Source organism: Haemaphysalis longicornis, unplaced genomic scaffold (assembly GCF_048455015.1).
Source record: "Haemaphysalis longicornis isolate Haplotype H1 unplaced genomic scaffold, Haemaphysalis longicornis Haplotype H1 scaffold_9, whole genome shotgun sequence".
Classification (NCBI taxonomy): domain Eukaryota; kingdom Metazoa; phylum Arthropoda; class Arachnida; order Ixodida; family Ixodidae; genus Haemaphysalis; species Haemaphysalis longicornis.
Window position 1 is genome coordinate 35,242,908 of NW_027526460.1, and position 68,865 is coordinate 35,311,772.

The 68,865-nt window shown below is 48.1% G+C and overlaps 5 protein-coding genes and 1 non-coding gene across 13 annotated transcripts in view; 2 read left to right on the forward strand and 4 right to left on the reverse strand.

Annotated features, from left to right (window-relative positions):
- Window positions 1-8,158: 8,158 nt before the first annotated feature.
- Window positions 8,159-10,757, reverse strand: Bin1 (histone deacetylase complex subunit SAP18). Its single transcript, XM_077684402.1, has 3 exons — window positions 10,599-10,757; window positions 10,349-10,455; window positions 8,159-8,535 (listed from the first exon to the last, which is right to left on the reverse strand). Exons 1-3 carry the CDS (start codon window positions 10,653-10,655, stop codon window positions 8,241-8,243), a joined length of 459 nt encoding a protein of 152 aa, XP_077540528.1. The 5' UTR covers window positions 10,656-10,757; the 3' UTR covers window positions 8,159-8,240.
- A 111-nt stretch (window positions 10,758-10,868) lies between these two features.
- On the forward strand, window positions 10,869-40,945 carry LOC144152877 (alpha-taxilin-like). 3 transcript variants are annotated; one of them, XM_077684401.1, is made up of 13 exons: window positions 10,869-11,031; window positions 11,260-11,350; window positions 14,588-14,965; window positions 17,122-17,400; window positions 19,210-19,321; window positions 22,165-22,295; window positions 22,571-22,690; window positions 24,542-24,736; window positions 25,032-25,151; window positions 28,895-29,062; window positions 35,481-35,576; window positions 37,782-37,920; window positions 40,642-40,945. In XM_077684401.1, the coding sequence occupies exons 2-13, from the start codon at window positions 11,267-11,269 to the stop codon at window positions 40,677-40,679; spliced, it is 1,860 nt and encodes a 619-aa protein (XP_077540527.1). In that variant the 5' UTR covers window positions 10,869-11,031; window positions 11,260-11,266; the 3' UTR covers window positions 40,680-40,945. The 3 variants fall into 3 exon arrangements, with proteins under 3 accessions (XP_077540527.1, XP_077540526.1, XP_077540525.1); XM_077684399.1 differs by having other exon boundaries at window positions 10,871-11,031; window positions 11,199-11,350; XM_077684400.1 differs by having other exon boundaries at window positions 10,869-11,350.
- Window positions 40,946-48,408: 7,463 nt separating this feature from the next.
- LOC144151941 (uncharacterized) lies at window positions 48,409-53,129 on the forward strand. Of its 2 annotated transcripts, none has more exons than XM_077683119.1 (6): window positions 48,409-48,646; window positions 48,698-48,783; window positions 48,855-48,960; window positions 51,038-51,156; window positions 51,361-51,521; window positions 52,922-53,129. In XM_077683119.1, the coding sequence occupies exons 1-6, from the start codon at window positions 48,611-48,613 to the stop codon at window positions 52,936-52,938; spliced, it is 525 nt and encodes a 174-aa protein (XP_077539245.1). In that variant the 5' UTR covers window positions 48,409-48,610; the 3' UTR covers window positions 52,939-53,129. The 2 variants fall into 2 exon arrangements, with proteins under 2 accessions (XP_077539245.1, XP_077539246.1); XM_077683120.1 differs by having other exon boundaries at window positions 51,038-51,126.
- Window positions 53,130-56,677: 3,548 nt separating this feature from the next.
- LOC144152045 (uncharacterized) lies at window positions 56,678-58,338 on the reverse strand. 4 transcript variants are annotated; one of them, XM_077683235.1, is made up of 6 exons: window positions 58,084-58,338; window positions 57,893-57,983; window positions 57,230-57,332; window positions 57,065-57,110; window positions 56,871-57,003; window positions 56,678-56,810 (listed from the first exon to the last, which is right to left on the reverse strand). In XM_077683235.1, exons 1-6 carry the CDS (start codon window positions 58,089-58,091, stop codon window positions 56,697-56,699), a joined length of 495 nt encoding a protein of 164 aa, XP_077539361.1. In that variant the 5' UTR covers window positions 58,092-58,338; the 3' UTR covers window positions 56,678-56,696. The 4 variants fall into 4 exon arrangements, 3 of the variants coding, with proteins under 3 accessions (XP_077539361.1, XP_077539363.1, XP_077539364.1); XM_077683237.1 differs by having other exon boundaries at window positions 57,852-57,983; window positions 58,084-58,337; XM_077683238.1 differs by lacking the exon at window positions 57,230-57,332 and having other exon boundaries at window positions 57,370-57,983; window positions 58,084-58,319.
- A 7,095-nt stretch (window positions 58,339-65,433) lies between these two features.
- Rps4 (ribosomal protein S4) overlaps window positions 65,434-68,865 on the reverse strand; it is an 8,028-nt gene continuing 4,596 nt past the window's right edge. For both annotated transcript variants that reach the window (XM_077683004.1, XM_077683003.1), the window contains exons 5-6: window positions 65,817-65,946; window positions 65,434-65,611 (exon numbers count right to left, since the gene is read on the reverse strand). In XM_077683004.1, the coding sequence (XP_077539130.1) occupies window positions 65,485-65,611; window positions 65,817-65,946 (257 nt within the window). In that variant the 3' untranslated portion in view covers window positions 65,434-65,484. The remainder of the gene's footprint in view (window positions 65,612-65,816; window positions 65,947-68,865) is intronic.
- LOC144154021 (small nucleolar RNA SNORA16B/SNORA16A family) lies at window positions 67,222-67,345 on the reverse strand. Its single transcript, XR_013319441.1, has one exon. It is a non-coding gene; the product is annotated as a small nucleolar RNA SNORA16B/SNORA16A family (small nucleolar RNA).

The window sequence follows — 68,865 nt, forward strand, 5'->3', positions numbered from 1 at the left end:
GATCACTGCGTTCGGTCCGGAGGTCCCATGGGAATACATGGGAAAATCGAACACCGGGGGCCGAATTCTCTAAAAAAGGGGCGTCGCTTTGAAACGGCGGGGTAGCGCCATGCAAATGCATGTGTTCTGGGGTTGGGGTCGTCGCTTTGAGGAAGGTGTGCACCAAGTGGGGGCCGCAGAAAGGCACTGTGGCAAGGACGCGAAGCGACGCGTGAACCCGTCGTTTCAAAGCGACGCCCCGTCGTTTTAGAGAATTCGGCCCCAGATCGCGTCTCGGTTAGTCGACCCGGGACGATCCGGGACTCATAATGGCGGAGGCCCGTTATTGCGCGTACCATGTTTTATAACGCGTTGATTTGGGCAACCTACGGGTCATAAAAGTTTGTTCCCAATTTGCTCACGCACTCTCCATTCAGACATATACTACTCGTTCCTTCTAACAACACCTGGAACATACTTAGGGACGCTCATCACACCAGCCCCTTACTCTCTCACGAAGACGCGTCCTTCCCACTCCTCCTTAATCAACGCAACCCACTGCCAGAGATTCTCCTGACCTTCGACGCAAAAGCTGTCATGTTAGAGGAGCCTATAGTCGTCATCATCGCCATCATCATCATCAGCCTGTCTATGCCCACTGCAGGGCAAAGGATCTTCACAGATTTCCTTTTGGAGCCTTGGGTGCGGCGGTGGTGTAGAGGTAGAACATTCGCATCGCGCGCAGAAAGACCTTGGTTCGAATCCCGGTGCCGCGCAATTCCCACCGGATAAAGAAATCCGCGAGTCGGTGGAATTGCACAAGGCTTGGGGTGTGGCCTGATCCCGGCGACCATTGCCGGTTACGCAGTCCCCCTTGGTGTAGTACGGCCACAACCTCCCATATATAGTAAATGGCCGTAATTACCCGGAGCATAAAAAAATTGTAGCAGCCGAGCTTTTTCCGTCCGTCGTACGAAAAAACCTCGAAGCCCCAAGAAAAAAATGTGGTTAAGGAGGTCCCGGGGAACGAAATCCTCCTGGGGGTGTTCTGGGGGGACGGGTGTATAAATTCTCTGGCAGGGTGCTCGTGGTTGTGGAATCTTTTTGGCGGGTGTCGAAATCCTTCAGGGGGTATTTGGGGGTGTTTGGGGGGGGGGGGGGGTGTATAAATCCCTGCACAGAACACCCCCGTGGATGAAAGCCAAGGCATGCCACGAGGGAAACGGGCCACAAAGGGAGCGTAGGTGCGCTTTCCGGACAGGATTTTTGGTGTTCTAGACAAAATCTGTGCTTTGGCCGTCCTGCATGACAGCGCGAAAAAAATTCGGGGGGGATGAAGCCCCACAAACTCTCCCCCACCTCGCTGCGCCCCTGGAAACTACATCTGACTATGAGGTGCGCCGTAGTGGATCAAGGGCGACGGATTAATTTAGACCACGTGGGCATCTTTAACGTACTCCTCCACCTCGGCACACGGGCGTTTTCGTTTTTCGCCTCCGTCCGCAACTTTGAAACACGCATCTGATTCTTGCAACGCCCGGGCTCCGTGCATGTGTGTTCCCGGCCCTGTGCAGCTTTTGTTGACATTGTACCCTTGCTTCCAAAAAAATTAAATCAATACTTCATGATGTTCCATCTGCCCTCTTTGTGATAATGGAAAATAAGAAACAAATAGCGCACCTTGCAATAGCGCTAGGTGTGCCATTTTTTCTCCACTGTTTCTCCAGCCTTGCACCAGTAGTGGTGCAAGGCTAGAGTAACAGCGTAGCTGGGGTCGGTCGACTTAGCTTCTTCCGGTTTCGCTAAGTTTTGCTACGCTTTGCCAAGTCTTTTAGGCTTTGCGATGTTGTTGCGATAGGCTAGGCTAAGTTCTGAGGAGTGAGGCCAAGTTTAGCCGGATTTTAGTCGGTACCCCACACTGACAGCGGATCCCAGGGGCGAAGAAGCTAGGTCGACACCAGCTGCGCTATTTCTCCACCCTTGCACCACTACTGCAGGCTGCGCCTTTTCTTTGCGTTTTAGTATCCCAAGAAAGCCTCCGCATACGCATATACCCCTTGCGCTCACACTCAAGCAGACGCGAAAGCCAGCTTCACTGTTATGATGCGCTATATGCGGTGGTGCACCCTTTACAGGCGGCGCAGTTTTTTTCTTGTTTTTTTTTTTTTTTTTGCTTATGCCACTGGGTTAAGCTTAAGCTTAAACAGCTCCGCTGTTAAAACGTAAAATAAGTCTGACGTAAACCGCAGCCTTGAGTAAATGCAGCGCGACACAAGTATTTGGCGCGTTTCGCTAGCATGTGTATATCATGGCAGCCTTTTTCCGCAGGACACAATCTGATTTTGCTAGTCATCGGTTCTTCTTTTACTGTTGGTGGACACAATATAAAACGAACGATGGACCAAACGCTGTCCTTACGGAAGGCTCCACAAAAAGCTGTCGGTACCGTATAAGCAGAACAAGTTCCTCGAAAATGAAGCCGGCCAGCCTTTAGTCAGGTGGCCAGGTCAATATGTTGTCGCCCTAGCTGGCAGCTTCCAGAGGTCTCAGCCGTTCTTATCACGGAGGCGGGAACTTTGGTATAATTTTGAGACCTTGCAGCTTCTTTCACCGGGAAGACAGGGGAAACTTTCTGGCATGGTCTCGAAAGCGGGCCAGCCATGCCAAAGGCACGGAGCGCCCACATTGCTTAACGGCGTTCCTGTAAGGCCACCGGTCATTCATCATAGCGTCAGCGGCCGGTCCTTGCCGTGTAAGGGTGAGCTATCGGAACGCCTCCCGTTGGCCTGATCCGCCTTCTCCGATGCCGAACGGCCGCCCAAGAGATGAATTATACTGCTATATTCTTCCGTATTTTTCTCGCCGCATCTCGTTCTCAAACAAAACCCCGTCGGACCCAAAATAAATGGCTACACAAACAATGTACCTAACAGAAAAGGCGCGCACTCGTGAGGGCGGTTCCTGCAGACCCAAAATGTAGTCCTGTGGCCGAAAAAAAAAACCGATCGTCCTTGAGGCAGGGGTTGTCCGTTGTTCTAGCGGAGTTCAAGCCCATAGCGTAGGGGGAATTAGAGAGAAGATACAAATTTCCGTGGCTTCTCTATTTTTGTTTCACAAGGGGGTAGAGTGATGTAGGAAGAATGCCAGCGCATTCTAAGAAGAAGGTATGACCTAAATATTAATATAGAAAAGGCTTAGAATGTGTCCTCTAAGCGAGTAAATTTCGGGGACAGAAACCCCAAAACATGTCTCCTGTGTTTACCCTCTTCCATTACTCCAGAAACAAAGAGCACCGAGAGACCACAGAGTTGTAGGGGAGAGCCAAGGCTGCATCGCCTTCCCTTATCCTTTGTGGCCAGAGGGAAAGAAAGGCCTAGCGGCCGCGTAAAGGAAGCCATTTCCGAGATCCTTGAAAGGGAAAGAAGCGCGCAGAAATAAATGGAAGTTTTGGCGAGCGCGCGAGCGAAGCAAAGTGTTCGAAGCCACGTCCTCGACTTTCTTCGGGCAACGACGGCGGAGCACCCGCAGCGCGGTGGTCCGGTCTCGGCGGGGGTGTGTCCCAGCCCACGGCGAACAGCGAAAGGGAGGCCCAGGACCCCTAGTTTTTCGCCAAAGTGCCGCTGCGTGCCGATGACTGAAGAGGGCCGTCCGAGATTCTACTGCTGCCGCCGTCACGGCGTTCGATCCTGAATTTAGATCACGGCCCCTCCCACCTCCCGCGCGGTGAAAGCAGACGAAAAACTCCCAAGCGCAGACGACACGAAGAAAGGAAGCGGCCGCGCTGTTTAGCCCCCGCAATTAGCGTTATGCTCGCCGCTGTTTCGCATTCGGGATGAGAAAAGCCACAAAAGCATTCGCGAAACCGAAACCCGTGCGACTTTACGAAGCATCTGGCGTAGGAGGAATCAAAAGCGCGCGTCGTGCTTTAGCGGCGAGAGAGGCGGTTGCGAAGGCGCCGGCGCGTCGATTGAACAATAGGCGGCTCTTTGAACAATTAGCAGGCGGCCGCGTGGCGTAGCGCTCAAATGGATAGCTTGCGGGGTCGCCACGTCGTTCTTTCGGAAGGGTGCACGAATAGTTGGCTAAAATTGCCGGCAGCTGGGAGAGGCGAAAAAATATGGCCCAGTTTTGTGGCCCTTCACAGTGAAACAACGCAGAGTTGTAAATAACGCACAGTGGTCGCGTGTTGGTGAACGGTGAAGTTTTGCTTTAGCAAGAAATAAAGTGGTCTACGATGTATACAAACTTGGTGCAGCCGACCTGCTAAAAAATGGTACACCCAACCATTCATATAATGACGGATTACCCAGTGTCAGATTCATTGGTTTGCGCACATTCGTAAAACAAATCACGATTGATGGCAATGCAGTCCGATGCACGCACAAACTGCCGCGTCTTGCCGGCCGGCGGCGTACACGTGGTTGGTGGTCGGAGCGGCTGTGTCGCATTCGACAACACCATGGAGGAATGCCCCCGTTTCCGCTGCTGCCCCGCCAACTCCCCCTCTCCGCGGCCGTAATGCCGCGTCGACGGCACACTCTCTCCCACGCCCTGCCCTCTTTCCCTACTCGGCTTCCGTACGCAGACATGTGCTGGCTGGCGGCTCGGGCACCCCTCGGAACGCATGCAGGGTATGCCTACAGGGGCTACACCAAGCCAAGGCCTTTCTTGCGCACTGAGTGATGATCGACATGTCTCCGAAATAAAGATTAACAAGCTTCACTGTAAAAGAATTTATGCCCGCAAGATGGTTCAGCTGCAATGCAGAAAAGATCCGCGAGGCCAACACCAAGAAGAAACACACACAGCAGGGCATTTTTTTTTTTAATTTTTGCCGTTTCACTGTTCGCCTAGTTGCTCTTACGGTAATAGAGGTCCAAGAGAGAGAGAGACAAAACTTTATTAAACTGAGCTTGTCTTTAGCGCGAGAAGTTGGTGGTCGTTGTTATCAGCCCAACGACGACCGAGGCGGCCCTTGCGATCAGGGAGGCCTGTACCTCCCTGTCGTGGGATGCCAGTGCTTCAAAGTGATGCATGATATGCACAATCATTTGCATTATGCACACGCACGAACATAAAATCATACGTAGAGCTACCTGTAGTACCTTACTGGTCACACTGAGACTACTCAAATTCAAATCTCCCACAAAGCCTACTTGCAAACCTCCCTTGGCACTGAGGTAACCTTGCTCAGGAGGTCCTATGAAATTTTGTTTAAAGGACAGATAGTGGCGTATCCATGCTAACCCCTTAATGGGCTCAGGTTGTATTCACAAGCTAGCTACAGTGAAATCTCGATATAACGAACTTCAGGGGACCGCGGAAAATTGCTCGTTATTCTGAAAGGTCGTTGTAGCGAAAATCGCAAAATTTAAGACAACAAATAAAATTTAAATGCCTAAAACGACCTACCTGTAGAGCTGTGCATCCTTGAAATCATTTTTTCAGGAAAAATGCACAAGTGATCATGAAACAATGTACTTTTGTTTAAAGTAGTTGGCAATTTTCTTCTGGGGCGTGCAGCACGAGCTTCCTAGCAGGAAGGACTCCAACTCTTCCATATTCCTGTGGACTGACTCCGTGGCCGCGCGGTTTTCCCCGGAAATGTGCGATTTTAATACGCTGTCCAGCACATCCGCAGTCGTCACGTGCTTGTTGCAGTCTTCGAGTGCTGCCGCGGCACCCTCAGAGGCATCGTCGTTCATGCCGTCCTCGCTGCCTTCTTCATCCTGAACGCTCATGCTCTGAAGATTGTCCTGTGTGGTCAGCTCCGCTGATGTCCGTGAAGATCCAGCGAGCAACCCGAGCAGCAGCGGAACCATGGAGGAAAGAATACTTTTCTTTCCTCCATGAGCGGAACATAGAAAAACTCGAGGTGGGGCGCGAATAGCGCGGCCGCGGCTTTCCGGGCGAAGGAGGCCACCCATGCTTCATTTTTTCCCCTTCTCCTCACCTTATTTTGTCTCTCTCTCGCATCGGCTCGTGCATTCCGCGGAGCAAGTTGCAAGATGTCCTCTTCTGCAAGATGTCCTCTTCAGCATACGGCTCCGGTTTCCGCGATTGTTTAACGGAAATACAAGAATCTCCGGCCTTGAAAATATGAGTTCGTAGTACTGAGGCGTTGTTAACATGACACAGAAGTAAATAAAACGATCGTTATTTTGAAAAGTTCGCTATTCTGAAGTACGTAGTAGTGAAATAATTTTACATTAAAACTATAAGCAGTCGGCGTGGGATTTCTTAAATGCTCGTTAATCTGAAAAGATCGTTAATGTGCTGTTCGTTGTACCGAGATTTGACTGTATTTGCGCATGTGACCACCCACCTACTCTTTCCAAATTTCCTGTTTTTTTTTTGTTTTGTTTTCCTCTTAACTATCTCGTACATACCTCCTGAGCAACGCAGAAGTTTTCTATATGCATGTAGCGAGTCTCGCGAACAACGCACTTTAAATTATACAGAATGTATGTCGAAGGAAAGTTTATTGCCATTGCACAAGTTATTCAACATAAGCCCGCTCTAAAAACTTGAAGCATAAGTTTTCCTCGGGTAAATGCCTTAAGCTGTGCTGAAGAAACTTACCTTTTTCTTTAAGTCCTCTTGCATGATTGGCCAGACCTTTTTCTTTGCCATGTGATGTCCTGTCTTCCTTATTTCTTGGTGGTTTTACACTTCCGCGTAAGCACATGCCTCAATGCTTGTCGCACTCCTTTCTGGTGCAAGCAATTAAACAATGAATTTTAAGTCACTCGTTTAATTTCCCTGAAATCCACGTGATCAGCATATTTTAATGCGATTTGAAATTGTACAATCAAATTTCTCAATTTCCCCGTGCACAAAATGGCTTTTTTGCACAGCTTTGAAGTTGTGCAAAAAAGCCAAATCCCGAGTTAGCTTTTTTGCACGTGCCTTGCAGCAAGGCAAACTTTTGCGTTATCTTTTGGAATTTTCTACATTCCCAAAACTCGCGTACTTCAAATAGTAATGTGCTACAAATCAAACAGCAAACACTATTCTCAAATTTGTTGTTCCAAATATTCACATACCTCTACCTCTAACTCACTTTTTTTAATGGCCAGCAATTCCCAGTTTTCCCAGGTGCCCAAGTTTTTCTTGACATTTCCCAGTCTGAGTAGCTGAACACTTAGGTAAGCAGTATGCAACCTTAACGTGACACACTGTGCATATATAGTTCATTAGATTATGTAACCTGATTGTACATACATCAGTTATCACACAAAATTAAAATCCTACCTAGAGCAGGTGTTAGTACGCAACCCCGGTACATACGTGCAACGTGTTTTTCCTTCACTACTATTGCCAACCCAGCAACTACATTAGCGTTTGCCGAGTACGTTTTTTTTTTTTATTATAGAGAGGGATATATACACAACTCCTGCAAAAAACGTCTGCAAATAAGTGCCTATGACATCTCTAAACTCCCCATAGCGCTTCACAACACCTCAAATAACATATAGAACCTTTGCATTACATATCACAGGTTCTACCTATTTGAGCAACCCATACTCACCTCCATTTCCAGCTCTATTAGTGTACAGCACTCCAACAATGTCTACACGCATTGTGCCACGTCTATGCACACGTTTATACATGTGTACACTCATACACAAACTTGTCGGCCCGCGACACGTGCATGTGTACACAAACACACATTGTGCTTTGGAACCTGCGTGCACATTATTCTTCTTAATACACTATGACCTCAAGTATTTCATGTGTGGCTTAGAATTCGTTTTACATAGGCTTTGCTGGCTGAAACTAATTCAGAACTTTTGCCATGGCAAAGAACTACCTATTCAAAAGCTCAAAGTCCGGTGCATGGTCAGGACACGCAAATTCTGAATTGCAATTCACTTACTGCAAGTTGGATTTTGTAATGTAGAAGGTTTAACACTGAATGCAAAAATATATCTATTAAAAACTGTAAGCTAGTATTGAGTTGCAATGCGAAGCTCACAACCAACTCAACTTTGGAAACGATAAATGAATTTAAACATTTAGTTTTTTTAGTAGAGCCTTACTGAAATTTGTTGTTTTTGCCAGTTAGAGGACAATAATATTAGCATTTCACAACGTTCTGCAACAGAAGTGGTACACAGTGGCACAGTCACCAATGTATCCAACAACGCCTTTCAAGGAAAAAGAAGAAACAACGAACTTTCAAGATGGAGTCTTTATTGGTAAAAGTGTGAGAGCATACTCGATGCAGATGGAGAGCGATTGGAGAAGTGGTGGCCCAACTAGAAACCCGACTGGCGTCCTCTCCTGGAGGGCGGCACGGGGCCTCCGCGCATGGGGGGCGTCGAGATGGCGATGTCCAGGTAGTCGCCAATCTGGAAGCGGCAGGCGTTGAGCGTCTTGTTGTCGTCCGAGCCCTTCTGGCCCGAGCAGGTGGTGCCAATGTCTCGCATGCGGTAGCCCGGGCCTCGCACGTCCGGGAAGACGAGTGCAAAGTCGAAGAAGGTCCCCTTGCGCCGGGCGTCCCGGTTCACCTCCTTCACGAGGCTCGTCAGCTCCTTCAGGGTGGCATCCATCCTGCACAAGGGTCAGCATCAAACCTCCTTTCATGCAGGGGTAACAACGGAAAGCTGCATGGAGCTCACTCATGCACAGACTCAGCGAAGCTGGAATTGGTAAACAAGACAAGTGCAAAATAGTTGATGAAGACTTACAAAAAGCACATGACACAGCGCTTGTTCAGTGTGCTTTTCGTAAGCCTTTATCAACTTTTTCAAGCTCTTGTGTCTCCTAGCCAAGTAACAATTTGCCCAACAGCACATCCTTCTGAAATGGGAAGGCATATAAAGTGTTGGTGACATCACAAAGTTACGCACTCTTATGGTTGCAGAGAGTGCTGTGGCAATGTATAGCCACCTCTCACTGCTCGCCTTTAACTGCCACGCGCTAATTCGAGGAAAATCCTTTTTATCAAGCCAGTGCATTAGGCGACTAGGAAGTGGGGTGAAGTCACCTTCTGGTAAAGAATGATACCTCCCACAAGTCCCCAAGCTATACAGCCGCTTCGGCATTGAGAGCTTTCTCTTTTGACTAAAACCGAACTGACTTAACAAATAACCCTGTCACAAGGGCGGTATCAATCATCACCCGAGAAAATTCCTGTTGCATTTTTCAAAGGTAAATGAATACCGGAAACTTAAATGGCAATGCCCTTCGTTGCTTGGTGCACCGCAACAAAACAGCATTAGTGTATGGGTAAGCAGTCTGGTTGCCCAAACTGCTTACTGCCTACGATTTGACCATTAACTTTTGTGGCACCTAAATCCCAGGTTCTAGGATACTGATACTATGGTGCTGTCAACATCCGCTTTCACCCTTCATTATAACATTGTTGTAGCAAAAGGTGTACGTGCTCTTTAAAGTTATGTCAAGTACAGATATGCTTTTCTTGTAAATGAAACAAAAAATCACAAGAGCAGACGGCAAAGTAGACAAGATGGTTACGAGTGAAAAAACAGCGCTAAAAAGACAGGACAAGAAAGGACACAGGACCACGGCGCTGTGCCGTGGTCCTGCGTATGTATGTATGTATGTATCCTTTCTTGTCCTGTCTTTTTAGTGCTGTTTTTTCACTCGTAATCATGAACCAACCAGCCCAAATGCGTACCTTATTGCAACAAGATGGCCCTAGGCTTTCCCAATAGAAATCAACTTTATTGAAAAGCACACAAATCTTAAGCGCCGAGCAACACGAGAGGCAAAGCTCTTGCAGACACGGCACACCACCGCCAACTTGGAGTAGCAGCACTTCACACGAATCGTTTTGCTTATTATCCGCTCATTAGGCTCAAGCTAAATCCTTTATGGGCTGAAAAAGCCTCCCTTGCGCAGCAGACGACGCATTGATTCGACACAGCTTAGAGAAGTATTCTATCAATGTAAAAATCAAAACGTAGAAACTTGGCGCCACAAGTCAACAGGCTTCTTCAATGGGTTTTTAGACCCGTCGAGCTATGGTTACTCGAATAATGTGTCATTCTAAGCGCGGTAGTACCACTTTTTGCTTTTTAGGTAAGCAACACAGTTTTGTCTGCTGCTGTTATGACGTAGTAGAATGAACGCTTCTTTATCATAACACGTCATACATAAAAACGAATAAAGATTAAAGAAACAAAAAATAATGAAACAACGTTCGATGAAATGGAATCCTACGAAACGTTTGTGAACCTTTCATTTGTTTTAAAGCGCATAATAAATAGTCATTCTCATTACCAAAGTTCATGAACTATTATTTTTAAAGAGCATAATAATAAACTGAATTCTTAGAACGCACAGGAGCCGGTACACGCTCTCACGTCCGAATGAGTCGCCACCGAGTGCCGGCACTTACCAGGTGTAAATTTGCAACTCGTTGGTCGGCACGCTGCCTCTGGAATACTCGCTCATGGAATGGTGCCTGGAGTTGTTGAGAAATACGCGAAGCAACAGCGGGCACGTCTGCGTGGATGAGCGTAGAAGAGACGATCGTGAGGCACCTACGTCGCTCGTCTTGTCACGGCTCAAACGCCAACAGGTGCACGGAACGTACCCTACAGATGCTACAAAAGAAGTTCAAGAGACTGTGAAACTAGTAAACAAACCTTTTCTCGGTCAATTGGCTTCTCATTTTCATTCTTTTCTTCAACTACTGACTCCATGGCGTAAACAATGGCGACAGCACAGATGGCTTGTTGCCTTGGCTAGACTAGACTCTACCTTGGCTAGGTTAGGCGGTTGACAAAAGATATCAAAATAAGCGAAATGCGCAAGTTACTGCAATGTTATTTTCGAAATTTATTAAGTGTTATGTACTGTTTGAGGCTATAAATTAAACAAATGTAGCGAAAATAGTTGTAAAGTGGCGGCTAGGTTGACACAGGCTCGTATCTGCTTCATGTGCTTGAAAGGCATGGCGGCGGTGTTGTGAGCGCTCGGGAGTCTATTTTCGTGCATTCATGCCTTTCGTTTTGTTGAGTACAACTTAGTGCGAAATAGTTTGGGTGCCGCATAAACCCGTCCCTCGCTCTTAAGCTCGTAAGTACACTGACATATCCTTCTTGCGACGGCTGTCTGCCAGTACAACGTCAGTTTTGTGGGGTCGAAAACAACTCTTCAAATGAAGCCCGTCGCCTGAGCTAACAACTGACGAGCTTACGTTCGTTTTGTTTTTTTGTTTCGATTTCAAAATCTCGTCGCAACAGTCGCCTCTCAGGACAGTGCTTGCTCGAACGGAAGCTTCAGCGTAGTGTTCGACCTCTGCAGAGTCGGGATGGAAACGGAAGTTCAAAAGCCCGGTGAACCTCTCGCCACTCCGGATGCTGCGGAAGATGCAAAGGCGTCCGTTCCTAATTTGGTAAGGCGTTGCGCTACCGTATGCGCTTGACAGATGACCGCTGCTCCCGACCCGCACCATGTATTTCCGTGCTTCATGCCGCTGTTATCTTGTGTCGGGTGTCGCTGCGTAATTCACGTCCACAGGTTTTCTGGCATGCTACCACGTGCATATTTGGCTTATCTCACGCTTCTCAATGGTTCTGATTTTTCACGCGTGTGGTTCATTAGCAGTCTTTCGTAAGTTCTTAGATTTGAGCGTTTTCTTGCTTGAAGCCACAACCCTGCGCATAAAATTCTGGAGGCTACATCAAAGCCAAGAAAACAATATCCTCTGCAAGCGTTTTGACTTCATAACGCGTATGTGTGGTAACAATTTACCAATGTGGCTGCAGGACCTCAGCCAGCAGCGTCTTTGGAAGCCTAAGTGGCTACTGTTACATCCTCATCCTTGTGCCAAAAGAAAACACTGGGGAAGGTCAAAAGTTTATGCTGTAATGCGCCCAGCTTGAAAGCTTGTGTTTTCACATGTGGGCACGCTCTCGAAGGTAAAACTACAGTGGGTCATCTCCTCTTTTTACTGTAAAGGCAGCACAGCTAGCGCCGAGATTTCAGTATGTTACAAAAATCACCCAGAAGAGGGAACGTGAAAACGTTGAGCATGTTAACACTTGCATGTAGCTTTCCAGTTTTTAGGTGTATCACACCAGTGACTACTGGCTGGCAGTGGCACTGTGAAGTTGGTGCGCAAGAATTGGTCTTGCTGCCACTAGTTTTTTTTTTTTTTTTTTCCTTTCTTTTCCCGGAAACTCACAAAAAGGCCGATTTACATTCACGCAGCACTGCTACAAAATTCTCCAACTGTGCTATTCAAGCCCGCGTATAAGTCCCAAAGTTTACCGAGGTCAGTAATACGGGTGTTACAACAATAATTGGAACACTAAAATTTTTTCCTGAGCAAACCGCTGCTCGTTTCACGCTAAAACTTCACACAAAGGTTGCATTTTGTGGCCTATCTTGCTTGACACCGGATGACGGTACTTACCTGTTTATTCTGAAAATAAATAAAAACTATTTTCGCCTGAGGATTTGAAAATGGTGGTCGATTGAGATGTGTGAGCCAGTGCAAGCTGATCTTAAAACAGTGGCGCCGTCTGGGGTAGGTAGAGCGAAACATACGATGGGGATTCTCGGTAGGAAGGAACCAAATGAGGTAGCAGATGATCAGAAAATCTATTTCGGCCCTGATTAACGATGATCACAAATAGTTGCATAACAGCCAATGCCAATAATAATCAAATATGCCCACAATTTGTCGTTGCCAATAAACGTTGGATTGGTTTCCTCACCTGCTTTCACGATTTCTGGTTGTCTGCTACCTCATTTGGCTTCTTCCTACCGTGGAAGAAGCGTGAATCCCCATCATCTGTTTCGCTCTGCATACCCCAGGTGGCGCCGTTGTTCCAAGATCAGCTTGCACTGGCTCGCACGTCCAAATCGGCCACCATTTTTCCATAGGCGAAAATCGTTTTTATTCATTTTCAGAATAAACAGGTAACTACCGTCATTGTTCCCACTGTTAAACAAATAGACCACAACATGCAACGTTCGTGTGAAAATTTAGCGCGAACCGAGCAGCGGCTCGCTCAGGAAAAAATTTAGTGTTTTAATCATCGTCTTAACACCCTGTATGTGTTTTAGAGGAAGAAGCAGTGATTGATACTGTTCCACGGGGCTGTATTCTGAATCTTGCAAAGGGTTTGGCAAATGCTATTAAAAGCTATCAAAAATTTGGAGGTTGCAGACTTGAGGCATTTAAGCGGAAACTGTTTTGGCAAGTTTCGTTAATCCCTGAAGGGTGCTGATGAGGCTAGCTTCTGCTTGAGTGAGATGGGATAAAGTTAGGCTACAGTATTAATAATATTGGCTGGGTCATGTTATAATTGATTTATTTTAGAAGTTGTTTTGAGCTCAAGGTGAGTAAAGTTCTGAATTCCCATGTTTTGTCACCACTAGCTGCTCTGGCAGTGCCATTTGTACTGCGACAGGATGCCTTCACAGTTAATATGATTAGATGCCAAGTTATGCAGTTGCCTGAAAAATGTCTAATCGTGATCATAGGTCATAACTGGAAGGTTATTTGAATTAATTGCTCTTGTAGTGCTCAACTGTGTTCAGCCAGCTTGGGTATTTTTTCCCCATGCACAGGCATAAAATTGCTTCGTGGTAAAAGATAATACACACAATCTGATCTTTTTTTTTTTTTTTTTTTTGTAACCGTAAAACTTCTGTTCAGATAAATTGACCAGTCAAGCCTTCAGTTTACTTGGTGCCAGGGTTCTCCCCAGAAAGTATAGAGAGGTGGCCATGTTGAGAATGTGGCAGGGAATTTCGAATTTTCATCGCAAAAATTGAATACATCTGGTCAAATACCGAATATTGTGGTTCAGCAGCGTGGCGAAAAAATAAGAAAGTGGCATCGACTTAAAGATTTGCACGCAGCTGGCAATCTGAGACTTCAAAGCCACTTGCTCGGACTTCTTTTTGCGTAACTAGGTAAAGGGAGGTGCGGCCCGCTGCCACTGGCGCTGCTTTCGCACAGTCGCCGTTCCTAGATCCTCAAGACCACATTTCAGATGGGTGGATCAGTGGGAGTGAGTGGTGGGCGACCTACTAAAGGCAGTGGGCGGTAAAGCAAAGGAGTGGGCGGAATTTCAACCACCACCCACCGTGAGGAAAACTCTGCTTGGTGCTATCAGAAAAATATTGTCAATGTCTATTTTGAACAGGCTCAAGCTGTGCATCAATCTTTGTAACTCAACCACTAATTTAAAAAAAAGATTTCGCCAGTCACATTACTCAGGAGAGGTCCTAACAGGGTTGGAAAAATATTCTGGGAGTGCCTGGCACTCACCTAAATTCAGCTGTAGAGCAGGGAGGGGAAACTGCTTCGTTTTCCAAACTTTTCAGTTGGGATACAACTCTTGCTGGCCCATGAAATGAACCTGAAACTTTTGAAGCAGCTACTTTGTGAACAACCTGTTTTGAAGCAGCTCATAAAGTGAATTAACTTTTTAATAGTCTGCACTAATTATTACGGCTTTTGGCTAAAAACAGAGCTTGAGATATTTTGGTGCTGTCGGCTGGGCATTTTTGTTCAAAATCGTCGCTGTCTGCCTACACTAAGCAAGCCAACCACAAACCTTGTTTCCCAGTTTGTACTTTCTTGATTTCCAATTGCCCTTGTTATTTTTTGCAGCATGGAGGCGACGGAGATTCAGGGGAACAGAATGAAACCCCCGCCAGCGTTCACAATTGCCTTTCCGAGTGCCACACTGCTAGCCCTCCCGAGGCGCCTGCCATCGTCAACGGCCAAGCGGACCACTCCGATCCCGAGACGCCTCCTTCGAGCGACACGTGCTGCTCCGCAGAAGTGAAAGAGAAGCTTGATCCATCCACGGTCTTCAACAGGGACCCGGCCATCGTGAAGCTCATGGAGTCGTACGGGGACAAGGCAAAGGAGATGAAGGCGGCCATCATGGAGACGCTCAACTGCCGCCTGGCAGCTGAGAAGAGTGCCTCTGCTCCGAATTCCATTGAAGAGGAAGCAGCCAAAAGGCTGACGCTGCTCAAGCAGGTACAGCCCAGCATGTAGCCCTTCTGGTGGTTTCTTGACCGTAGAATACGCTTCACAACTGGCTTCAAGTGTAAACTTGCACGTACAGTAGTCCTAATGTTATTGCCCTCATCATGATCATCATAATAGCACGCAGAAAACATCCTAAATGGCAACTCTTAGAAAGGAGCATTCTCCCAAGCTTTCGTCATGCCTCGATTCTGCTTTATAGTTTGGAGTTTGGTAAGTAGGCCTGATTTGGTGGAGTTTGCAGGAGTGCTGCCCAGTAGGGCAAGTGGAAGTAAGGTGTGGAAGGAGGGGGTTTTGGGGATGCAAAAGGAATACGGGCTCCTAGCCTAAAGTTTTTGGGAGATGGTCTAGTACTGCTTGCGGGAGGATACATTTATAACCGGTCATTATTTTATGATTCATCAAAAGAGGGGGAGGGAGACAACATCAGTGCTTACCCAAATAAAATTTTAATCTCTCTTTCCTTGTCTCTATCCCTCTCGGGGATGTTTTTAGTCCTTGCAGGGCTTAACTTTGCCATTTCATGCATTTTATGATGAGTGAGCGATTAAAGTGTGTAGGAACTGACCCATGTGCTTGGTTCTGAAACAAACTATTCGGCAGAGTCACTTGCATCGCGGGGACATGTTGCACATATGATAGCACATAAACCTAACTGTACATTGTAGTCTTTCTTCCACTACTGAGGAGCCCTTATGTCTCTGTATTCGATTCGATTTCACCTTTAAGGGCTATGCAAACAAAACACAAGTTCTGTTCATTCAAAAGGTTGCCTCGTTAGGATCATACTGACACCACTTTTAACGTAAATTGCGCTCAAATAAGCTACGTAATTAGGAAAAAAGGGAATGGCTGTGTGACCCACTAGCTCATTTCCCGCAACAGAACCTATGATGTCATATATGCCCAGCTGTGCGATTGGCTGAGGCCAGCAAATGCAAATTAGGCAGGGCTTATAAGCTTGCTGAACGAGCTAGTTGCCCTTAAATGTAATCCATATTCTTTTTACAGCAGTAAGAATGGTGGGGTAAACAATGAAAGTCATGAAAATACACGTGAACAATGAAGTACCGATACACACTGCTGTTGGTTCTGGGCACACTATGCTTGTTTTAGCTGCACAGCAGTCGGCCACTTTGTAGTTGTTTGTCAAGCATACCCCATGTTTCACGAAACGATTTCTTTTTACCGTAACAAAAACAAGCCAGGTGCAAATATGGTCAAAAACAAAGCAACGGCGGACAACGGTCTGCGGCTCAGTATGATAGCTCCATCTGGGAGGACTGACAGTAAGCAAGGCTGCAGAGCCTAATGACGCACCGGAAGTTCGTTTCAATACCCGCCCTTGTGACTTCATGGCAGACATCACGAAAACGCACCAGTTGGCGGGAAAATGAGAATTTTGACCTAAATTGATTAATTTCTCAGTGCATCGTTTGCTTCCAGGCAAGCGCTGGGGGCACCAAAACACAAAACCTTTCGACCAAAACAAACTTTTATTTTGTCTGCATGGGGGTGGTTTGAATGACTGACTGGCCTTTGTGAAGCCTGATGCTTGTTCTCATTGGAGGTCATAAAAGGAGGATAAAAGCAAATAAACAAAAAAAACAGAACATAGGGGGATAAATCAGGGGCCTAAACAATGAATCTATTGGAATTTTTTTTTTAATATTGAATCCAATGGTGCACACTATGTGACCTTCTGATCGCTTTATTCATTTTTAGTTTTTCTTATGAGATATTGCAAAATGGCTGAGCATTGTGGTGGTAGCAGGCATCGAGCCTGCGTAAGGCTTGAGCATTGCTTGTGACGAAAACAGTTATCGGCAGTTGTTATTTGATGGTAGGCAGAGTTTATGGGCGTGTCCATACCGCCCTGCGTACGCCCGCGGTTGATTCTGTGAACTCGATCCTTGTAGAAATATTGCAATTAAGGAATTTTGCTTTTCTGCTGTTTTTCAAGTTCTCATTATTATTTTCTTGTGTGTCCTTTTATACAGAAATGCATTTGCTGCTGCTGAACTGTTTTCTTTGGTCTTTCCACGAGCCTGTGCAGTGTAGAGCCATTGTTCAAGAAGGGATATCGGACCAGTCGTTTCGATGTGTCCAACAAAGTCTAACCTCTGAAGTTCGCCCTCTTCTCTCAGGTGATCCAGAAGAACGCGGCGGAAGCCTCCCAGTCGTCGAGGTCCTCGGAAGAGAAGAGCAACCCTCCGACGTCGTCCCCCGTCCCGCTGAAGAAGGAGCTCAATGCCACGCGCAAGAGCCCCTCTCCGATGCCCGAGAGGCTACGCTCCGAGAAGTCTCCGTCCCCTGCCTCCCCCAAGTGCTCCACTCCGCCCGAGTCGGCCCACTCCGAGCCCAAGAAGTCGGCCGAGCAGCAGCCGGCAGCCGCCGCGGACAACAACGCCACCGGCTGTTGCAATGTGAGTGGGGCCAAGCATGTCCGGTGCCCTGTGGCAGCAGTTTCCAAGTTGTGCTGTGAAGCAGTAAATGTACACAAAACGTGTCGGAACACCGAGGGAATGAGAGCAAAAATGTATCCCCCCCTTTCCTTGAGCAGTGATGAGCGGGTCGTAATGATGACATCCATACCAACAAGTTTTGGCCTGGAGCCAGCCACATGTAGTATCTTACGAAACAAAAAGGGTCATTTTTGCACAGATGTATACATTTTGCTTAAAACTCTTTTGTTACCGCGGGAAATTGACCGATTTTGAGGGGTCTAACAAAACTCTTTTGTGGATGCTTGATGTTCTGATGATCACTTATCAGTCAGAACTTTCACTTGCGGTTTATTATCATGTTCTGACTCGCTGTGGTATAGCCCTGCTTGCGGGAATAAGGTACGATGCGCTAGAATCATGCCCAGCAAGCTTTCACGAAGCTGTCGTCGTGCTATGAAGCGAGTTCAGCACTATGAGCCTACTACATTGCAGCGACGCCTAACAATTTCGAAAAGAATCAATTACATGGCCCTTGGAGAATTTGTCAGAATGGACAGTTCTACTAAGCAGCGGCACTAGGCCTCCGCAAATACCCTCGTATGAAACCGAAACTGGTCGGTAACCAGCTGGTGGTGTTCAAGGCCAATTGGAAGCGTCCTCCTCGTCTGAACTGATACCTGATGACTTGGTGTTATCTTTTGAGTTTCAGCGGAAGCTGTTATTGCAGAAGTAAGGCGTAGATAAAATGGAAGCACGAGCGGCATGCTTGTTTCAAGGAACAGTAGAGGGAAACGGAGGCACCATGGCAAATGAGCTTGTAGTTGGGTAACTGCGTAGTAGCGCCAAATATGAAATTCGCAATGCAAAAACGAAACCGAAACTGCTGGAAACTGGCTGAAAATGCCAGGCACACTTGCTAGACATGTGGGGGACCATGAGAAATAAGCTTTGGCAGAATACAGCTGCCCTTTCTCTGAAACCAAAGATCACTAGTGAATAGCTGGTATCATTTTCAAGTGATTATCACCTCTCAACGCTGTCGGATTACAAAGCTGACAGCATTATTTGGTACTTGATTTTCCAGGAGCCTTTTGACAAAAAAGTATTATGGTAATGCAGCCTAACCACGATCTGCATCCTTTTTTTGTCAAGTGCAGCAGACACGCCCCCTTGCTCAAAAACACATGCACCTCAGCTCGCAAAAAATGCCCTCAGAAATCTGTATGTCGCCAGAGCGGGAAAATTTAAACTGATTCTAAAAGTGCAGTGCCTAGACTTATCACTGGCCGCATTAGGTGTACGAGAAACGACTACAACATGTCGAAATAGGCAGTATAAATCATTGATCACCAGTGATCGATTTGAATAGCCGTGGTAACGAAAGGGTTAAGCTGCAGTAACATTTCCTTTAGAAATCTTATTTTGAGCCTGGTGAGCGTGATATATAGGGCGAGACTACGCGTTTCCCCATTTTCTTGAAAAGAGGTGCATTGTCCTGTCTTAGCAGTTTTGTAAGAGCTTGAGCTTTCTGACTAAATTGCTATGTAGACACTCAATTTGGAAGGTAGACTGCTTGTTAGTCGATACATGCGTTGCTCTCAGCTTCGATAAAAATTAATTGCATGGTGAATGGCAGAGTTATTTTTATTCTTATAGGTATAGTTGGTAGCCCTGAAGAACTCACTATCGGGGTACTTTTGCCTTGTCAGCAAGTCAAGTTGTGAATGCAGTGCAGGTACTGTTGTTGGTTAAATTGAAGGGTGACAGCAGCACTGTTGTCGCTTTCAGAGCCAGCCTAGGAGTCCGTGCTGCAGCATGAGGCGGTCGCCACTCCGCAAGCTGGGCGCCCAGGAAGCCATTAGCGCTGCCGGAGCCAAGCGGAAAGGAGAACGGGCTGTCGGTGAGGTGCCAGTTGTTTACTGAGGCCTGTCGTGGCATATAGACAGGGGTTAGGGGCTTGTATATGGAGACCTAACCTATGCTGGGCTTGTTTGCGAATAGTAGTACATAGTAGTCGACAACGGGAAGAAAACACTATCTAAAGTTACCATTGTGATCCACAGCCAGAGTTGGGTAACGTGACAGGGATCACTGTGGCAGGCCGTCGGATGTATCGTGTAAACAAAAAAAGTGCAAGAAACATGGTAACGAATGAAGATACGGGGTTGGTGTAGGGAAATGAGCCTAGCTTGACAGCAAACTTCTCTTGTGCATGTGCAATAAAAAAAAAGTGCATGATATTGTATCCTGCCGGATCACTGGCTGTGTTACTCTTCTGAGTGGAAGGCTAATTTAGGTTTTACGTGCTTAGCCCTTGTATGGCTTAAGTTTTATTTCTTTTCCCTCTATGAATGTCAGAATGCCCCCTTTCCTTCTTGTGCTTAGCAAAGTCATGCTAAGGCATGTTGGTACGTTAAAGGGACACTGAAGTGAATTTGTCAAGCTCCCGGTTTTGCTTGCACTGAGTAGACTGGCCCAAATTACCACACTTTTCATCGTTTATTCGGTTGATAAGTTGGTAATTATTTTATAAAGCGCGAAAGAAGAAAAACTACCATGCGCGATCTGCGGTGGCGGCACCAACTAAAGGCTGTGACGACAAGAGGAGATGCACCTTGATTGGGCGATGTCCAAGGTTAGCATTCAAACAAGTTTTGGTTTCAGTTCTGTAAAGCAGCACGCTTGACATCCGACTGCATCGTTGGATGGGCATTCTCAATATCTCGGTAATTGGCATACCGTGCTTCTGTCATGTTGTCAGCTGTAAAATGCCTAAGATAAGCCTCCCAGGACGGCTTGGAATCATAGCATTCACTAGCCGAGGCCTACGCAGTGGATGAACGCCTCAAATGCCATGCACTCATATGCTCAAATGCCATGCACTTTTCCCCCATATTTGAAGCTTGCCTCACTCATGCCTGTATCGTAAAAAGCATGTTCACACCAGGCCAAGGGTCTGCTGATTTTGGCCTGTGCCCACTGCCCGCAAGCAGTCGGTGCTTACGGCAACAGCACGCCAACGAGAACTCGCTAGCGCGTCAGTGTCAGCCTGCGTGCGTTCTGTGAACTCGCTCGAGGAGCAGTGAACGTTATGGCCCAAAAATGGTGAACCCAGAATAGGAAACATCAACTGAAAACGGAAAAGTCAACTTACAAAAAAAAAAACAAACTATGTACCCTCGGGGATTTAACTTGTGATTTGCAAAATAACATACCTAGCGCTCCAGACCACTTGGCCATCGGCCAGCACTGCCAGCATTGGAAATATGAGGTATATAATGTATAACCAGTTTACACTTTTATTTAGTTTTAGCATTTCAAGCAGCTTAGGTGACTATTTGTTATATAGCGCTCGTGCAGTAAGCGTCCCCCCAATTTCCGCAATATCTCACGTCTAGCAATTGCATTTCTTATACGGAAAAGCGTTTGCAGATGCGTAGTTGTGCTGCTGCCCGCTGGGCTTGTTCGCCCAGCGCGAAAAAGGGCTTCCCGCACCCTAGTTTTACACTGTACGATAAAAATATCAGTTGATTTTATTTCCTTAGTACCCATATTGACTTCGCTGACTCTTCTCCCACCTTCAAGAGGCCTTATATTTTCCTACTGGCGTACCAGTCAGCGAAGCGTCGCATGTGCGCTTGTGCAGCGCTTGTGTAGCGCTTGTGTGAAGTGACCTTGACTTGGAGCTAGATACAGTGTACAAACTAACCAAGTAAAGAAAGGCACATTCTTCCATTCACAAACGTGTCCTGGCTTCGTTTCTACTAAACGAACGAATTGCGACGACCCGTCAGCGGCCGGCGGACGAAACGTTGGGCCGACTGACTCTGTCTGAAGGCCGGGGAGCCGTGCAGCAGCGCAGCCAATTGCGAGCTCGGCTCCTCCCGACGTCACACGAAAATGCCACAGAAAATGGGCGAGGATGCAGAGAGGGGGACAGCATTCTCGAATTGATTTTTCTACTAAATAAATTCGCATAAACACACTCAGAATGGTCGAAACATGGCCTATGGACTCCAGATTACAATTTGCACTGGTAATTCCGCAGTGTTTACAAACCACTTCAGTGTCCCTTTAAAGTCAGTTGCATGTGCTATCATGGTAGCTAATGCTGGGAACTGTTCTATTCTGACATTGCCTGGCCTGTGACTGGGTTCCTCGTGGATGACCATTACCACTTATCGCATTCTACACTGATAACTGACATTCCATACTGATCTGAAACAGGGGACCAGAACTGCGGTACAATGGGACGTTGTAACTAGCCATCCAGCCATGATGGAAGCAAAAAAGCAAGGTGCTGGCGAAGGGACAGGAGTGGCAACATGGACAAATACTCCGCTGACGTGATTCTATTGTGACCTTTTTCCCAGAAAATACGTCTCAAAATTGCATACGAGTTAGAATCGAGTACCCGTCGAAATAGCGGGGCAACCGTAATCATAAGATTGAGTGGCCTTTAGCAATGCCAAAATAACACAAACAGTGCAATGAAGGTTTATCTTTCGTTCAAAAGGAAGGCACCTACTGCATGCAAAGTATTGCACACTACAGCAATGCATGCGCTACAAATATAAAGGAGGTTGGGGAGGAGAGGTGATTACGGCCTTCCCCTGCTAGGAGCAAAGGTCGCATGAAGTGGGTGTGGGGGGCTCCTCGGGGGACTTGCCCAAGTGTGTCGCTCCTGTTATTTGTGTTCCCCCCTCCCCCCTCTCTAACCGTGGCAACAACTGACTGGTGCAGAGAACGTGCTGAAGATCCTGGAGCCCCACGAGACGGCGGAGGACAAGCTGAGCGCCCTAGTGCAGCACTACCTGGGCTTCCAGGAGGGCACCTGGCAGCTGCAGGCCTCTGTCCAGAGGGCCGAGCGACAGGTGTGGGCAACTCTGCTCTCTTGCGTCTTTCTATCGCTGCTCTCTCTCCAAAGGGTCGGTAGAATTGGTCGCTCACGGGGCTGAATCATAACCAGCAGTGCTCAGTCTGTGCCGAAATCCAGTGGCACCGATAGTGTCCCGGTAGGTCGTTGGAGGGAAGCAGTGAAGAGACCCTGCTTAGCATGTCTGCTTTCGACTGACCACAGGGGTGCGGGCCTAGCAGTTGGGATGCCTTGACGGAGTTTCCTCCTTATCCCTGGTTGCGTGCTGTGCAGGTGCGGCAGCTGTCCCGGGAGAAGGAGCAGCTGCAGTCCGACTGCAACCGGGCCTTGCTGGCCAAGAGCAAGCTGGAGGGGCTCTGCCGGGAGCTCCAGAAGCAGGCCAAGCTGGTCAAGGTGAGGGAGAGGGAGCAGTGGCTATGCAGGCAGCTCCTGTCTACTTAGTCGTCCCCTCAAACGTTTATGGAAGAACCGATTCCTACCAACTGCAGCACCCATGTCGGGCCAGTGTTTTGTGAACTGAGGGCTACATAGCGCAGGATTTAGGTGTTGTGCCGTGAAAAGGTGGGACTGACAAGGTTATGGGATGATGGATAGCCAATGACCTTCTTCGTAAACTTGAAAGCCTGTTTGTAGGATATCGAAATGAAACCAGCTTTATTGTGAACCCTGTCTTAGTAAAAGAGTTCATATTTGTGTGTGGCACACCAAACCTACACCTTAGGCTATGAGGGCTGCCGTAGTGGAAGGAAGACTGCAGATGAACTTAGAGTGTATGGGAATTTTTAACGCGCACCTAAATCTTGACACATGGACATTTGAGTTTCTTGTCTCTGTTAAATTAAAAAAAAACTGCCATTGAGGTGGGGATTTAACCCGTGGTCCTGTTCCCTGGAGACTAACCCCTCAGCGACTGAGCCTGAGCGGCATGGGTCTTCAAAGGAAAGCCTTGCATTGCAATGAACCTTGTTGAGAGAATGTGCAGCCCACTGTATGGTTGAGGGTGATCCAGTGCTAATTTTTTTTATTGCTTCATTTATTGTACTTGAGGCTCTGCGCACCCACCACTTCAGACTTTACCAACTATTTGCATTGTCGAAATAAATGGGATAAAATTTTTAAATATTTTGGACTGTCTTGCCCCTAGGACAGCTGCAGAGATTGTAACAGAAGTAATGAAGTAAAATTTGATGCAGCCCTGACTTTGCTATGCTTATGCTGATGTAATTTCTTTTCAAAGAACCATAACCAGCTTCAAACATTTAAGTGTAATTCATGTTCTTCGGAATGGACAAGGGGTGTTACCTGTTCACGTATTTGCTAGCATGCAGATTTCACTTTTGTTTTAGGATTAAATGTGCCCTATTGTTAATTTGGTGGCAGCTTATTGAGATAAAATTGGCTGGATGAGTGATGAATTTCAGCGTTATTTTAGGTCTTAAATTCTTGCCTGAATGAACAGTTTGGAGACAGGTGCACTCAGTCGTGGGATGTTGTTTGTATGCAGCGTATTACAAGAACACACGAGATGAGCCTTGAGGAAGCTGGGTGTGTATTGAGCACTGGGTCCATACGTTAATAATTGGAGCGAATGTGCCTGTTGTCTACAACCGTCAATGCTTTTCGGAGCAAGGCCTAAATTTACTGAATTCAAGCGTTTGCATAGATAAAATTACCTTCACTCCTAAAAATGTGATGAAATCAATAACTGCTATGAGTGTGAAGTATAGCTTAATCTGTAGGAATTATCTTGAGCCCAAACTGTGTTGTGCACTCATGCATCGAGTTGCCCACCGTAGTTGTGCAAAGCAGGGTGATAGTTGCTTGACAGTTGTCATGGAGGGAAGAAAAGCATAGGAGAGGCCCTGACATTGCCTCTAGTGAAGCTGGAAATGCCATTTTAGGTGGCCTTTTTTTTCGCTGGTCTGTGCCTGTTGACCATTGGATATCAGCTAGGCTGTGCCGTGATGTAGGGCCGCGGTGAGCTCGCCGTGTAACGCCTTTACTACGACGCCGTTGCCAGTGACATCTTGAGAGCATGAAAAAGATGTGTGACTTTCTCCACAGTTCTCCCAGTGTGGCGATGGCTTGCAGGGGGGCCTCTCCTAAGCTTTCTTTCCTCCTCTGCGACAGTTGTTGATACGCAGGAGCCGAGTTCCACTACAACTAGCACCAGCATCTTGTGCAGTATGCCATCAGAGAGAGTGGTCCCTGTTTGATTGTTCCTCCTCCCCCTTCATTGTGCAGGACGAGTGCCTGTTGCGCATCCGGGACGAGGAGGAGAAGCGACGGGAGGTGGCGTCCAAGTTCCAGACGACCCTGCTGGACATCACGGCCGTGCTGGAGGAGAACCAGGCGCGCAGCCTGCAGCTGCGCGAGGAGAACGCCCAGCTCGCACAGCGCCTCCGGGCCCTCATCGAGCACTACGACGTCTGGGAGAAGGTGCGCACTTGCTGGGCTGCTGCTTGTAAAAGGAGGCAGAGCAAGTTGCTCTCTCTGTGGATCGTAACGGAGGAAAGGGTGACGGGTGCATTTGCTATGCTTCGTTACTCCTGTCTGGGGATACCCAGGAACAGGGAGTTGGAAGGGAAGGAGTATTCACTGAGCAGGGCACCTGTGAAGGATGCATTCTGCCAGAGGGACTTCTCATCGAAGGCAGCTGGCGACGTACAATATCACGGGCTCCTGTCTTATGTACCCCCCTTGGTAATGGTCTCCCCCTGCTCTTCCGTTACAGAACGTCGACACGGTGCTGCAGCAGAAGGACCTGCAGGTGCAAGTGGCCGCCACGCATCTCGCCAGGGTCCAAGCACAGCTGGAGCAGGAGAGGCACAGCTCGGCCATCGAGAAGCAGCTGGTGAGGGAAGGAGGCCGGCAGTGGAGTTGTTGGGGCGGGTGGGTGGCGTCGGCCTGTTCGGGGCCAAAAGACACTGACAGCGCTTGAAAACAACACAAAAGCTTCCGTGCTACCTTTCACCAACATGAATGTTTGCGTAAATATCCAAATATTCCAACCATGGACGAGTCCAGCATTAGCTGTCGCAAGAAGGCTATTTGCGGAGAAACCTGCGCCACCCAAACAGCATTGCATCCGAACACTTGCTAAAGGGGAAATTTTCTTCTTCCACAATGAAACCATCAGCTGACGCCTGTCTCGGTTGGATGAACGTGCTAAGAGATACGTGTTCGTGACAACAATCTTTGCCTCCAACTACTAGTTGTAACTCGCAGCAAAACGCGTACGCTGAACAAACATAATAACTCGTAACACCACAATAAAAGCGGCAATGTGGCTGCTAAACGGACCATATAGAAAAACTTTCTTCCCTTTGGCAACACTGAGTCATGGCTCTAACGGTCACCCCATACAGCTCCATCAGCTACACTTGCAGGCCGAGCAGCCCGTCCCCTTCACTCTGATATGGACTCTCCCTTGGAGAACAAAAACGAGCATAAACAGAGGCTCATTCCACAGAACCTAGGGTAGGTCAGTTAGGTCGTGTTAGCTGAGGAGAGAGAGAGGGGGAGCAAGAGGAGCGGGTGAGGGGGGTCTTCACCCTTTGTTTTCTTTACTATTTTTATTTCTGCCCTCCATCAAAGCGCGGGTGGTCACGGCGTGGGAAGGAAGTAAAATAAAAATACACATTTTCGTTGCCGTGTATGCCAAGCAAGCATCGATTCAATGGGACTGCCTGTGAGCTGTAGTCTGTTGGCGCCGATCGCTTTTGTAATGCACTGAGCACATGCCATACACCGGCCATTTCATTGCGGATTCTAGCGATGTATGAAGGATTTGGATTGTTTAAAAACTCTGCGAACAGCCACGGTGTAGCAAGGATTGCGCAAACAATAAAGGCACTGAGAGCCACATTCAGGCAAGCACACAGATTGGAGCCAATGGGAAGCAGGCAAAAAAACTGGCAATGAAAACTGAAACGAGAGAAGTTAAATGGGGAAGCATATATTTAGCCGTAGCCACAGCCGCTGCCCCCTTGCTAGGGGTAAATCTCTTTAGTGCATGCTTAGAGGTTGCTGAATACGTCACGGTCAAGACTACCACTTGACTACTTAGTCAACACACTTGGGTGATGACGTGAATACGGTTTCGGTTAGTCAGGGCCTAGTGAGCGCTGACTTATGTAAGTCTTGATTAAGTACAGTGAAATCTCGATGATACGATTCTGGGTGACACGAATTTCGAGATGATGCAAATTTCTGTGAAGTCTCGGCGAAATTGCATTGTTTGCAATGGGAAAATTTTCGGTTGTTACGAACCGACCTGTGCGGCCCGGCGGATGATACGAATGAGCCAGCGATGCGCCTGACTGCCGGGCACGCAAGCGACGGCAACGTATGGGCTCTCTCTCCCCTCTTTGTCACTCTTTCTCGAGGAACGACCAGGATGTTGTTTTTCTGCTCGCGAAAACGTGCCGCGCACGCCACTGGCACGCTGATTCCGCAGCGGAACCACCTGCACGCTGCGTGCGGCGCGGCTGGAGGTGGCTTCATGGCGGCAGCTTCCGCTGCAAAGTGATCGGGGCGCTCGAACGGCTGCTTTTAACTGCTCTTTAAAATGCAGCTCAAGGCACACACGAAGTAGCTGTTGCGGTAAAGGAGCTGACAATGGTGGCAAAAGCGGTAATGTAAAACGTTACCTGCGCTGCTAGTAAAAGTGCCGATGAAATGTCTGCCGGAGTGGTAGGCCTAACAGCGGAGTCAGCTGGTTGTTTCAAGCATTTCAACGCTTCTTCCAATGCCGCGCACGTCATGCGTCATTTTCTGACCAAGGGAGAAGCTGCCGTGGGCACGGAATCGTCGACGTGGCGTGAAAAAGCCGCATGCGCAACGCTGACGTACACGCATCGCACGAAAAAAACGCACCATGCGGTTCACACCTTGACTGTTGCGGCGTGTAGTGAGCTTGGGCACTGCGAGTGAGGAGACGAATGCGAAGTTTTGCACGCTCCAGAAAGGCCTTCTCGGCGACATGGAGGTTTAAAAAAAGCAGAAATTTCTTCACGCGAAAGTAGGAAAAGAAATAAATGGAAACTTTTTTTCAGTGCTCAATTTTTTGCTCAGCGTTGGTTCATACGAATTTCGGATGATACGAATATTTTTCGCGGTCCCGCGAGATTCGTATCGAGATTTTACTGTAGTCGGGGCTGCTAGGTTTAATCAACCCCTAGTTAGTGACCCCCTCAATACAGGGCCTATACGTTTGTCTCGATGGTCGGTATAGTACTTACTTCTCCGCGTTATCACCGCCCGCACTTGGCTGCGAAGCAGATCTCGTGGCTGTTTTAATTATTGTTTAATTTATTTCAATGTTAATTTATGTATTTATTCGTTCTTGCATATTCATTTATTTATTGATATACCCTACATTATGCTAAGGCATTGGTGTAAGGGGGTGCTATGCATGAATAAACACTAAAATTCAGGAACAGGACATATATTTATTTATTTATTTATTACAGAAGCAAAATAAATTCAACATTTGGCATGATTACAGCAACAAATATTGCAGCAAGAACAGCAGATTACAGCGGCACACTCAATGAAAGCAGGTACAAGTTATGCTGTGCTTGTACGCAAGTGCTGCCAGAGCGCAGTGGAAACTCAATTCACAATCTTTCTTGCGGGCTACTGCAAACTGTTACGTACCGTTACGAACCTCTTTTTTTTTTCCGGAGCTGAACTGGTGGAACAGAACTTTTATTTATGGAATGAAACAGAAACCAGAACGGAAAACATTTCGTTCCGACACCTTGGCTAAGATAGAGCGGTAGTTTCTTCCAAGTTTGATTAGGCCAATTAACTCGTAAGTATGGTGCATCTCAAATTTAAAAAAGTCATTTTTTGTGTCTTGCTTGTGTTTGATCTTACTTTTTCTTTTTTTTTAACAGCACCCTGTTCAGTGCACTTGTAAACAAAGCACTGTTGAGTTGAAATGCCAAGCGTGTTTGTAACTCGTGTTGCAATACCATTTTCATTGGTATCTTAACTGATCCACCATTCCATTTGAGTGGAAATCAATGTCAGTGAGTTTTTTTTTTTTTTTTTTTTTTTTGAGCTTTACAAATGAGTAAGGCCTCATACTTCTGTCAAAGAGTGGAATGAAGTATTAAATTTGTTCACACATAGAGAAGTTCAACAAGTCCACTTTGATGTCCTGAATTCAAATTTTTGGTTTTGTTGGTGGCATGTTTTCTCTGTTTGCGCAACCTTGGTTGGTCTGGCATGCATCTATCAGTTTTGTTTGTGCTCGGTAACCTTCAAGGGCGTTAGTATCCTGATTCTACGGGCTAGTTGCCAAGACTCTTGCGAGCTGCTTAGCGTTGTTATTTTGTACGTAGTGTACAGTTCTTTCTGCGTGCTATTCATGTCAGTGTAAATACTGTGAAGAATTGTATTTCCCTCTCATTCATCGCATTTTTGTAAAGCAGGCAGTCAGCGCATTAACTTTTTCTCTGCCTCCATTGTAACTTGGCATTGTGCTTCCACTTAGCCTAACATGTCCGTAAAGGGTGTCACGTTGCCGATACAAGACTCCATCCAACTCGCTCTCTGCTACCCTCTGCCACCCTGCCCCTTACCCAGATGATGAAGCAGGTGACGGAGTCCCAGCGGCAGACTGCCGAGCTGGCCACCCGGGAGTCCAACCTGCGGGAGGAGCTGACGTCGCACGCCAGCAAGTACGAGGAGTTCCAGGGGGCCCTCGCCCAGAGCAACAACCTCTTCCGCAGCTTCAAGCAGGACATGGACAAGGTCTCCCTCTCTCTTCTCCCCCTTGCCACCCGTTCCGTGTGATGCTGCGCAGGTCTGCTTGTTTCATTAATACTCCTGTCTCACGGCAGATCATATGACATTTAGAGCAAGTGTCATTCTCTCTAAATGTCATTAATTCGGCGCCACATGAGAACACTGAATGACATTTGAGACAAATGGCACTGGCTAACTGAGGTCCCGGACCTCAGTTAGCGGCTAAATGAGTAGCCTTGACAGCAGTGGCGCGTCACTAAACAAGAAAATTCAGTAATAAACCAAAGAATACTGTTTCTAAAAACTGTCAGCAAGCTTATATTTTTCGCTTTGTGTTGTTCAAATAAGGAAATACAAACAAGTACTAACAAAAAACAAAATCTTGTCTCCAATGCGCACGCTACCCTAATACGGATTTTTTGCAGATTTTCTCGGCTTGTGATGTCTACTGATGTCATCTAAACCGGTGATTTCCTTATTTTTATTTAGAAGAAATAATCCTTTGGTATGTTTTTTAAAAAATATTATGTGTGAAAACATTCTAGATGCGCTTGAAATATAATTTTGAGGTTTTGCGAGCTCGCTAATCGTCACCGCTATCACAATCAAATGACATTTGTTTCGCCATGTAGACCCGCATGGCCGAACCAAATGTAATTAACAACTAATGTCATTCACTTTGAATGACGTTAGATTTGCCGTGTGACGGAGGTATAAGTTCGTCCTGCTTGACGCAGTCCGGAACAACAAGTAGAAATTGCAGTTAAGAGGCCATGAAGACTAAATACAGGTTTCCTTTCAATCATTAAAAGGCTGTGCTGTCCTGATAACAATGATACCAATTTTATTGAAATCTTAAACAAATAACCGAGGTATTAAGGAAAACATATTGGGCAACGGTGTACTTCCCAGCCACTTTCTGCCGATTTCTCTTTTAACGTCACAGAATCTTGTTTGTGTGATTGGCGGCTGCTGGCCTAGGCCGCCGCCAAGAAATGCAACTGGGTGACCTTAGTGGGGCCTCTGGTTCCGTTTGATTGTATCAGCTCAATGATAACGGGCAGTTAACACGCTGATAACTAAGTTTCTAGTGCTGGCCCATAGCATGTCACTGTAGCATGAAATTTGAAAGTTTTTCAACGTTTCTTCATTCTTCATTATTATTCAAGAAACGTCTTTTGTGGCTAGAATGATGCTGAGTGGGTTACCAAAAGCTAGTTCTTTCAAATTAAACATGCTTGTATTTTTTCTTTATGGCCCTTTTAAAGGGACACTGAAGAGAATTTGTCAAGCTCCCGTTTTTGCTTGCACTGCGTAGACTGGCTCAAATTAGCACACTTTTCATCGTTTATTCGGTTGACAAATCGGTAATTATTTTACAAAGCGCGAAAGAAGAAAAACTACCATGCGCGGTTTGCGGCGGCCGCACCAACTAAAGCTGTGACGTTAGGAGGAGCCGCACCGTGATTGGGCGATGCCCAAGGTGAGCAACCAAACAAGTTTCGGTTTCGGTTTCGGTTCTGTAAAACATAACCGTTGGCGTTGTTGGATGGGCATTCTCAATAACTCAGTAATCATCGTACCGCGCTTCTGCCATGTTGTCAGCTGTAAAAATGCATAAAGATAAGCCTCCTTGGGCGGATTGGAATCGTAGCATTCACTAGCCGAAACCTACGCAGTGCATGAACGCCCTCCGCGTACCCGCAGATGCCCAAATGTCATGCGCTTTTCCACCATATTTGGAGCTTGCCTCCCTCATGCCTGTGTCGTAAAAAGCGTGTTCGCACCAGGCTAAGGGTCTGTTCATTCTGGCCTGTGCCCACTGCCTGCAAGCAGTCGGTGCTTATGGCAACAGCACGCCAACGAGAACTCGCTAGCGCGCCAGTGCCAGCCTGCGCGCGTTTTGTGAACTAGTTCGTCGAGCCATGAACGTTGCGGCCCAAAAAAGGTGAGCTCAATATAGAAAACATCGGCGGAAAACGAAAAAGTTAACTTACAAAAAAAAAAAAGCACGTACCCGCGGGGATTCGAACTAGTGACTTGCAAAATGCTTGCGGTGGCACACCTAGCAACCAAGACCGCTCGGCCACGAAGCGAGCTCGGCTGGCACCGTTAATATAGGGTATATATTGTACAACCAGTTTACACTTTTCTTTAGTTTTGACATTTCAAGCAGCTTAGGTGACTATTTATTGTGTTGCGCTCGTGCAGTAAGCGTCGCCCGAGTTTCCACAATAGCTCACGTCTAGCAATTGCATTTCGTAGACGGAAAAGCGTTCGCAGATGTGTAGTCGTGCTGCTGACCGCTGTGCTTGTTCGCCCAGCGCAAAAAAGTGCTTCCCGCACCCTAGTTTTACGCTGTACGGTAAAAATATCAGTTGATTTTATTTCCTTAGTACCTATATTGACTTCGCTGACTCTTCTCCCGCCTTCAAGAGGCCTTATATTTTCCTACTGGCATACCAGTCAGCGAAGCGTCGCATGTGCGCTTGTGCAGCGCTTGTGTGAAGCGACCTTGACTTGGAGCTAGATACAGTGTACAAACTAACAACTAAAGAAAGGCAAATTCTACCATTCACAAACGTGTCCTGGCTTCGTTTCAACTGAGCTAACGAATTGCGACGACCCGTCGGCGGCCGGCGGACGAAGCGCTGGGCCGACTGACTCTGTCTGAAGGCCGGGGAGCCGTGCAGTGCCGCGGCCAATTGCCAGCTTATCCCCTCCTGACGTCACACGAAAACGCCGCAGAAAATGGGCGAGCGTAAAGAGAGGAGGACAGCGTTTTCGAATTAGTTTTTCTACTAAATAAAATCGCGTAAAAGCGCGCAGGGTGGTCGAAACATGGCCTGGGGACTCCGGACTACAATTTGCGCAAGTAATCCCGCAATGTTTACATATCACTTCAGTGTCCCTTTAAGCAAAATCTGGCAAGCAAAAGTCGAGGTTGCTATCACTAATTCGATGAAAAATCAGCAAGAAACGTGCTCTTCAAATCTCTCATATCTGTGCTACATACAGACTTCCAATGGCTGTTGCAGTGCTTTGACTGCTGTAATGCCTATGTGAGAGCAAGCTTGGTTCGGTGTGCTTGCCTTAATGTTTATGCGTATTTTTGACCTCTGTCAGCATTCCCATGTGTTACCGTGAAAGTCTCAGCAGGATTATCTGGCTGCTTACGTCTTCTGACGAGCTGTGACGCTATTGTGCTAGTCTGCTGGACAGTGTGCGTTTGTTGAGTGCACCGCTGTCATTATGATGAATGCATAGGCTGGTATACAGTCGAACGCCACTTCAACGAATTTTCCGGTTCGGTGAAGGATTTACGATTCCCCGTCAGTGGCCCATAGGAGTCAATGCATGAATATCCTCCCCGCAACAAACACTTTTTCAAATGCTGTTCCGCCTCAACGATATTGGACGATGCATTCCAGGCTAAAAAAATTAATTTTTGATACAAGCAACGCAGGTTTAAACATTTTGGTGCATTTTTGCACTGAAAATTACGCCAACAAAGTTACAATCATGTGTCGGCACCACCATGCTGATGACCAAGCATGGCAGCCGCCATTGGTCGATGGCGACAACGATTAGACTGGCTGTTTGCCGTTATCTTGAAACACGGCTTTTAAAATCCGAATCGGAGGCTTAGTTGGCTCAGTCTGACTCTATCCCATCAGTCGATGCGGCATCTCTGCATTGTCTGGCTTTTTCGGTGCGTTAGTGTTAGCGTTGTGCAACTGTGCAGTTCGTGCTGTGCACATGAGGCAGTGTTTCATTTCGGCGACGCATTTGTTGTGTATGTAGCATGCTTTTCGACATGGCCGTGCCATGCAAGAAGCAGAAGCTTTTTTCATTTGAGGATAAAGTCCGTATTTTGACGGAAGTAGCAAGCAGACAGAAGAAAAGTGATGTTGTGGCAAAGTTTGGAATTTCTCCGAGTTCTCTGTCCACCATTCTTTAAGAAAGCGCTTGCATCGGGAACGTCAGCCAAGCGGCAGAAGTTGACATCGTCTGCGCATGAAGAGCTTGAAAAGGCTGTGTACAAGTGGTTCATGGAAACGAGGGTGAAAAAAATACCGGTCAGTGGACGCACATTGCCGCATAAGGCACTGAATTTTGCTTGCCTTTTGGGCGTTAAAGACTTCAAAGCAAGCACTGGCTGGCTGAGCCGATTCAAGGCCCGCCACTATATCATCGGCAAGACGCTTAGCAGAGAGTCGGCATCCGCAAACACGAGCAGTACGTCCACCTGGGTGTCCGAAAACATTCCAGCATTGTTGGAAAAGTGCACCATGTGTGACATTTACAACACCGGCAAAACGGGTCTCTTTTATGAGATTCTACCATCTAAAACCCTCGACATGATGGTGTAACGTTGTCACGGTGGCAAACACAGCAAAAAGTGTGACTGTGCTGCCGTGCGCGAATGGGTCCGACAAGCGCCCGTCACTACTTGTCGGAAGAAGTGCAATGCCCTGTTGCTTCAATTAAAAGTACTTGGGGCCTTTTTGGGAAGTATGTGGCCAACAGCCGATCGTGGATGACCCGGGCCATTTTTTCTGACTGGATGGCGTCATTTGACAGCAACATAAGGAGGCAGCGCCGGTGTGTTTGTGTGTTGCTGAACGATTGCTCCGCTCGTCATATTGCAGATGCGCAGCTGACAAATGTGGAGCTCAAGTACTTTCCAACTAACTGCACTTCTGTAATACAGCCACTTGACCGAGGTGTCGTAAGAAGCCTGAAGTGCGCCTACTGCCAGCAGGTAATGTGATGCAGCGTCTCCTAGTGTGCCTGGAGAATAGTCGAGACTCGAAGTTGAGCTTGTACATAGCACTGCAGGTGATGGCTGCTGCATGGACTGCAACTGGGCGTGAAATCATTGCGAACTGTTTTGTGCATGCGTGCTTCAAGCTCGGAGACTCGAACACTGACTCCCCTGAGGGTCCCACTGACTGCAATGAAGGAGTGTGTCCACCGGCAGAGGCACTTGCACTGTGGGCAGCCCTGCAGGATGCTGGAAATGTGCCATGTGCTGTTGAGCTCGATGACTTTATCAACGCTAACACTGATGTGATCGCGCGCAAACTGACGAGGACATTACAAAGAGTGTACGCGATGAGGAGGCGTCAGATGAAGACAAAGTGCCGGGCCTGCCGCATACACCGCCCACAGCGCGCGAACTCGATGCGTTTGACGTGGTGGGAAACTGCGTGGCTGCAAATGACGTCGCCATGCTACTGTTCGCGGAATGTCAGAACAACGTCATGATGTTCGTTGGAAGGAAAACACTGCTTGAGTTTTGGAAATAAATGTTTTCTGGTATAAAAGTTCAGGTGAGCTATATTTTTGTGAATTTCTCATCAACGAAATATTTGCTTCAACAAATTTCATCTCGCGCATGGCCGATTTCGTTGTAGCAGGGCTCGACTGTACAAACAGTTGGTGCCTTGTGAGATGTGCATAGCAGCGACGAAAGTAACTCTCATCTTTGCCATGTTCGAATTTGTTTTCGTCTGATCACATGGTAGGTACGCTATCCATTTTTTTTATTAATCTTCAAGCGAAAATGAGAACTTTGTATGCACAGACGTGAAATGCACTCCCACACTCCCTCACACCACATGTGAGTTGAGTCTCAGATGAGTACATGATAAAACAGCAACACACAAAGTAATCCTTCCCCCCTCTTCCTTTGCTTCTCTTGCACTAAATGAAACATACTAGCATACATTAAACATTGCCAACACCTGAGGTGGTTTGTCCCTGCGAAGCATTGTTGCCAAGTAAAACGTCATTTTCACTACATGGGGTTCAATCTTTCCTGAAGAGCTAAATAGGTATGGCCATTACAGCACTGAGCGCAGCATTGCAAACAGCCTAGTCATCGTTTTTATTAACTGTGCACTGTTGAAGGTTTTTCTGCAGTGGGGATGTAGATGAAGGAGTTGAAACTCCTGCATTCAGGGTTTTGTATAAAATGTGGATAGGGTGTGCGTGATCGGATTTAGTGTTTCTGAGTTTTTCTTCAAAAATTACGAACAGTACAAGTAAAGGGCCCTTCTGCCAATAGCCATACTCGCCCTTCTGCTTTCTATTGTGTATACTGTATGAAAATGCCCTGGCACCGAGGCTGCACTTTTGTTCATTGTTTGCTCAACTTGCATAGCTGAGGCGCTGTTTCTGAAGAGAAGTTGGTGTTGCTTCCGCATGTTTGGAGTATGTATGAACGTGCATCTGGTGTACCGGTGATCTCGCTGAAGATAGCTCTAGCTAAAGTTGTTGCTTTCTTATCTTTTTTATCTGATCTTGCTGAAGAAAGCTTTAGCTAGTTTTTCAGTCCTTTTTTTTTTTTTTATCTGATCTCGCTGAAGAAAGCTCTAGCTACAGTATTTGAATCCATGTTTTTTCCCTTTCATTCCAGATGACAAAGAAGATCAAGAAGCTCGAGAAGGAGACAACCCAGTGGAAGCTACGCTGGGAAGCCAGCAACAAGGCACTGGCAGATCTCACGGCAGAGGTAAGCTACAGGAAGGCAGCAGTCTTTACAGAGGCGGAGGTGCATGTTATTGGGCCTCTAGCAAAGAAAGGAGCAGAGCGACAACACGGCTTTGAAAGACACTGATAAGCAGAGAGCAGAGATATAAGGAGAGAGAGCGTCACGAAAGGAAGAAGCTTTGGATAGAGTGGACGGGGAAAGCAACTGTTCGGTCATTGCAGTGTGGTTGCATTGTATGTGTTTTTGCGTTCGTTGGCGGCTCAACAGGAGCTTCAAATTCACGGTCCGCCTGCCACCTGAACTTTGACTTCTCACGGTTGGCACGTCGGCATACTACTACTGCCTGGGGCCATCTCAGGTTATTTCCCGCTCACAAGTAGCCACCTGCTTGCTTGCATCTGTTCAGCAAGTGGTCTGGCCCGCCTGCAGACGTTTGCACATCAAGCAGCGTCAAACGGGGGTTAACCCTTTTAGGGTCGAATTTTGTTTTTTAAACTTTTCCCTGGTGGTCAAATTAGTTTATTGCGGATTTGGAATGTACAAAATGTCTAAAGTCAGGATTAAATAGTAAAAAATTATCAGGAACAGTATTTTGGGGTGAGCATCACTTAAAACTGAAAAATGTTCAATAGTATTTCAGAGTGTGGTATTCCTTGAAACACGGGTCTACGCACAGTGCCTTATCGCAGTCTGCACGCATAAAGCGCATGTCCGAAAATGAGCTGTCTTTTTCCGAAGAAAGACTGTCTTCCGATTCAGACTCGGTGAAAGGAGCAAACTCAGAGTCAGAAGAGTCATCGCGGTCGGTGTCATCAGAGCGGGCAGTTCGTTGGGCCATATCGCCGCTTTGCCGTGCATCTGAAGAACTCGAAGTCAACCCAGTAAACGAGGAGAGCGAGAATAACTCATGCGCGCCGGTGATAAACAAGCTAATAGCAGCGCCAATATAGATATAAATCAACTTCCGCCGCCCCCGCAACGGAGTCTCCGATTAGGTTACTTCAGTTCCAAGCAAGGAGGGCAAGAATACCTAGTGAGCGTGGGTAATAAACAAGATAAGAGCAGCGCCAATATAGATCGAAATCAACTTCCGCCGCCCCTGATAGCGAGCGCCAATCCAGTTTCGCGCGCCTCCGATGCGATCACGTGGCGAAACTGAAACAACGAAACGCGTTGACACGTACAGACGCCGTAACGCGCCGAAGCCAGAGAGTTCTGTTTTTCACCGCAAGAAGGTAGCACAATCAAATTTCAAACACTTCTTGTAAGTCCCAGGAGGTGGCAGCACCTCCCAGGGAGCATGCATCGTTATAATGGCGCGAAATTTGAAACGGATGCTCGAAATCGTACCCGTACGGCAAAAACCCTCAAAGGGTTAAGAATATAGAAGGTTGGAACAAGGCGGCGAAGCGGTGTAAAATACAAGAAAAACGCCAGTTTGTTTGCACCAGGGTTTGTTGTATGAAGCGGACCGCGTGCACCTGAGCGCCGTATGATCGGGGATTGTTTTTGTGAGGAGTTTGCTGGGACTGCAGTGATGCGTCGTAAGAAGCGGGTCGTCGTAAGCCCGGGGGATGTATTGGTGGGTCTCCACTGTAGTTTATTATAAAACAAGCATATAGAAACCTGAAAGTGCAGCATTATCTGATCTGCAGCAGCAGAGTTGCGGGCTTTTGTTTTCTCGCTGTTACCATAACAAGGCCTGACAACTACAAAAAGCAATGGCTTACAAAGTCAAAGTAGCTAGTTATTCATTTGCAACTTCAAGAAACCTCTGGCACCAGTTAGCAGCACAGAAGATTGTTTATGCTACGTCTCAAATACCCTTTGTTGACAAAGACTTGGCATTACAGTATTTGGATTAGTGGAGACACAAGCTCACAAAAGCATTGTTTGTGTTCATTAAGATGGGGCTGCTGTTATATCACCAGCAGTGTGAACAACAAAGAAAAAATCTTCCCTTTCTTGACACGCGCTGCACTACAATGTTGTTTTTTTTCCCACCTAATTTTATTCAGAGCTGTCGTTCCTTTCTCTTTTTTGAATGATGCAATTTGAGTGCAAGGCCCGGTGCTGTTCGAGCACCTCCTATGCATGTTTAGTTCGGGCTGCTCATCGGTTCAACCCCCCCTCCTCCTCTTGACTGCTGCGATTGTGTCTTGTGAGGACCCTGTGTTGGCCTCTGGCTGATGGTGGATCTCCTCCTCTGACCCTCTGCATGAGCAGAAGCAGAGCCGGGACAAGGAGCTGCTGGCCGCCCAGCAGCGCGTCATCACCCTGGAGAAGCTGTGCCGGGCGCTGCAGCTGGAGAGGAACGAGCTCAGCCAGAAGGTCAAGGAGGGGGGCACCGCCACCACCACCCCAGGTCTGTTGTACTCAAAGGTGGGGGGGGGGCAACAACTTGCAGAGACGTCTCTTGTTGAGCCCTCGCAGCGTGGTGGTTAGGACCACAGGTGAACCACCGAGACTTGCGTTGCACTCTCAGTTTCTCAGAGCTGTGGTGAGAGCAAGGAGTTACTGTGCTACGGAACGAGGAAGAAGATAGGAGGGGAAACTTCGCTTCCCGGGGTGGCCCGATAATGTCACAAGTGCCTGGCACAGGTCGCGGAGAAAGAAGTATCTGAGGAGGGGAATCCGCTGGGCTGGGACAGCGCTGGCAGGTGGCGCGTTAATTAATGTCACTGTCTGGTGAGGAGGAAATGCAGCTTGCGAAGCAGCACAACAGATGACGCGTCAAGCGCGCTGCCGTAGTTTACATGTTCTTCTACGGACGCCGTGCACAAAAATCGTAATATCATCGAATATATTGTGAAAATTGCCAGATTTCTTTCTGTGAAATCAATAAATTGAAGTGGTGGACATTTTAAGCGGTTATTAATACATACTGCTCCAGATACAAGCCGTACTGCACTTGAAACAAAGCACTAGAAGGAATCCCAGAGCAGATGACATCTGCCGACGCCGCCTTCCCGCCATGAGTGGTTCACTCGCCGCTCTCGACTCTCGCAGGCTTCTCAGATTTGCACGCACTTTTCATGTTGCACAGGCAGGGTGGCGAAGTTAGGACAGTGTAAATATGAACTAATGGCATAGAGGATAAGAACCATTATTCACTGGAACTAATCATACCATGTTTATTTTTATTGTAGGTTTCACATTCCTAAAAAATGATTGATTGATTGATTGATTGATAGTAAGGTTTTAACGCGCCGACGCAGCGCAGGCGATGAGGCGCGCCGTAGTGGAGGGCTCCGGATTAATTTTGACCACCTGGGGAACATTCCTAAAAAAAATCAAAGCCCCTTTGTTTTACAACATCGGTGTTTGAAACGGGAAGATTTCTTCCACCGCAAACCGACTCCAATGAAAGTCCAGTCGCGCGAGGGATTCGCCGGTGCCGTCTGCCCACAACGGCAGCCAGTTATGCATTGACTGACCCTGAACCGGCGAGCCTTTCCCTTTGGTGCCTCGCGACAAAAGGCGCGTCGGTGCCGTGCCCGGCACTGTGCTTTATCGCGCCGCCGGAGCATGCTCCTCAGTAGTTCTTGCTCTGTGGCACAGGTTAAGCTAGCAGCATCTGCTGTGGGAGACCACATTGCGGGATTGCTGCGATCGGCATTTTGCTGCGCCAACGAAATGTACCCTGCTTGCTATCATCTCATTTATCAGGTGTCGCTGTTATCCCTTTCACAGTCGAAGCTGTGAAGCTAACGTAGTCTGCATTAGCTTTCATTGTGACATTATCTGGCCACTTGCCCGCACCTGCCACAATGGGTGTTTTCTTCCCGTTATGTTCTTGCTCTGTGGTCTGCAGTCAGGTTGTCATGCCTTCTCATCTAGCACGAATGTCAGAGTGGACATCGGTTAGCGTCTAAGAGACTTGCGAGTAAAGCTTAACCAGAAAATGCTCAAATGGAGGTTCTTTTTAAGGGACCCTGCAACACTTACCGTCGACTACTCGGAATGTATTTTAAGGTAAAGTCTATTGTCCCAGCAATCTCCTCCCGCAAGAATTATGAAAATCTGTTCACTATCACCGAAACTACGCGCGATAAAAAATCGCGCATAATCGTTCCCTCTCAATGGACCGCGGACAACGCGGCGAAAGCTGTGCGCTCTCTCCTGGAGAGGGGTGCGGTTTGCGGCGTCTTATCCGGCGGCCTTCGATATATGACAGGCCGGGGAGTTTTCCCCTTTTCTCCGAAACGTGGAGGGGTCTATTTCCAGTTAGGTGCCACAAAAAAGCAGGCATGGCTGCCTGCTCGCAAGCGCGCGCTCGGGCTGGTAGGGCATCTTTGAAGCAATAAACATTTGTTGTCGAGTGGTCTGGTTGAAAGGGAAGTATTGAGCTCATCACTCAAACTCTGCACGCACTCAAAACACAAAAGTAACGGCAAAACTGTGCCTACAGGTTCAGGCATAGAAGAGGTTCGCACACAGCAGCGACGACAGCGGATCGTCACAGGAAATGCGAGAAATTAGCTGCGAAGTTGACTAGTGACAGCCGATCTGACAACCATGGCCCAAATGACGTCGTATAGGCCATGTCAGGGGTGCATAATGAGGAGAACTGAAGAGAGTGCGGTCGGTTTTTCTGCGGCTTTCACAGCAATTTGCGCGCTGACCGCTTCACGTGCACTTGTAATATTTGGCTCAGGTATTCCTAAATGTGGCGCAGGTTTACTTGCACTGCTGAAAGAGTGTTGCAGGGTCCCTTTAAGTGCGAGGTTTCGGAAGTAAGTACTAGTGCAGAAATTTGCGTGGAATGTTTTGCGAACAGTGATTGTATAATAGGGTGGGCTGAAAGAGAGAAGTGAGAGAAGCAACTGGTGTGTGTTCGGTATCACACACACTCCTTAAAAGGTGAGTGGGCTGAAAATGGAAACATTATTTGTCTATGCTTTGTGATTGAAGACAGTCTTTGACAGTGCATTACAATGATTGCAGGTTTCTGTTTGTGAGCGCTTTTGTTTCGTATGTGGTAGTCATTCATTTTGGCAGCATGGCACATTTTTGTCTCCCTGTAGTATTGGTGGTTGTGTTGGCAAGCATATTCACATTTTCCGGGTTTCTTCTTTTCTTTCAGGGGATACTGCCGCTGTGAATGAAACTACCGAAGAGTGAAGTTGTTAGTCAGAGCAGCATAGAAGTACAAAACTCAAGCGCCTTCTCTTTTGGTTCTATCACCCACCTTTTTGTTTTCCCCTTTAGTTGCCAGAGAGGGTGTAGCCACGGGGATAGTGGCACAATCAGGGAACTCGGTGACATGCAAACACAGCGTAGTTACTGTTGCTCACGTTGATATTTAAGGCTTGCACAACGAATGGTCCGTCGAGAGTTTCAGAAGGACACATTAAAACATTTGCCTGTGGTACAGGATTCAAAGAAAACTGCCCCGTTGTCTGGTCATCACTGCCATTGTGTGCTTCGTCCACGTATCATCATGATTATCCCAGCCCGCGCCATTTCTTTGCCTCAACTTCTTCTCGTGCCTTGGGTTTCTACTAAGGCATTGACTGAAGTAATTGCGCTTAATCACAACTTCTAGTATTTTCCTACTTGCGAATCCCGTCTACTGTTTCTCTCCTTTTAAGCAGAGCCGGTGAGCAATTGTTTTGATGCTTTTGATAGTGGGGGGGGGGGGGGGGGAAATCGCATATTCACACTTGGCATCAAAGAACTTTCTGTAATTGGAACACAAATGCTGAGTGCACAGAGGAATGCTTGATTAGATTTGCTCCACAGGCCAATACTCGGATAGCTATTGTGGCAGTACATTTGGCCTGGTTCTCTGTCTGATCCAGGCCGGTTGGAAGACTTGTAGGCAGTGGCCTGAATTGCAACAGTGGTCAAACTGTCCTGCTGAAAGCATGGGAATGTTGGCACAAGTTGCAAGAGAGTTTGGACGCAAGCCAGACTAAACCAGCGTCGTGGCCCCACCTTTTCCCCTAATGCTCTGCTGCAGAAAGATAGGGCATCAGCACACTAGCGATGAGAGACAGGAAAGTGTTTGTGTTACAAAAAAGGGACAAGTTTGTGAGCCAAAACCTACCTGTACATGCTTGCGCTATCAATTAAGTAGTGTACACAAGATTACAGCTCCCATGGAATGGCGTTCATGCCCCATGCCAGCGTTTTGAGTGTGCATTGCCCGAAAGAAAGTGTGAATGATCACAATTCCAGCGCAAGTGAGAGGTCCCCAGGTGGTCTAAATGAGTCGAAAGCCCTCCTCTCGGGCGCACCTCATCACCTGTGTAGTGTTTGCGCGTTAAACCTCACAATCAACCAAGTGAACTCCCACATGCCCCAAATGCCACCATGTACGTGCATTCCTACCTGCAGTACAAAACATTACCCCCAAGTATTTACAACTGTACTAAAGTTCTTAAAACGAGGAGGAAATATTTTTGTGCAGCTGAACATTTGCCGACAAGCACATTGTCCAAAAATTTGATGGGCTTGCATACGTTTATCATGCCCAGAATGCAGGTTCCCCCCACCACCTTTGAGGCATCTTTAACCATCGAAATTCTGTTGAATCGTATAACACAGTTTCAGTGTGCAGCACTTTGACACCTGGTACAGCGGTTTGGCAGCGGCACTGACAACGGCATTGTCCGCGTAACCGAGCGAGCGAATGAGACACCAGAGGCAGAAAGAAAACTGCAAAGGAGCGTCTGGTGAAAGTGTGAGGGAGAGGGCGGCACACGCTGCTGTGGCGTCATCTCTCTCGCCGCCTTCCCCTCACATTTTTGCCAGACGTCCCTCCCCCGTTCGTGGCTCAACCAAACCACGTGACATTTGCGCAGGAGGTTCAAACACGATTTGCAACAACATGCTCGGCGGCGGCGGCGCGCTGTGAGATAACGGCAGAGTAGCGCGCGCCGCTGCGCATTCACTGATTATGCAATCATTTCCTGAGAGACAGCAGATATGTGACGTGACTGAGTAGACTGCCGTTCGCGCTGCGCATTAGGGAGTGCAGTAATCATCAGTGCTTTTTTTTTTTTCCCCTCAAGGTAATAAAGTTGATAGTGCAAAGCTTGACTTCATTAAGGCCATTTAAATGGATGGGCAGTAAAGCATTGCATTTCCTAGCACACCTGGCTAATATCGTGCCAGCATTGACATAGCAGATCAGCTGTCACTCCCAAGCAGCGAATCTGGCTAATACAATGTGCCAGCTTTTACACAGAACATCGGCTTTCTTTCCCAGGCAGTGAAACACCTGCACGTTTCCCTTTAATCCTGTTTCCGTGTGCCTCCCGCACAGTGTCCCCATCTAGACGAATTATTAATATGATGCGCCTTCTTAGTGCATGAGTCCCCTGTACATAATTGATGCAATGTGCAAAAAAAACATGATGCATTAGGATATCATTGATATAAATGGCCGTCTTGAGCTCTGGTAGAATGTGGTGTACCACTGCCTATTTGGGATGATGACTTGCTGACGCTGCATTCAATTTCACTGCTGCTTTGTGTGGTTTCGGTGCGACTGGTGGCGATAGCAATGATGTTTCACTTGATTGTGGTGATTCATGACATAATTTGGAGCACATGGAAATGCTGTGGACACAACGCCCTACTCAAGCCAACTTTTGGCCTTCTCCTGTTAGACCACTTAGTGTAGCATTGAGCTGGTGGCTTGGTTGTGCACTCAAGTTACATTGGAGAAATTTTCAGTTTGTACTACTGGATTATTATCACATGAACGCAATAAGGGGTACATACATATAGGTGGTATTTATTGAAAAGTTTGGCCGTCAATTTCTTTCTTTGGCAACACTGAAAGGGCCACGGACATGGCCGAAGCGCTACGGACATGGCGCGGCTTGTGCCACTGCGGCCGCACGCCGAAGAAAATTGTAACACCAGCGTGCGCCGTCGGCTCCGTTGAGAATCGGTTCAACCTGATTCTCAACGGTGGTGTCAGCACAGTTGTTATTAATCGCACTCACATTGGAGTCGAGGCATTACTTTGCATTCGGCGGGCTAGAGCTAGTAATGTCCAATCCATATCATGCGCTTAGCACGGACAAGTACTGCCATCCCGTGGAGGCCGACGTAACCAGTGACGGTGCGCTCGCATGGTTGCCTGCATGCGTGCCTCGCTATTGAATACAGGCTATAGCATTTCCCAGTGCCCCATACTGGCTACGCGTGTTTAGCATCTTGATTCGAACTGTCAAATAATTTTTCATACTAGTCTAGCTAATCATTTTTTCATGTGTCCTAGAAGTCAACAGCAGTGGCTGGACTCGTACTCACAAAGCCCCACTTCCCCTCTGTTTTTTTCTCCCTCCACATAAACTGAGGAATAGGTGCTTTTCATATTCATATTCATATTACCATAAATAGGTCTGGCCAGACTAGTAATGCAAGCAAAAATTGTAGATCTCGGAAGTGACTCCGACAGGGTGGTACACTGCTGGGAACAAGGCAAGGGAGCATGTGACTGACACTTATGGGTGCTCAGAAGCAGACATGCTAGTGCCTTGAATTTAGAAAGTACGCACGCTGTAGAGCATAGGTGACGTGTGCTCCCGCAACAGTGGAGCACCCTGTACATTGTCATAAAACTTTGAGCATTTCTGTATGGCGGGGAGTTGTTTATTATTTCAAAGTGAACCCCCACCCCTTTAAAAAAAGACACTGAAGTGATTTCTAAACATTGCAGGATTACTAGCGTAAATCGTAGTCTGGAGTCTCTAGGCCATGTTTCAACCACTCTCGCTGCGTTACACGACTTTATTCGGTACAAAAAATATATTTGAAAATGCTGTCCTCCTCTCTGCATCCTCCCTGCTGATTTCCTGTGGCATTTCGTATAACTTCAAAACGAGATGGCTTGGCTTGACTGCGCTACTGCATGGCTCGCCGACTCTTTGACAGAACCAGTCGACCCAGTGTTTAGTCATCCGGCCGCCAGCGTGACTGGTGTATGATGCTAATGGGAGCGCCGTCATGTGGTATTTTTTATATTTTGCACGGTTTCTTTATCAGTCAGAATAATTGAGTACAAAACTACTTTGTCGCTGAAAATACCCATTCCTCTCGTGGGTACCTGCAGGTGTCTCACTGACATTTCAATGATTAGTGCAGTACTTTCAAGTTAGATAATTAAATCTCGGTAACAAAAAAATTACTGGCCACTACTCCACTGTACTGGACACATTATGCGCTAGGTGTAGTTCGAGTGACGCCATTGCTCTTTTTTATAATCTTGCTGCAAGATAGCTGGGACACCCTGGATAAAGGATGTATGGGCGGGATAATCCTGCACAAGCCAAGCGACATATTCCTGTTCCGAAAGGTGGTGCCTTCTCTCCGTAACTGTTGACAGCATGCCTGGAGGGGCTGTCTAAAGCTGGGAAAACGCAGAAGCAAGGGTAAACGGCGAATACTTGAGCCATTTGAAATTAGCAGATAGTCTTGCTAAGCAAGCCTGCGGAACACCTGGAAGAAATGCTTGGGGAATTAAATTCAGAAAGCAGAGATGTGTGGCTAAAAATAACTAAGAATAAATCTAAAGGAATGATGAACAAACATGCCAAGTGCGCCCTGTTCGGCATACATAATGAAACGCTAGAACATGTAGAAGATTTTAAGCAGCATAGACAACCTGCCTAGGCCAGGTTGTCTATGCTGATCCCAACCATGCGAGAGAAATCAGGCGCAGAATAGATATGGGCTGGGGTGCACTTGGCAAGCACTCCCAAATATTGAAAAGTAAGCTACCTCTATCACTAAACAGAATATACAACCAATGCGTCCTGCCAGTGATGTCATATAGAGCGGAAACTTGGTGCCTTGCTAATCAACTTGAAAGCAAACTTAGGTCGGCTCAAAGGGCCATGAAGCGGATAATGATAGGAGTAGCGTTAAGGGATAGGAAATGAGTCGACAGCTGGTGGTCTACCAGGGCAACACAGTGGCTACCGAGAGACTGGTCTAGAAGAAGGGGGAAGGCCAATAACTCGATGGAGAGATGAAATAAGGAAATGGGAGGTCGATGGGAGAGGCCTTCGTCCTGCAGTGGACCACAGTGGGCTCTTGATGATGATTACCTTGGTACATTCTCAGCTGCGCATATTTGAAGGCTTCTGGCGACAAGTGGTGACCTCCTCCCCCACTCCTGGGAACTTGCAGTTCTAAATGCACCCTGTTTTACTGATTCTATGCATCGCCTTAGATTTAAGGTGCCCAGGTTCTTTAAAATGCGGCAGTTATGTTTCATTAGCTTTCATTTCATTAGAGTACTGACACCAAAGTTCAATTTCTGCAAACTCATGTGGTCCGCTTCCATAAGATGCCAAAGTGTCTCCTGAAATTGTGGGGTTGCTTGGAAGCAATTTTAAATCAATATTATAGCCGTAGTTTCGAAAGGCCAGGGAAGAGCAGCCTGGCCATGCGTAAAATAGGCTGGCAGCTACATAAGTGGAGGTGTGCAAGATAGAAGCTCCCAGGCAGCCAAACTCAGAGTGGTCTGCTGCTTCCCTCTCAGCAGGATGCATATTGGTCAAGAATGAAATTGACTAGCTTCGGCGTAGCGAAATTAACAGGAAGTCAACATTTCGGTTGGGATTGTGTTGTCTCCTTTACCTCAGGCACTCCCATCTCCGGGCAGTGTCAGACTCGCTGAATGCGGCATTACTAATCTTTGATTGAACTGGTACAGAGCGGGCTATGCGTGGTCACGCAAGGTTGGCCTTAGAAGCCTTTGAAGTCATTGACAAGTCTGGTGTTTTGCTTGGACAGAAAGAAAAGTTATGTACAGGTGCCGTCATTAGTAAGTGGGACAAGGATTTGTGAATATCACGAAATATTTGTTTTACTGGCTTTATGACAGCCATTGCTGGCTTACAGGAAGCTTTTTCGATTAGGGAGGACTCCTTCATATGCACATCAATGGAGCCAGGCAGTTTCCAGAACAAATTCTTGTAAATTTATGAGACCGCATTCCCATTACTTTTAACGGCACCTGTAAAATAAGGTGTGAACCACCCTAACCTCTTTGATTTAGGCACTAGCGGTCGAAACCTAAGCTGATGACGTCAGTGGTGCTGCTTCATTATCAGGAGCACGTTGGCCAGTCTTATTAAATAAATCCACATAGTATAGCCTATGGGCAAGCAAGGACTCGTCAGAAAAAAAAATAGAAATGAGACACATTTGGTGGTCCGCAGGTTATTTTGCTCATTAAAGACCCAACCTGGGAAAAAAAAATCCCGCCATCTCCACGAAGTGAATAATGATGAGAGGGGCGAAGCTAAAATGCTTATTGATAAAACCGTGAAACATTCGCCCACACATCATACAAAGACTCGACACATTGTTGTAGGTCTTGACGGCGCGCACCATCTGAATGAGTGAAGGACATCAGGCGCGTTCGTAGCCATGCTCGCGCCTCGGTTTGTAGCACAGTGGGAAGAGCACCACGTACCTCCCATCACGGCCAGAGAGTCGTGGGATCTAAACCGGGTGCCGCCGCGTCAAGACCACCACTCCGCTCGCAAAGCTTGAGACTTCCCACCGCTCCGTTGACAAGCCCGTCGACGTTTGTGGTGATCATGTAGGGCTTCTTTGGGACAATGAGAATCTCCATGGGTAAGTTGGCAAATTCGGTTTGTGACATTTTAGCCACCTTGGCCATCGCCTTCTGCAGAGTGTCTTGTGTCGTGTACCCCCAGTACGTGTCTTGAGTTCGCAGACGACGAACGACAACCTCTTCTTCGTCCTCTCCTCTTTGTTGGGTAGCAACCAATGCGTTGAATGTTTTGACCTCTTCGTCCAATCTTTGGTTGGTCAATCCCTAGGGGCATCCTGCCACAATCATTGTCAGTGGTATGTACACGGCGCTACGAGGGACGGAACAGGGCCCGAGCAAGAGGAGCTTTGCCCCTAAAAGGAATTGTTTAATGGCAATCGACTATAATGAGAGGTACGTGTCTTGAGCTCGCAGACGACGAACGACAACCTCTTCTTCCTCTCCTCTTTGTTGGGTAGCAACAAACGCGTTGAACGTTTTGACCTCTTCGTCCAATCTTTGGTTGGCCAATCCCTAGGGGCATCCTGCCACAATCATCGTCAGCGGTATGTACACGCGCTACGAGGGACGGAACAGGGCCCGAGCAAGAGGAGCTTCGCTCCTAAAACAAAACCACCCCGTGTTTTGAGAAAGTCTTAACGGGTGTATGAACTGATCAGGCAAGCAAGTACAAAGCTGGCAACTAAGTGAGTGTGTTCAACATGCATCTTCGTTGCACGAGCTATGTCAGTATAGATAAACGGCTAGTCTCTTGGCACTTGGAACGACGCCAGTGGTGCTTGTGCTCAGCTGCCAAGTCTCTGTGTGGCCAATGTTTTTGACTGCTTACATTCTTACGCTGCAACCCACCTAGCTATCTCATGTCATCACATACATGTGTGGTCAGAAAAAAAATCTTCAGAAGTCAGAAGTCAGAAAAAAAATCTTCGGTTCCCGTAGCTGGGTTTGATGACACGTGATATATTAAAGCCAATGATGCTATAGCCTTACCCGCTCAACACTGTATTTGATTCTTCAAAGTACGCTTTAAATGCAAGCTTTAGTATGAAGATAGTGGCGCGGACACATGAACCGCCAACATCACAGCTGGCGCTGTGAAATAACATTGTACTAATTTGGTTCGTATTGAACTGTTTGTACGGGTGGAACACGTTTCTTGCAATGAAAAAGTTACCCCTCCATGACTTACCCGCTGATATTACACGTACCGGCAGCCGCATCGACATCGTTATCTGTCCATGTGCAGAAAACCGAGACAGAGCGTGGGGAGGTAGTAGAGGTGACAAAGAGGCGCCTGGAACACTGGTGGTCTCACGGTGCTCTGCGCCGCACATAATGTGGAAACTGTGTTTTCTTTCTTTTTTTCTTTTTTGGCTCCGCCGTGTGAGACGCGGCGACCCGCTGCAAATGGTACAGCCACAATCGCCATCGCCATTTTCGGCGATGTAAACAAGAGCAAGCTTTGGAGCATGGAGGATGCCTGCGCTGCTTCTCAAGTGCGGGCATGGTGTCAACACTTCGGCGTGCGATTGCAGAACAGGTATTTGCGGGCGCGATCGCTCCGAGAGTGTGAGCAAACCCAGCTTTTCAGATCTGCCGGACGGCGAAACGCGTGGCGAGGGGTCGCACTCCACCGACCGGCGACTCCGTACTTTCCCTCGTCAAACTGAACAGGAGGTAAAAGATAAAAGTAGCGTACGTGCTCGTCTTGTTCACTAAGGTGAGTGCTGACTTCTTATTTTTCCAAGCTGTGCAGCGCCGTCTCTTGCTGTATCCGTGTCGGAGCTCGCCGCTACAGTTGGTGTTGAAGCCGAAGAGCTTAGAGGACCACTGGAAGTTGACCTCAAAAAAGAAGTAAGTTGGTCGCTCCTACTGGGGCCCTCTCCCACGAACGCATGTGCAAAAGCCAAGAATTCGTCCCGGAAACTTAATTTTCAGGAAAGTGAAGAAAGTATTTAGGGGCAAAAAAAAATAAAAAAAGAGCGCAGACTTTGCACTGCGGCGCGCCATTTGAAAGTCTCTGTGCGGGCGATTAGCTAAAGTAAGGTGGCTAAAGCTTCTGGTCTACTGCTCCGCAGTTTCTGACAGAATCTCGATGTTAGCAAGAGCTTTATAAATTTGCTCACTGCGTGTTCTATTTTTATGTTTTCTGTTGTTTTTGAATCACGGTTTAAAACTTTGGCCCTCATCACTGTGGGACAAAATTGGATGGCGATTCAGTAGTCGGGTCAGTCGGGTGCCCATGATGGTGCCCTCGTAAAGGCGGTGGCTGGAGGCACTTGGCCTCGGCACAAAATTTTCGCTGTGCGTAGTCACTCTTGTACCAACGCGTAGCTGGCTGTGCACCTTCGACTCGCAGGCATTTCGTTGGTAGACTTGCCGGCCCCTAAACCATACAGTGTTTGCCAAATATTTTAATCCGAGTAATGTCACATTTCATGGCTTCAAAACAAAATGCTGACTTGTTTCGAGCATCGCATCATGCCCAAAGGTCATGCTGGGTCTGTACGACTGTCCAATGCTCTGTTTTTTGGTGGACTGAGGAGCTTCCCAACTTAGTTTCCATTTCCCGTGTCACTAACAAAAACTACAAAATTCTTATGCGCCCTATACATTCCAAAACCGTCCATGCTCTTACACTGTAAAGACTAAACCGGCAGTCTGTATTCGGCTGAACAGTGGCAGTACACGAGTTCGCTAAAAAGTTTGTCATTTCATTAATGTTTGAAACCAAACTGGTAGAACCTTATTATGATTCCTTCCTCAGATCTTACGACAGAATTCCAAATGTGGCAAGATTTTGCTCGACTTGCACAGGACATGCCTAACCGCAAGAGCATGGTCAGACACCGCCGCCTTTGTGTTATAATTTTTTCTTGCTAAATTTAATGTTTCATATGGCATTGAATAATGAACTTAGCAGAGGCTTGCTATGCCTTATCCTGGAGTGGTTCGTACACTTAAAGGGATGGCCGCCCCAGAAAAGTTGCTGCATAGTACGAGCCTTCAGGTAGGCTATAGGGCATTTATGCACGAAGCATTGAATACTTGACAGAGAATAATGCAACTATTTCAGAACACCAAGAGGGAGCTCAGTACAGCAGACTCGACATTTGGGCTGTACTGAAATGTCGACCAGCTTCTCATGTTCGCTCAGAGCTCTGATAGAAGCTACGAGATGGGCTACGTTAGAGACTCAAAACAGAAACGGAAATCACAACTGGCATGGCTTGACAAATACCGATGGCTGAATTATTCCGCTTTGCGTGAGGGGTAATCCTGCCATGTTCATGTAATTTTCGCCATTAACAGCGCTGTTCTTGTGCTTATATCTGTGGGTTTAAGGTTGGTATTTGCTGAAATTATTGCTAGCGATAACGCTTCTTGTATGCATGATTCATAGCCTGTCATTTTTTTTAACAAAGCACCTGCGCTACACATATATTTGTAGTGCAGGTCTTATCATAAAAAGAAAAGGAGAGGCTAAAGTAACGTAAATTATGTTATAATGTAAGTGCGTAAATTCGATGCAGACTGTACAGAATGAGCTCCATTGGCCTTACACTGGAAGCTGCTGTACTGGCGTAGAATGCTTATATGCCAAAAATTTTCTTTTGCATTTGGGACAAGAACAACTAAATGAAAAAATCTCATTCTTGCTGCAGAACTGTGACCTTCCCAAGAAAAAATAGTAGTTGGTACCACTGTTTTATGGTTAAATTCCCAGCTGGAACTAGCTGGTACCAGTTGGGACTAGCAAGGACCAGTTGGGCCCAAATGGGAATTTATCCATACACCACCTGGGACCAGTTACATTTTCTCTTGGGTTACCTTCGGAGTCGAGGTATGGCGATGGTCCCGGGTACATGGGCTGGTCACAATCGAGTGCACCATGGTTCACCTGAAGTCGCTCTATATATACATGTCGCAGGGCCGCCTGGAGGGCTTGGAGCTGGGCGTGCCAGCTGCCTGTTTCGGGCAAAGGTTCTGCGCCTGGGGAGCCCCGTGTGCGGACGCTAGGCGAGGGCTTTTCACTGCTCGGCCCAGAAGGTAGTGCTGGTAGCCCGTACATGCCTGCTAATGGAGAGGGCTCATTGGTGTGAGTGCCCCCTGCCCTTGCCAGCAGCTTGTTCACTCCCTGTGAGATTCACGCGATGTGGACCAGATGGGCTGGTTCATAGCCATTTGCGGCACTGTTGCGGCAATAGCAAAGCTTACGTAAAACTCCTCTCTGTGGTGACCATGCACACACAGGCTCTCCATCGTGGGCGTCAGACTTAGACTGCGATATGCGAAGGCCCTGCACGCGAGGCTGGGCACTTGGTCGCCGCATCAACAGCCTCCTGGGATGCTGCAGAGGCGCCTGCCAGCTGGCCCCCTCTCTGCCTTCTCGACGTTTTCCAGGAGGCGCATAGGTACGATGCTCCTTTGGTGCGCTCTCCAGTTCCAACGTAGTGAGGCTCACCAACCCCGTATTCGGAAAGCCAACTTACTGAATGACATAAGAAATTCTTTCGCAAGGGCCGTAAAAGGTAGCATGAGAGAAAGCCAGCGTGCATTTCAGAAGTCATCCATATGAGAATTCAGTGGCCTTGTCGAAGTGGAGCAGTGAGGTTCAGTTAATGCAGGAGGAACGAACCTTAGGGGGTTGTGGATAGACAAGCAAGTTGGCTGAGGCGGTGGTCTTCGAGGAGCTGGGGGATCGTGTTAACGGTGCCAGTTGAGAGTAAGCGTATTGTAGAGGGGTTGGCTGGAAGGCGAAGTGTTGCTCTGTATACCCTAGTGCTGTAAAGTTTGATTGATTGTATCGCTAACGCGCCGACGCAACGCAGACGACGAGGCGCGTTTTTTAGGTGCGCAGCACCTTAGGACCTCACAATGTCCGTCCGCGTCCGTGCGCATAACATTTAAAATCGCAAAAAATCACACAGGCAGCGGCAGGATTCGAGCCTGTGTTTGGTAGACCAGACAGAGGTAGTGTCAGTCGTCTTACCCATTGGGCTACGACCGTGAGTTAGTACCCGAGAGCCAAACGGCTTACTCCCTCGCCTGTAAGGGTGCGGAGTACCTTAGGACCTCCCAATGTCCGTCCGCGTCAATCCGTGTGCACACCACCATTAAGCAAAAATCTGTGCGGAAACTATCTAAAAGGGTACAAGAGCACTCCAAAACACTCGAAAACAGGCACTACAGTGACTGCATCAAACTACGCTAAATGGCGCTACGTGGAAACACGAGATGGCGCCGCGGTGCACCGTGTATGTAAGCGGGTTCTGAAAATCCCATACCCTCTTCCCGCCATGGACGGAAACGAACGTAAGACGCGTCACGCTGCTGCTAACGTCTACGAAGACAACGAGCTTCCCCGAATACGAAACCGCGGCAAGCGGAGGCAAAGTGACTAAAATCGAATGACGGTCGGGGCGCAAATCGGATTTCACTCGAGGTGCAACTTGGATGTCACGGTCTCCGTACTCCGCACCCTCGACATTATCCACGGAGTTGAGATGCTTCCATTTTTTTTTTTAACGTGCGCCGAAATCTCGTACAAACGGGTGTTTTTGCTTTTCGCCTCCATCAGATAAGCGGCTGCTGCGACCGGGAATCGAAGCCGCGACCTCGTAGAAGCATGACTGAAAGTCTATAAAACTAATTTCATGTAATCTGTGGTGCCTAAGGATGCTTATCGGCCTGCTCCCTTACCTACTATGGAGCTGTAATAAACCGGGTCGCCAGTCCGCAGCTGCTTCCGTTCCTGACTGCTGCATATGTGTAACTTTGGCTTTTTCTTCTTGTTCTTTTTTTTTTTTTTCAGATGTTGCATTCACTTAGCTTCAGCGCGCTGGCCTTGTTCGACAAGTCAGGACACCTCTTTGAAGCTCCAAACCCGAAGCACGTCCAAGCCTGCCCGTGTTCTGTACAAGCTTGCAATCCTTCACGCCGCCAAAACATGACGTCGTAGCATCTCGCCATGTCGCTCATCTCCTTGCTTCAATTGCGAAAATAAAAGAGTTTTCTAAATATTTTCTGCCTCTATCAAGGCTCCTGAGCTCGCTGGCTACGCCAGCTTGAGCACAGTGGCGTGCATGTACAGAATTGAAAAGAAAAAAATTAAAAATATGAATATAAAAGGGAATTTGGATGGGAAACTACGCTTTAAAACAAACCCTCACTCACTAAGACCTCTGAATACGAATAAATAAGATCACATGAAAACTCACGTCGAAGAGAAAACTTACACACGTGATGTGAACGTTTCCCTCAAAAGGTCTAACATTACGCTGCACGCAAGGGAGCAAATTCTGACTTTCCCAGGCCAACCTCTCCAATAAACATATTTCTCTCTCTCTTTCTCTCTCGGGTGCAAGGACTGACACCAAGCTTCTGCGGGGCTTATACTTCCACAGTTCCAGTGAAAAGTTTAACTAAAGAACGCTTGAAAAGACCCCCTTTATCAGCAAAAGATTTGCCCGATAACATGGAAGTTCTCACCCTTCGAGCCGAAGTATTCTGCACTATGGTAAAAAACACGGCAAGTTTGCTGAAAGGTCCGCGGATTTGTAAATTACTGTCTCCGTTAATTATTACGCGAAACTCGGTAATGCGTGGCTAATTACAGCTTCGCAGGCTTGTGGATGTGAAGGGGCGTATATTTTGAGCGTCCCGAAAATTTTTGGCCTGAACGGGCGTTGTCTAACCATTCTGAAGGCACCAAAAAGTGCAAGAAAGGCGCTAAGAGGCACGATTTGCGTCGCCGTTATCAGGAAAATCTTTTGCTGATAAGGGGGCGTTCTTTAGCGAAACTTTTTTCCCTCAAAGGGTGTAGGTATAGCCCTGCAAAAGAGAGTCAGCACGTACACCCTCAAGGGAGTCAAAGTTTACACCTTTAATGTTACACCATGGTTACACCTTCGAGTGAAAAGTTTTGCTAAAGAATGCTTGAAAATACCCCCCTTATCAGCAAAAGATTTTCCTGATAACGGCGACGCAAATCGTGCCTCTTGGCGCCTTCCTTGCCCTTTTTACCGCCTTTTTTTTTCCGTGGAGCTACCATGGTTGCCAGACCATGAATGCCCTCCCCGCTAAAAGAGCTGCTGCATGTTGTCGCCAGTTTATGGTCGCGGATCTGTCACCCCTGCGCGCTCGCGCCGCGGGCTCTGGCTCGGGCCCGGGTTCGTTTTTTTTTTTTTCGCTTTGTCCCCAGGGGAGGTACTACAAACGTATTGGGGCCCGTAAAGGCCGCGGATAGTTTGCTCTGGTTGCAAACCCCTGCTCGCTCGCTCCGCGGCTCGGGCTCTGGCCTGGGTTTTCCCACAATCTCACCCAATTTTCTCGCAATTTCCCGCGGCCTTTACGGTCTTTTCTCGCGGCCTTTACGGGCCCCATACGTTTGTAGTACCTCCCCTAGGGACGAAGTGAAAAAAAAAAGAACGAACCCGGGCCAGAGCCAGAGCCGTAGAGGGTGCGAGCAGCCACGGCGCGAGCGAGCAAGGGTTTGCAACCAGAGCGGACTGACAGATCCGCACCCGGGCCCGAGCCAGAGCCCGCGGCGCGAGCGCGCAGGGGTTTGTAACCAGAGCGAACATAAACTGGCGACCACCTGCAGCCGCTCTTTTAGCGGGGAGTGCATTCCTGGTCTGGCAACCATGCTAGCCCCGCAAAAAAAATGGCGGGAAAATTTGCGGGTTCGCCAGCCGAAATGCTACCAAAAGTAAAAGTTTTGCTAAAGAATGCTTGAAAATACCCCCCTTATCAGCAAAACATTTTTCTGATAACGGCGACGCAAATCATGCCTCTTGGCGCCTTCCTTGCCCTTTTCGGCGCCGTCGGAATGGTTAGAAAGCGCCCGTCGAGGCAAAGTGTAACTTTGCGCCTGCATGCGGGCTGAGTTGAGACGTACACATTTCGCCCCCATTAGTACACCCGTGGCTAGTAGCGCTAGTTCTGAAGCTTTCAGCATTAGCTTGACCAGGCAAATTACTCATGTGTTTAGTTCCACAGGCATTAGGGAACATTTAGAGCCATTTAATGGCGGAGTCTGTCCGTGAGAGGGCGTTTCTCTGCGCCAATGACATGTGGAGGTTAGATGGCGGTATACAGTGGCCGGCAGATTTCGTCGTCTTGTCAGAGATTGAGCCCCGCGCATTAACCCTAAGCCTGATTCAGTACCTTTTCAGCAATTTTTTTCACTTTTGTTGCTTTCTCTTTCATTTCTTTTACTTGGTCTGCATTATATCTTTACATAATTCAGTACATGTATTTCTATCGTCGAATAGGACTCCAATAGGACTCAGATATGGTTTGAAGCGAAAATATGGCCGTATGTGAACATTATTTGTTTGCCGCTGTGCTTTCGGTGCCTCTGATTAGTGATGAACGCTTTGGTGAGTGGAGCAAGGGAGGACAACAATCGTGAATCATTTTATGCATTTTTATTGACCACGAAGGAAATATATTCTCTGCCAGAGCACACTTGCTTTCGAGATGAAGGAGCCCGCTGGTCAAGCAAGTAGGCGAGAGACATAACCAAACGTCTTTTGACTCTTGGCAGCGTCAACAGACACTGACGCCGCCATCAATACGAACACCGGAACGCGCGCACACTGTTTATTTCCGGTGAGTTTGAAGCAAACGTCTGGGGGTGAAAACTCAGTCGGGGTTCCCCACAGGCTCTCATCCTTCGCACAGGTAATGCACCACTCTGACAGGGCTGCTAGGCTCCTCTGTGACGATCTGCTTGGGGCTTAGCGTCACCGAGGCGCTTTGCGACAGTTTTTCGCATTGCCACCATGCATAATCGAGCCCTTCACTGCACATTTACGTACAACACTTGTCGATACTGAATCACTAATCTTTGAGCAGCTACATCTGATAACACTCTGGTATGGCACGCCATGGTTTATCTGGACACAAATTGGTGCAGTTAGAATCACTGAGAAAACTAAACAGTACGCCGAGTATTACAGTCAACTCTACGAGTGACGACAAGAACGTTCAGACTTCTGTCCCCATGCTACCCCACGCCGAACTCCCCTGTACAAGTTACAACAGTCCGTTTACCTTTTTCGCCGTCCGGGGCCAAATCCTGGGAGGGCGCGTTGCCTAGAATGAACACTAAGCGGCACCCAAGAACGAAGACGCCCTCGAAAGGACCTATGATTCCACAATGAACTTTAGTGGTATCCCACTTCATCCCCTCCCCACTTACCTCCTTCCCCCCAAAGGGCTTCGTGCCTCCTTTCAATAAAGCACATTCATTCATTCATTCTTTCACACCAGCCAGAGGACAAAGTACCCGAGTAAGAACTTCGCTTCAAGAACGGTGCGACGTTCACACGGGGTCCCTAACCGCACTCCTAGCTAATCATTTTTGGAATTAGGCTCACATTAGGAGTGCGAACTTGTTCGCTCTTTTTTTCTCTCCGAACTTTAATGAGCGCCATTATGACAACTAGGATTTGCTAAAATACTGTTCGAAACGAGATACAAGAGACCGACACAGTATTTGATGTCGCTCGAGCCGACAGAACCAGCGAGCCGCATCGACTGTGTACAAACGACAAAGGCAGTACTCCGGTTTCGAACAGGGTTTAATTCCAAGACAGGCGCAGCCACGGACAGCTCGACTCGAACGGCATTCGTGAAGGCTCTATGACGGGACCGTCCTCCAAGGTGGTAACCAGGACGCATAGATAGGAGGCGGTCTGCACCAAGAGGCAAATCACGTTAAAAATGTTACGTTTAGGGAGATCACCATTCCTTACCAATTGCAAACAGGGGTTAATGATTTCAAGACAGGCGCAGCCATGTACAGCTCGACTCGAACGGCATTCTGGACGTCTCGATGACGGCTCCGTCCTGCTCGGCGGTGGTCGGTACGCATAGGCAGGAGGCGGTCTGGAAAAAAAAGGCAAAGCACGTTAGAAATGTTGTAATTTCGAAGGTAATCACGGCTTACCGAATGCGGGGACCATGATTACGCCTGGCAGGAACGGGAAGGGACGCTGAAAGGCAAAGTAACAGACGAACAGCGACAGAACAACTTTTATTACCAGAAAACACCTCTGTACAAAACACGCGTCGTCGAGCTCAGTAGATAGGACAGATGGAGACGTGTACCTGCCTAGCCAGAAGAGTAGTGCATGTTTGCGGGAAGGAACAAGTGCAATAAGACACGACGCAAGGGTCAGGGAAAGGGGAGGGCGGAGGCGGTGCCGGACGCGAACCTGAAAAGGAACCAAGGACACCAATTCCATCACTCGCCTTTGCCACGACCCCAATTTGGAGCCGCGGACCGCAGAGCTGCGTTCCGTGCTTCAGTGATGCTCGTTGAAGGTGGCGACTGTATTCCGAACGCCGCGCGAACCGAGGACGTGCGAGCGGAAGGCATTATCGAAGTGCATATACCTCGGCTACCGCGGCGTTCGGAAAGGAAGACCGACTATCACCACAACTTAACGGGGCTTCCGAGCTGAGTCCGACGCTAGAGGCAGTGGCGAAGGGCTCCAACACCGCCACTGCGCCGCTGTCCCGAAAGCTACAGCCTAACGCGCACCGCAAAGCTTTGGCGACAGTCGGAATCCCTGCGTCGCGACGGCCCAGGAAACGTCCGGCTCCGAGGCTAATGTGCGCTCGGTTAGGAAAATTCAAATACGCAAACGTTCAGCGTCGCGAAAAAAATTATACGAAAGCCGGTTTCGTGGGCACGCCGCACGTCGCACCGGGCCTTCAGCCACGGAACTCACCACTTGGAAGAGTCGTCGGTGAAGACTGTGAAGCAGCATACCGTGAAGGAAGTCCGTGAGGCCCTCGTGGGTATTCCCTTGTCCGAACGAGCCGGTTGGGAGCGGGGATGGCACAGGCACAACGAAAAACGACTGAAGGAAACGAAAACGACAACACTTATGGCATTAAAACACCTCTTAGTGCGAACCAAACTTCCCCAATAGACAGCATACCGCCTGAAAAAAAACTCACCTGTCCATCGCCGCCGTCAGCGCGCCGCCAGCTACTCTGCGCCCGATGGGCAACAGGCAGGCAAGATGACGTACCCCTTGTTCTAAAACGCGCTTATCCTGGCATCACAGAGCGCTGCTATCGGTCGGCTACCGCCTACCCTTCCACTCTTTCACATCGATATCGTCTTCCAGAACATTCTGCCAGTTGTAAAAGAAAACGAAAAAGTTATCGCATTAAGTCGCAGCCGCGCGGCCACCGGAGCATGCATGACAAGGCATTTTATGCTGCGTCACGAAGCAAGATAACCTTCTTGCTTAGTGGTTCTTCATGTCGGCTAGGGGCTTCGGCTGGCGTGATTGCACGGTCCTATCGATCATGCGGCCGTTACCGGCCGTCTTCCGCGGCTTTTGAAACCGAATAAAAAACGCCACGTCTTGAAGGAACAGTCGACTGCGCGGGAACACCAATGCTACTGCGTACGAGTCATTGATTGATTGATTGATTGATTGATTTATTTATTGGTTGATTGATTGTAAGGTTCAACGCGCCGACAAAATGAAGGCGATGAGGCGCGCCGTATAGTGGCTCCGAATTGATTTTGACCACCTGGGGATCTTTAACATGCGCCGAAATCTCGTATATACACGGGCGGTTTGGCTCGTATCCACTAGAAAAGCGGCGGCCGCGGCCGGGACTCGAACCCGGGTCCCCGTTCTCAGCAGCACAACGCCTTATATACACTGAGCCATCGCGGCGGGTGCGTACGAGTCGAGGCTGTAAGAAAATTAGTGCCCTTTCCACTCTGTGAAGAAAAATGACCTGCGAAGCTGGATGCAGTCCACGGAGTGCATGAAAGGAAACACGTTTGTTCGTAAATGGCGATTGAGCATACTTTCTAGCCAATTAGCTGAATTAAACTTGGAAGGACCCAAGGTTCAGTCTCGCGGACAAGCTAGGAGCTGACTTCCGCTTCCTAGCATCTCACTCAGACTCACTGTTCGTGTAACACACCCACCCAATCCGCTCAATCACTGAGAGGACACCGGACAAGTCGCATTGGGCCGTTTGACGTCCGCGTTTAAACCTCCCGCCAGCACAACGGAGGCGCCATCAGTAAGGACCTCGTGCACGCACCCCTCCCCCAAAGCCGCGCACGCCGACAACCGGTTATGTGCGCGGGCTTAGAAGTGAAAGAAACCTGAACAAGTATAACTTCCCCACGTCGGCGTTTTAAGCGGGCAAGTTGCCTTTCATCCGGGAGGTATCCGCAGCTACTCGACGAGCTGGAACTAGAGGGCGCAGTGCGGCGGTAGCGGCTAGAGTTCCTGTATATAGCTCCCGCAGGGAGCTATATACAGGAACTCTAGTAGCGGCTTTCTATACATGGCGAAGTTGCGCAAAACAAACAAGGTCAAAGAAGAAACGACAAGAAAGTGCGCTTGTGCTTTCGTTTCTTATTTGCCCTCGTTTGTTTTTGCGCAACGTTGCCATCGATCGCCTCCAACTAGGCCGGCTCGCGGTATGGCTTCCTATTCACCTATTCGCGCTTCTGTTCGGGCCGACGCCATTCCCACTCTTCCTCGAAGCGAACGAAATGCGTCCATCCTATAGCGAGTTAAAGCTGGAAGGTCTCTAGATTTATTCTAGCGGACAAACATGGAACCGTCGGTTTCCCGCCCCCGTCGTAGGCATCTTACTGTCTAATACACCAACCCACACCCAAACCGATTACGAAAGACAACAGACAGGACGCATTGAGCCATGAAAATTGCACATCTAAATGTCGAACCAGCACAGCGGGCATTATCGGAAAAGGCATAAAGGCCAACTGTGCGTGCCCCCCCCCCCCCCCCCGCAACTCGTGCGCGCATAAACCGGCAACCGGTGATCTGCGCATACGTATGCATGAAATGCACCGGTGAAAATGCCGCTCGGAAAGCCTTTCCAGTTGAAGAAGCGGGCCAACGTTACTAGAATGTATGGGCTCACGCCGGCGTTTCAACCGGGCACATACTCGGCGAGGTGGAATTTGAGATTTGAGGCGGCCACGGTGGCGGCGGCTTTCGGTCACTTTAACGCCCATTCGGGCTTCTGTGTGTTCTCCGCAATCACCTGATAACGGTGCTACCGACGTTGTCAGCCAATATAGAGAGAAAGTGTTTATTAAAATGAAAATATTTACAATGCGAAGTTTTGCCTCTTTACAGAGGGCACAGGTCTCGCCGGGGAAAAAAGTGGTTCGAAAAAAAAAAAGTAGTGAAAGGGCAACGAAAAATGAAATGTGATAACAGGCTATAAAAGGCTATGCACAGACTATATACATACACACTCAGGTTACATACAGACTATTTACATTCACACGCACTCACACACACACCCAGGCACACAAGAGAGTTAACAGGGGGTGGATAGCCGGTAGGGTCAGGCTTCTACAGTTCATGGGCGGGTGTTGAGGCCTGACTCGTCGAGGTACGAGAGGAGCAGCCTGAAGGCCTCTCGGTGCCGCATGAAGGGTCCCCGAGGACGCAGGATGTCCTCTGCAGTGCTGCAGGATGTCCTCTGCAGCCCCAGCCGCCGGTACCCAGACACCAGTTTGTTCCGGGCACCAGCGTACGCAGGGCAGGAGCAGAGGATGTGATCTAATGTCTCGGGGTCGCGGCAGTGGGCACAGGTGGGTGTGGCCTTGCGACCCTGCCTGTGGAGGAGTGCTGCTGTGTTGTAGCAGCCGGTGCGGAGCCGGATGAGGGTCCGCTCTATTCGGGATATCCCTCTGATGGGAAGGAGCCGCGGGGCCTCACCGGTGGCCACTCGTTTGCAGGGGTCAATGGGTGACCGGTAAAAAGCGCAAAGGCTCTTGGGTGCATTGTTTTCTCCCGCGGAGAGCCGCCACTTCCGGTTCGGGAGCTCTCCTGGCCTCCCGTATGCCGTCGGCTTTCACGCGTGTGTGTGCTTGTGGTTTATCTGCTTCCACTGAAAAAAAAAAAAAAAAAAACGCTCATGCATCGGTAATTCCATAAATAACAACAATTGACCAAACTATGGGTTTATCTGACAGGAAGAGCCGGGTCAAATGAGCGCGTTGGTGCGAGTTTTGCGCCATCTATTATCGGCGCGGGAAAGCAACTGCACTGTCGGGCCAGGTGGGGCTAATTTTCCAAATTCCTCCAGCACCTCCTGACCAGTCCTGACGTGTGAGCAGACAGCCCGAGTCAGGAGAGCCGGTTCTTTTGAGCCGTTCTTCGGCTCTTCCGCTCAGTTACTGAGACAAAGAGCCGGATCTTCTGAGCCACTCTTTGAGAACGGCGGTTGAGAAACCGCGGCGGCGGCGGTGAATGACAGATCGGGAGGCCGCAATGGCAACAGTGAACGAACTGCGTCTGCATTTTGAAGGGAGGAGGAGGAATAAACATTTATTCCACGAGCGCTGGTGCTGCTGTTAGGGCACCCGCCCGGTGGGGGGAGTCCCTAGTCCGGGATGCCCTGGACTTGGCTGGCAGTCCGTGGACTTTTCAGGCAGGCCACCCACTGCTCGTAAGAGGGGGAAGGGTTGGGGGGTAGGACTGGGGTTTGTCCGCAGCGTGCCCGGCAAGGTGGCCGGGTATATGGTGGGGTAGATCGCGTCAAGGGTGCAATGGGGAGAGGAGTTTGTTTGTATCTTTCTCAGGCTGGTGGCTTCTTGTCTCGATAACTGGGGATGTGGAGCCGGGAATATTCTTCTGCTTTGGCGATAGTGGGCCAAAATGTCTCCATATTTGACAAGAGGTTCTGTTTTGGGAGCAGCCGGCGATGTTTGTCCCTCGTAGATAATGGCCCGGTGTACGTGCGCGCGGGCAGCGGCATGGGCCGCCTCCAACGTTGGCGTTGGCCGCATTACCGGCGAGGGATGTGTGTCCGGGTACCCAGACGATTTCTATTTCAGGTAGCTGATCCCTTGGTTTCGAGGATGCGGAGGGCTGTTTTGGATATGCGTCCCAGTAGATAGCTGCGGCACGCTGCATGCGAATCCGTAAGCACTGTGATTGCGTCCTCGCTAGTCGTTGCGGCTAGAGCAATAGCCACTTCCTCTGCGCTTTCCGTCTGCGTTGTACGGATGGTGAGGCAGGTCACTTCTTGCCCTGTTGAATTGGTGACGCATACCGCGTGCGCTGGTCGCTGCAGATAAGGAGACGCATCAGTGAACAAATTGTGGTCGGGTTTCGCCCATACTTTATGTCCATGGCTCTGGCTCGTGCGATTCGGCGAGCTTGACTGTAAATGGGGTGCATGTGGCGTGGTAGTGGCCTTACCCTGATGTTCTATCGAATAAGTAGGGGAATCCTAACCTTGTGGTGTTGTATTGGCGGCGTTTTATAGTGCAATCTTCATATGGTCGCGCGTCCTGTTGGCGTTAATTTGAGGCGTTCTGTTTGATAGGTATGATGGGCTTCCTCTATCTCTTCCCAGGTATTGTGTAATCCAAGTTGAAGCAATTTCTTTGTCGATGTCTTGCAGGGTAATCCTATGGCTGTCTTATAGGCTTGGCGGATAAAGATATTCAATCTTGTCTTCTCATTCTTTTTAAGAGCCAAGTACGGGGCATCATATGCCATCCGGCTGACTAGTATTGCCTGCACCATGCGCAAGGTGTCCGAATCTTGCAAAGAAATAAGAAAATGAACTCCTGTGATTCTCCACAGTTACATTTGTGCGCTCAGGAACGAGCCGTATCTTCTGAGGCGCTAGGTTCATCGGCGGTTCTTGGCTCCCGGCTGTTCTTCGGCAGAGTGCACGTGGCTCTCCCAAACAACCACCACTCAGCGGCTGCTCGCTCAGAGAACCGTGCTCAATTCCAGGCGGCTCTTGATGAATTGTGTCGGCACGTTCCGGTAGAGTCGTATCGGCGACCCAGCCGGATATTGTGTGCAACTTTCGCGTAATTTATTATCGGTGCCAAAAAGCGGACCCGTCTCGCTTCGAATAACTGATCAAGGTGTTGTTCATACACCACTTTTTACATTTCATGTATTAAAATTAGATTCTTGAATCGTGTTTTCCAAAATCATTTTTTTCTGGCGTCACAGCTCACTAGCACGGAGCGTGTTCGTGAGCTAATAAAGTTCATAGATTCTAGGGTGTAACGCGCCGACGCAACGGAGGCGATGAGCCGGCGTAGAGGTTAATGAACCGCTGAGCCGTTCAAATGAACCGGTTCACTTCAGTGAACCGTTTTTCCCATCTCTAGCGGCTACACCTCTTCGCGCGAACCGCGTTTCTTCTCTACTTCCGGTCTATAATCGCTTACATGGAGGAAAGAATACCATCGCTTACAATCCGGAAGGAACGTGATACAAGTGACGTTTATATCATTGAGTAAAACAAAAATAAATATCAATAAAAGTTGTGAAATATCAAAGTTGTTACAAAAAATTACATTTAAACTGCGAAACTGTGAAGCACCCCCATGTGTCGTCTGCTCAAATCAGCTAGCAGAGGAACCTAGCTCGCGAACAATGCTAATCAATGCGCATCATTTGCGATACCCATGGATATTCTTGCATCTATTTCCACGTGGTAGGTACGAGCCATCACCTTACCCTTTTTGCGCTTCTACTCCGCCTAAACAGTAAAAAAAACTTTCAATGCGTAAGCATCCTTTTGGGATACCCCACCCAATGCGTCATGCGAAAAATATACCGCTCTGTATCTGCACAAGAATCTGCACTGTATCTGCACGACAGCGAGCGAAAGCTACGGGATTTCTGTTGCTTTAGTCTCCCGGCTATCGTTTTCGTCATTTGCTGGTCACGACAAATTTTTGTCGCCGCGGCAGAATTATCGCGTCGCTTCGTCGCAAGTGTCACGGGTTTCGTTTTCGTTTCTTCGTCTTATGGCACGGATTACTTTGGCTGGCCCATCTGCTGCACCGTGTTTGTGCCTCTTCGTTCGGGTTTATTTTTCACCGGACGGTGCGAATTACATATTTGCGCATCCAATTTTGCGTTTCCAGTTCATAATTGCGTGAATTTTGTGAAGCGGACGCGATTCCGGGCCAATGTTTTAAACACACCCCCTAACACTTGCTCAACAACCCGCCGACCCCCCCCCCCACAAAGGAATTCCACATCCCCCCAAAAAGACTCTACAACCTAGAGTATCATGCAGAGGGTCATAAAGGGTTGACAGTGCATAAACACGACACAAGGAAGAGAAGACAGGACAAGCGCTGAACCAGCACTCAGTTGTAGTGTCCAGGATGCGCACACATTCTCGCCACCGAGCTGAGGCGCCGTGAGCCTCCACTCCTCTGTGCAGGCGCTGGAACAGGCCCTCTTTGAAGAAGCGGCTTCTCTCCTGCCACTCCGCTCTGGCGGTTGCAGACAGTGAAACCACGCTTCCGTGATGTAGGAAGGCCTCCAAACATCGACAGTACAGCCGGTGGTAGTACCTTGTTACGTATGCAGAAGCCGAGCTCACGAGACTGGCATCTGGCAAAGGCAGTGAGCGAGATGAGTGTGTCTGGGTCGGTTGAAGAATTCACATTCTTATGTCGCGTGACCTTCTACCAGAGCCCTATGCAAGCCTCGTGTCTCTATCCTTCAATCATTGCAGTGGTGTGTACTAAAACTTTCTCCAGAACGTACAAAAGTAATCTAAAGCCATTTATTATGTTCAGGATTTCACTTGGTCGAAACCTAGGGCTCACTTATGGGCTTATATGAAAATAATTTTGCCAGCTTTCCTATCTTTTCCATCCTTTCAGATCGCAGTTTGTTGTACACAGCACCCCGAAACTTTCCTGAATCCCTCCCTCTCTTTGAACACCTTGTCCAGTCACATGATCATGCCTTTGCAGCATGAACACAAAAAAAGTGCCAAGACCATTTCCAAAGCACACCAACCACATATTACATTCTTGCAGCCTCAGTGGTCACCTTTGCTCGCTTACAGAAGCAACATTACCAGCTCATTGCTCCTGTCACTCTTCAGAAATCTCTGGATTCCTTCTTGTTGCTATTCAATTCTCGTTTGCCACCTACTTCACATCGCATTGCTTCCTACTCATACACTACCTGTTCATGTGTACTTGCAGCGACATGTCCAAATGTGTTTGAGCAACTTGGATTTGTTTCTCCGATGCCGTGGCACCAAAGCAAGCGTAGCTGTGCCTCAAAAACATTGGCAAACAAGTGATGCACAGCGTTTCAGTGCAAATACGCCAGTACTCTACACAGCACACCCCTCTTCAATTGAATTCCAGTCTAAACAAAACGTTCACAAGTCGTACTGACTTTGTTACAACTGTGCACCATACAGTGTTGTAGGCAATGCAATTGCAATTCTAGAGGTGCCACACCCTTCGAGTGGCTGTGAAGAAGACAGACAGGCCAGTAAACTGTACAAATCGGGGAGGCATTTTACTCAAGCCGGTCGTTTATTGGCTCAGTGCTGAGACTTCATCTGGAGGCGCCTGTCTCGCTCCTCGGCCACTGTCAACTTGATGCCCTTGCCACGCGGCAGGGAGATGTAGGGCTTTGTGCTCTTGCCAATCACGAAAATGTAGTTCAACCTGCACAGACAAACCGCACCACACAGGTTAACAGTGAGAAGGCACACGCACAGACCACTGCTGCCCCTGCCTGTATGCAACCATGCTCAGTAAGACCAATCAAGCGATCAGAGTCAGTCACGAAAGGTTAGAAGTTCTCCTCATTGCACAGTAGACATACAACACCCTACCCAGCAAGTTCATTAGCTCTTGATGAGGAACATACCTGGTGGCGAAGGAGTGGCCCTGGGCATCCTTGACGTGGACAATGTCGAAAGACCCTGGGTGTCGTTCCCGAGACGTGATGATGCCCACACGGCCCAAGTTGTGGCCACCGGTCACCATGCACATGTTACCTGCACAGGAGAATTCTCTGGCTCACATACTGGTATAAGCTGCTCACCGTTAATAGTTTTAAAGGATCCACGTGCATGAATGTTAGCAAGGAAGGGGTAACACAACTGATGTTGCACCAAATATGCGCTTCACCTGTAAGACTAGTCTCAGATACTAGCTGCACAATTTGCCACTTTGTGCTCATTGAGACTAGTTCTGACAGCATGTTTCAGCCGCACAGCCACTGCCTTAAACCCTTTGAGGGTCAAATTTTTTTGCCATATGCAACCACCCAGGGTTGATTTTTTTTAGATTTAAATTGTTTGGAAGAAGCTAAAATGCAATTTTCTTGCGATGATCATAAAGTGACAAAAAAATTCATTTTGGTTACATACTTGTGGCTTATGTATAGGTAACAAAAAAAAAGTCTAAAAAACACCTTATATGAAACCAGATAGCCATCAGTTTCACGGGTGCAAAAAGTGGTAAGTGCCTGGAGGACAAAATCAAAACCCTCTGCTGTGGGCCCACACGTGACTGGATGCGCAAGCGATAGCCGGCGCACCCCTGTAGTGAAGCGCAACAAAAAGAGAAGAGCCATTGGCGCAAGAAAAAATTTCGCGTAATTCCGGAGTGTGGCAGCACATGCAAAGCGAGAGAAATGATTGAAAAAGGCACGTTTTTTAAACGTACAAGCAATAACGTACATGTACGTCAATGACCCCGAAAGGGTTTAAGGGGACCCTGCAGCACTTACCAACAACTAGGCAGTGTATATTTTGGGACAAAGACTATTGTCCCAGCAATCTCCTCCCGCAAAAATTGGAGATCTTTCACGCGCGCCGAATTCTCGCACACAGATATTTTTGCTTTTCGGCTCCATCAGAAAAGCGGCCGCGGCGGCCAGGAATCGAACCCGCGACCTCGTGCACAGCAGTGCAACGCCTTAGCCACCGCAGCGGGTATTGTCATCGATGAATCGTTTCATAGGCATTGCAAGATGGATGAACAGTTGGCTTAGTCTGGGCGGGTTTATTGCCGTGGAGTGGTGTGAAGTTGCACTTCACACCACTCAAAATTTCAATAGGGGAACAGAAAATGTGCACAAGATACAAAAAGATGCAGTAAGAAATCACACAGCACCAAATTTGTGTCGAGCAGTTCAAAAAAGCGTGAATGTGTAGCTGATGCAGTTGTCCACAAATTTAGGCAAGTCAGACTGCTTCAGTTATCATAGCTGCAGAGATATGCTTGATCAGAAGGTCATGGCTTGAGAGCATGTTGGATTCTCTTGGTGATGCCCTTCACCGTTCACACCAGTGTCGTAGCGAGGGCGACCGTCGGAAGCCATTGCTATTGGTCAACTTTTGACCACAGCTGCCACCAATGTGGGCAACTATGGCTTCGATTGTGACCAACCAACTCCAGAGACAAGGGTGCAGTGGCCCTGGGGGGTCACGGCGTTGCAGGTAACAAAAAAAAAAAAAAAAAAAAAAAAATTACATGAGAACGGGAAAGCAACTGGAAGCAATCGATTTCTGACATTTTTTATGCGTGGTTGAGCAGTTACCCGTGGTGGCTTGCACAAGGGGTCGGATGCAACGTGGTGCGTGTTTATTTTTTATGCGGCACACTTATCGGAGCCACAATAACGGCAAAATGAAAAAATTTGGATTTAGTGACGAAAGCGGACATTCGGCGGGTACAGGCCGGTGAAAAGGATGTCGGCTGCAGAGGTAGTCGAAATTTCTTGCGACGCAATGAGGGAGACATCACGGTCATGGTCCACCAAATCCGGATTGTGTGCAAAGTGGCTTTGTTACGCGGCTCAAGACAGCAGGCATTTGATTCCGACAATGAAGGCGCTGAGTGCCTCGAGAGTGAATTTAGAGAGATGTCGGCATTACAATGCACCATTTTGAATCGCATGACGGCACACGAGTTCGTAAGTGGGGAAAACGATGAGCAGGCCGCAGCAAACATCACTGATGCCGTACCCCACTAGCGGCCCCGACATGTTCCCGGCCAACTGCCAACTACTGCAGCCGAGCTTGCGTCAGTGTTCAGATTCGCCACTGTTGTGGCAGAGTGTACAACACTAGGTTTTCTCATTTGGACGGCGTTCATAAGCTAGAAGGCAGTGTGGTTAAGTCCATGACAAAAGAAGAAACGATGGTCGTTGCGCTGTGGTTCAAATTGGTGAAGTAACACTTGTCACATCTTGGAAAGCTTACCGTATTTATTCGAATCTAAGCCGATAGTTTTTTGAAATACTGATATATCAAACTCGAGGGTCGGCTTAGATTCGAGGATTTTGAAATACGCGCCAATTTCCAAGTGAAGTAGCGCGCAGCTAGCGCCACCCAGAAAAGAAAGTATTGTAGCCATTACTAGACGAGCCAGTAGCCACTTAAGGGCTATAGGCCGCCATTTTGAATTGTGCGGACAGTGGCCTGCGTGCGGTGTGGCGTTTGGTTTTGACAGCGCAAAAAGAAGCGGTGCCATTATAGTGCCGCTTTTAAAAGAAAAGTTGTTTTAGCCACGGAGTTGTCGTCGAACGTTCAAGCCGGGCGGGACTTCGGCGTGGATGAAAAAAATGTCTGTCGTTGGAGGACGCAATGGGAGAGGATATTTGCGTGCGCCGCAACGAGGTTGGCAATCACCGAACCACGAGAATGCCGTCACCATGAAATGGAGATGGCATTGGCTGACTTCGTTCAGACGCAGCGAGCAGCTGCCCTTCCAGTAACGACGGAAGTGCTCCAGGCAAAAGCAAGGGAGCTTTTAAGGGAACGAGGCTTATCGCGGGCACACTTCAAAGCCAGTCGGAGCTGGCTACAGAAATTCATGAAGCACTTCAGCTTTAGCCTCCGTCGTCGAACCTCAATCGTCCAGAAGTTGCCCGGTGATTTTCAAGAGAAACTGATTGAGTTCCAGCA

Coding starts and splice junctions, on each gene's coding strand:
- Bin1 (XM_077684402.1), bottom strand. CDS start 10,655: ATGGAGTCAGTAGTTGAAGAAAAGAATGAAAATGAGAAGCCAATTGAC. Junction 10,456..10,598: donor AGCCAATTGACCGAGAAAAG/GTTTGTTTACTA, acceptor TCATCCACGCAG/ACGTGCCCGCTGTTGCTTCG. Junction 8,536..10,348: donor GAGTTGCAAATTTACACCTG/GTAAGTGCCGGC, acceptor ACCCTTGTGCAG/GATGGATGCCACCCTGAAGG.
- LOC144152045 (XM_077683235.1), bottom strand. Junction 57,111..57,229: donor TGCACTACTCTTCTGGCTAG/GCAGGTACACGT, acceptor TTTGCCTTTCAG/CGTCCCTTCCCGTTCCTGCC. Junction 57,004..57,064: donor AATCATGGTCCCCGCATTCG/GTAAGCCGTGAT, acceptor TTTTTTTTCCAG/ACCGCCTCCTGCCTATGCGT.
- LOC144152877 (XM_077684400.1), top strand. CDS start 11,267: ATGGAAACGGAAGTTCAAAAGCCCGGTGAACCTCTCGCCACTCCGGAT. Junction 22,296..22,570: donor TCCAGAGGGCCGAGCGACAG/GTGTGGGCAACT, acceptor CGTGCTGTGCAG/GTGCGGCAGCTGTCCCGGGA. Junction 35,577..37,781: donor TGGCAGATCTCACGGCAGAG/GTAAGCTACAGG, acceptor CTGCATGAGCAG/AAGCAGAGCCGGGACAAGGA.
- LOC144151941 (XM_077683119.1), top strand. CDS start 48,611: ATGGTGTCAACACTTCGGCGTGCGATTGCAGAACAG. Junction 48,961..51,037: donor AAGTTGACCTCAAAAAAGAA/GTAAGTTGGTCG, acceptor TACATGTCGCAG/GGCCGCCTGGAGGGCTTGGA. Junction 51,157..51,360: donor TTCACTGCTCGGCCCAGAAG/GTAGTGCTGGTA, acceptor ATGCACACACAG/GCTCTCCATCGTGGGCGTCA.